The sequence below is a fragment of the Ricinus communis genome, chromosome 6 (assembly GCF_019578655.1).
Source record: "Ricinus communis isolate WT05 ecotype wild-type chromosome 6, ASM1957865v1, whole genome shotgun sequence".
NCBI classification, from domain to species: Eukaryota; Viridiplantae; Streptophyta; class Magnoliopsida; order Malpighiales; family Euphorbiaceae; genus Ricinus; species Ricinus communis.
The window spans coordinates 24,956,564-25,028,652 of record NC_063261.1 but is presented as its reverse complement, the minus strand read 5'-3'; the positions used below and the strand labels follow the sequence as shown (position 1 = coordinate 25,028,652).

The window sequence follows — 72,089 nt, the reverse complement described above, 5'->3', positions numbered from 1 at the left end:
ATATTTATTCTGGATCAATTTTATCTGTTAAGCATTATTGATATTTTATTATGTTTTAGATAGGTTTTTTTTTTTTCTTTTTATATTTTGTTGAGGTTTTAATAGTCCATCCCTCCTATTTTATCTCTGCATTTCTTTTTCTTTCCTTTTATATTTTATGAGTAATGCTACATAAACTATTATTTTTTTCTCATTTTTTGTTCACCTGATGTGGTATTTCTTATTTTTTACAATTTTTTTTTTTTAATATTTTCAAATCAAGAGATGGTTTTGTAAAAGTAGTGGATGTCATATTAAGTGAGATGTTTTGTATTTTCCATATTGAATATATCAAATTTATAGTTATGTGTAAATATAAATAAAAATCTAAATTTTAAATTTTACTATCACATCTAATTAGTATTCTTCCTTGATTTAATTAAAGTTAATAAGAACTAAATGTTTGATTTGATAATTTCTATTTTAGGTAACATTAATATTTTAGAGAACTTAATTTTTATAGATTTTATACCATCTCCAGCTCTTGAAATTATAATCAAACTCAGTCGAGCTAAACCTTGATAAATTTAAATATAATTTGTATCTATTTAATATAAATTCGAGTTGAGCAGTACTTTAATTTATTTTGAGCTTAACTCCTTAAAATTTATTTATCAAATCTAACTTAAATTCTTATACTTAATTAATTAGTTTAATAATATAATTTAGTATATATGTATTGAATTGATTAAACTATTGAATATGTTATATTTAGTACAAATTAATTATAGAATATAGAAAATATAATATTTTTATAGATTAATTTATCTAAGTTGAAAGAACATATATATATATATATATATATATATATATAATTACATAAAACAAAATAACTATAATAAAAAATATATTCGACATTCTATATACATCTATTAATAAATTAACTTACAAATAAGTTGACAAGTCTATAAATGAGACAACATTTGAGTTTTTATCGAGTGGATTCTAAATAATTCACGAAAGATTTTAATTTATTTATAATTCTACTTTATAAAAGATAAAGTTATAATATTGAAAAAGTAACAAAATAGTAAAGAGCGAATCACAACCGAATTTATGAGCACTCCCCTGGGCCCGAACCCACGACCAAAATGTTTAACTCAAAGGTCAAGTCTCCATCAAGTAGATTAGCATTGTCGGTCCGTTTTTACTTTCTACTGCTTCATTTTAAGTTTCAGCATTCTTAAATCCAAGTGTAATACAACATATTCTTGTACAGTTTTTGCTTTTATTTTTATTTTTACTATAAATTCACATATTACTGATTAGTAATTTATTAATTTAACTAAATTCATGAGACGAAATACTATCCGTCAATTTTTAAAATTTATATTCCTTTAGTATAAAAATAATAAAAAATATTTTATTTAATATTTAAAATAGTTTAATTAATTTAGAACGTATCAGATATGATGTTTACAGACAATAAAATATCATTTAAAATTTTTATTATAATTATATGTTGAATGTTGGATTTTAAAACTTAATTAAACTGTAAAAAAAAATTATTTTATTTTATTGATACGGTGGTGGCATAAAAACTTTCATTAACATTGAATGATAATGGGAAGAGAATGTGTGTGTGTGTCGGCCCTGAAATATGAACCCTGCTCATTAATTTGAGCTCTGCAAGTGCCACCTACTCCTGCAAGTTGCAATTATCCGTAGCCTGACCTATTATGCATGAGATGGACTGTTTCTGATAATGAATTAATTGAATACTTTCACTTCTCCTAAAATTTAATTAAATATTATTTTTTAGTATATATAGAAATTTACAGTAGTAAAAAAAACAGAGAAATTGATGCGGTCCAAATAAATCTTAGATGACATTGTTGATTGGTCTCTACTGCTTCATTATAAATTTCAGCTTTCTTTATTTAATTTAAATCCACGTATAATATAACATATTGTTGTATAGTTTTTGTTTTTATTTTTATTTCATTTTTATCTGTAATATAAATTTATATATAATTGATTGATTAATTATTAATTAAATTATATATATATATATATATAATTACTATTTGCTCCATATATTTTACCACTAGTTATTTGTTAATACTTGAAAATTATATTTTTCATTTTTTTATTTTATAATTTTATATTAAAAAGTCCTTTCATTAAAATTTTTATTAAACAATCGTTATTAGATTTAGTATTATGTCATTTATTCTTTGATTTGTGGTATAATATATAACTTTTTTTATATTCTGTTCATTAGACTCAAACCTCATTATATCTTGAAAACTCAATGCAATTAAAAATATAAATTGATAAAGAAAATATAATTTCATCCTTAGGCTTTTTATCAACATCATAATTTTAACAAAATTAAAAATTAGTAATAAAAGTAATATATTTTTATTTTGATTATTTAAAATTAATTATATAAATTTTTAGTATTTTGATAAATATAAGTACTTATAAATATATTTAAATTTTACTATGATTGAATTATACTAAAATTTAGAATAGATAAAAGATTTAATAATTAAATTGAAATTTTTATATCAATTTATCCTTTTAACTATTTTTACTTTAAATGAAAATGGTAAAGTTAGTTTATTAAAAAGTAAGGAGTTTTCAATGTAATAAATAAATTATAAGAGTCAATTTATATATTATTTTGAAAAAATAAAAATCTAGTTAAATGATTGTTGAATAGAGATTTTGGCAAACAGACTTTTTAGTAATAAATTATATAATAGAAAGATAAATAAAATATTTAATATATTCTAGCAAAATACAAAGTCTAAATAGTATTATCTTTATGATATACAAAATCTTAAAATATATATTTTTTTAATTTGTGTCACACATTAAAATCTTATCTTGAAATATATATTTACTTTTAAAATATAAAATTTAAATTATATATAATTTTATAAATTTCTACTAATTTACTAATTAATAGATCATATTTTAATTAAATAATGATTTTCATAATAAAAAATTATATTTCAATATTACATTAACATTAATTAATAAATATTATATTAATTAAATAAATATTAAGAAATATAAAATAATATTTAATTATTATTATTTTTTAAATATTATAAATAATATATAATATTAAAATATTAATTATAAACTGAATTTATATTATTATTTATATTTAAAATAATTATAATAGTCAAATAATTATTGAAGATACAATCACTTCAGTATTTTTTATTATAAAAATAAATAAATTTTCAGTAATGTTAAATGATATGTATGTGGGGTGTGTGGGCTTGGAAAAAATGTGCGATGCTCGTCAATTGTGAGCTCTGCTAATGCAAGTTGCAGCTTGTTAATATTTATGCATGAGATAGGCTGTTTCTGATCATAAATTCGCTGTCATCCATTCATGCAGCAATTGGTCGGAATTGGTAAATTATATTTTGGGCTGGGGTATAATGGACATTATATATTCAGTGCCTAAAATATCAGTATTTTAATTGAATAATAAACTATATTTTAAAATTCACGATATAAAGGCTTTAATCCGTACATAACGTCTTATCTCGTTATTGGCAATTTAAAACAAAATCAGATTTTAGTTTATCAACTCTCCATTCTTGAGACCTTTGTATCAAATTATACAAGCTTTAATCTTTCTTTTCTTTATTTGCTTCTATTTTTTCTTTTCTTTTTTATTAAGTAACTCTTTTCCTAAATTATATCTTAAAAATTATTTATAGAATAATTTATTAATGAAATGTAGATTTTGAAAACATATTTAATTAGCTGAGTTTTTTCATTCATTTCCTTTTTATGTTCTTATTTTCTTTGTTAAAAAAATACATTTATTATGTAAAATATTGAAGTTCATTATGCATAAATGTCCAGAATTATTTCATAATTTTGATAACAGTTTTGTTGTTAAAAGAGAATAGGTTCATTATGTAGTATCTCAGTTTCATTATGTCTGAACTATAGATTTATTATTATTTTTATAATTTTAATAACAGTTTTATTGTTGAAAAAGAATAAGTTCATTATGTAGAACATTAAGTTTCATTATGTTTGAACGACATATTCATCGTTATTTTCATGGTTTTGATAACAGTTTTTATTGTTAAAAGAAAAATAGATTTATTCTATAGTACTTAAATTTTATTATGTCTAAACTACAGATTTATTATTATTTTTATAATTTTGATAACAATTTCATTATAAAAATAGGTTTATTATACAGAACACTAGGATTCATTAAATTTAAATTAGAAGTTGATTATGTATGAACTAAATGTTTATTATTATTTCTTTCTTTTTCCTCAAATTACAAAGGAATATCTCAATATACTATTATTATTATTATTATCATATTCATCAGTTCTAGATTTTTTTTCGCTTTTATAAATTCTTCTTCTTGAACATTTTTCTTTACGTTAAATTTTCTGCCCGTAAATCCTGCAAGATTATAATTGTAACAAACAAAAATAAGAAATAGATTTTCTACCCATAGATATGCATTGAAATAAATTAGTAGTTATAAGTTATAATCAACAAGTTCATCATCCACAAATAACATGTTCATCAATGTATCACTTGAGGTTCATCATCTATGACAACAAGTTCATCAAAGTATCACTTGAACTTCATCAAATATATATTACAAATTCATTAATCATAAGTTATAATCAGCAGATTTATTAAAACACCACTTGAGATTCATCAAATATACAATACTGATTCATGCTTAAGAAAATAGATATTTCAAAAAGAAATTATACATATTAATCTAATACAAAATAAAGAACAAAATAAAAAAGTGAAAATTACATTTTGATCTCACATTTTTTTTTTCATATAAATCATATTTAGATATTTTAAAAGTATGATCTTTATATAAAATAAAATAAATAATATATTTATGAATAGCATAATTTATATAAATCATTGGTCTGTTCTCAAAATATTTATTCAGAATAATTATTCTTTGGTAATGGAGAAAATAATTATGTATTTTTTTGAAGCAAAAAGTTTTATTTTAAAATATTTTTCAAATGATGTAAGACCACACGTGCTAATAGACCCAGCTACATAATGCTAAATGTACCTAGATCTAAGATATAACAAGTGGTCAGAATTTTCCCTTTCATCTTTCAAGCAAAATTACAAGTTACCCATAATTTTATTCCTACTCCTTAAACTAGTAGTAAGATCTTAATTAATGAAAATTCTATAAATTCTTTGTTTTAAAAGAGAGGTATATTATTCTTCAATTTTTACTTTAATATATAAGTTGTTTGTGTCATTTTTATTATGTTAAGATTTTTTTGAGATTGTTTATAGATTGAAAGATTTCAAATGAGGAATCTTATAATTCTAAAAATTAACTTAAATTTATTGTTTTGTAAGCAAAAATAAGTAGTTTAAATTATGGATTTTAATAAATTTATCATCCTTCAGAATTTTTTTTATTTTTTAAAGTCTTAATTATTCATTTTAGGAGATGAAAAATTTTAGAAATTTTAAAAGAATGATGGATCATTATAATATTTTTTATTTCAATATTGTCCTTAATAAATTTGTATTATCCTAAAATTATTCTTAATTTTGAAAAATATATTTATTTTTATATTTAATTTTCTTTATATTTCGACATTTTTCACGTACGTTCATATACCGAATGTGCCAGATATGAATTACATAAAATGAATGTAGTTTGACTGTGGAATGCATGATGTTTTGACTTCTAATCTAGATAATTGTGAGAGTAATAAAGAGACTTAGACTATTCTAGGTTTTTAGCTAAACTGATGCCAATTTGCTAAATTTATACAGAGCTCATAAATGTGCTATGAAACTAAAGATGAATTGTGATCGTGCAATTAATGAGCCAATAATGTGAAAATGCAAACGAGCTTAAGGAATTGAACTGCAAACTAAATTATTATAAGCTAATAGCTATGAATGTGAAATATGAGCTTATGAATTGAAAGCAACGAATGCAATGATGAAATAGTAACTTGAAAGTTTGAGGAATTGATTGCATGAAATAAAAACTTACAAGAATGTAACTAATTGAGGAATATTTAAAGCTTGAACATACTAGGAAATTAATAACTAAAGATTGCTAGACTAAAAAATTGATATTCTATTCTAACATAAAATTTGTAGATTATAGGTTTGTTTTGTTTTTGTATTTGATTAGTTGAGGTTTACTTACTAGGGGATATTTGTCTATTTATAGACATCTATGGCTTGAAAATTATGTTGTGCACATTTCCACTCCTTGATTTGGTCTTCAATTAATTCTACATCTTGTGAGCATGTACTAATCACTTCCACATTTTGCACATGTAGATTATAATCTAATTTTTAATCTAGAGCGTGTCAAGTAAGATCCTTATGGGTAATAAAGTACTTGTTGAGAAATTAGGCTAATAATCACAGAAATATGAACAATCAATCAAGAAAAAAAAGAACACAAGAATTTAACGAGGTTCGGCAATGTGCCTACGTCCTCGGGAGCAATGAGCGGCTGTATTATTTCATTAATCCTCTAACTAGGTTATAAATACAAAAGATATATATAACCCTTAGTACAATTACAAAAATACATTGTACTGTACCGTACTACGGGGCGTTGCCCCCGCACCCCCAACCCACTTACATCGTAGCCCGCAGACTAACTACGAAACTCTCCCATTGGACAGATGCTGTCGCTCCGCTCCTTTCGCTCGTTGCGCTCCGCTCCAGCATCTGTCCCTTAAACTGGTATATGAGTCATACCTAACAATACTTATTCAAGAGTTTTAATACAACTGCATACCTAAAATTGAAACTTGTGACCTTAGTTAAGATAGAAGATATCCTTACCATCTCATGTATGCGCTCTTGAATCTTTTCTCAACTCCTTTTCTATATTACATAAATATGGTTTTCTTTCATGATTTTTTTAATATGTAAAACATGCTTAATAAGAGGCATTTTAAAGAATATTTAAATATAAAGAGAAAATTTTATTTGAATCTAATAAACTCTTTATATTTTCTTTTTTATTTTTACTTTTATTTTTATAAAAATTAATAATTTTAATTTTTCTTTCATTTTCTTTTTAATTTTTACCAATAAGAAAACAATAATAACAAGTATCAATTAATCAAGACATAGAAACTTATAGAAATTTTATTAAATTTAAAATAGAGAATGAAATTTGGCTCTTCATATGTAGAGACCAAATCAACTCTTTTTCCTTATTTTTAAAAAATAAAAATCCAATTCAAAAAATTATTTTATGATACGACTCTTCAAAATAAAAAGTTTAAGATATATAAAAAGCGTATTAAAACTATACTACTACTATATTTGGTACATATAATAAATATTGGGCTTAAACAATTTTAAAGGTTATCTAAAATCAAGATTTCAATTAGTAAGTCATCTCCAGAAAAATTACTAATCTCATGATTCATGAACTTTTATTCCTAAATGAATTTGTACTTCATTTATTCAAAATAGTCTTATATAGTCTACTTTCTTCTTTTATTTTTCTTTTTGCTTTTTAATAAAAGAGCTATATTAAATTAAGTTTAGAGAGAATATTCTAATGCTAATGTTTACATTTATATACAATAAGTTTTATTAAAATAGTGCACATTTACAAGTTTCAGTCAAACAATTATTAAAACTTACCCAATAACTCATGCGATAATAATTAGCATAAAAGATAATATTAAAAAGCTAATTAGTACTGAGTATAAAAGCACACAGTGCTTCAAACCAGAAATTTTTGCAGACTAAATCAAAAGATATAATAAATTTTTGAGAAAAATAAAAATAAAAAGTTAGAAAGATATGAATTTATATATGGGTTAAAGGATATTTAAGTAAAATAATTATTGTAATAGTTTATTTAATTAGTTAAATCATCCTACGTACTAAATATGAACTATAAAAATAGCATTAACTAATATTAGGAGTTAAAATGTTTGTATCAAATAAAGGTATGATATAAATAATTCTATGGTTTAACTAAAAATAGAATCAAAACTAATATTGAAGATTTTGAATTCGTGAACCAAAGAAGCTATTAAACTTTGTAAAAGCTTCTAATTTCTATATAGCATTTATATTTTCATTCACGTTATTTAACTAGCAATTCAATTTAGCCAAAATTACATTTAATTTATCAAATTATGACTAAATTGAAAATTTTTTAAAAATTTACCAAAATAGCAAACTTCTATAAAGGCCTAGATTTCTGACCAAAATACAAATACTCATTTAATCTCAATTGATATATTTTAAAATTAAAATATATATTATATGCCGAATGAAAAATTAGATAACAAAATGTCTAACATATTTCTATATACCATATTTTTTCGAAAAATATACTTTTTCCACACATTTATTAAGATTTTCTTGTGCGTATTGTTTTTCCAAATTTTTATAATTGAAATGACATATATGTAATATAATTGTATTATTAAAAAATGTACATAATATAAATTTATCTTTTAACATAACAACTAGCAAATAATCTATTAAAATAAATACTAAATTTAATAATTATATAATACTATATGTTTTCATAAAAAAGTATGTAGTTTCTTATGTTTTTATAAGAAATATGTAATTTATTTTAAAATTTTGATTCATTTCAATTCGATCTTTAGAATTCAACTCAAAATAGTTTAAATTGCTACTAAAGTCCTCTGATGATTTCGGTTTATCAATTAAACTGATTGATCTAAGTAATTTAGGATTTACAAAAAATAAAAATAAAGTTATTCATATTCGAATATATCTTCTTATGAATCGAGTGTTAGATTTGATTTTCTTCCATTTAATTTGAATTTTAATTTGCAACTAATATGGTTTTGATATATTTGTTTTTTGGCATGTTTGGTGGAAATTTATATGCATTTTTTCGATAAAAAATGATTTTGTATACAGAGACTTGATAACTCAGTCAAGGATTGAGCTATCAATAAGATCTTTCAAAAACTAACTCGATTTTCGGAGTACTTCTAAGAATTGTTAGAAAGCGCCGGACAAGGTTGTCCTGCCATTTACTCTGATATTTAAGTCAGTAATTTATGAAATGATGTCTTAAGTATAATGAGTGTGTAAAATTACTTGTCCCTAATAATCGTTATACTATAGTTCTTTATATAAACATTGAAGGTCTCTTCATCCTACTAGAAGAAAAACTCTGTAATTGCAGGTCGTCTTAATTGTAATAAAATCATTCTTTTTGGCTGCTACAAGAGTCTTAGCTCAGGTCGGACTATTTAAATAGAGTTCAATCACAATACTACTCCTAAGACTCCTAGATATAGTGGAAAACTTGATCAACCTTGTTTTTCGTAGACATGACTTATTGGTCCATAATGCTCTATTATCAAGACTTTATAAATGATATTAATATAATATTTTTGCAAAAAAAGTAAATATCTCCTACAGCTTTTATCCTTTTCTGTTATTTGTGGGATTTTTCTTAATTTAATAATAAGAAAATAAAGCCCGGGTTTTGTTTAATACATCTCTCTTCTCTGAGGGGAATGTGTCCATCATGCATTCGATAAAATATATACCAACTCAACTAATATGTAGATTTGTAATTTGTAATCTTATAATTTTATATTCTAAATTAAAACTTAACCTAAATTAATCATATCATCATAATTATTTATACTAATCCCGTAACACCCCCATCACATGTTAACCAATAAACATTAGCCAGGAAGCATACAAGCGTCGTAGAATATATACTACAGGTAGATAGGTCAATATGTAGGTTGTTAAGAATCCAGACACAAGGTTATTAACATATAAACATATGATTATACTTAAACATCATTTAACAAGTATTACAAACATCTTCTTATGCCTTATAAGGCATACTTCCATATATATCACATAACTGCATACAAAAATGCATCAGGAGGAGACTTCACAAAACTGGCCCAACTTGTAAAGCTAGACTTCGCATACAACCAACGGATGCACTACTATTTACAAACCTGAAAAGAAAAATTTTGGAGAGGGGTGAGCCTCCAGCTCAGTAAATAAATAATCAACATAATCTATATCACATACACTTAATACAATTTCCACCCAATTACATAACTTTCCATGATATTCATAGTTTAGGTATAAAGTCATACCATTCTACTCAATTCATTACAACCATCATAGAAGAAATACAATTCAACAATTATGGTTAGTTCTCACGGCTTGTGGATCCCCTTTAATGTGCTGCTCCGCCTCATCCTCACATATCACACACGTAAGCTGCTCCGCCTCATCTCCCATTATACACTTTTATAGCCTCTCTAGGCTTTAGCCTCCCAAGGCTTTATATATATATCTTTTTTTTTATAGGGGAATCCACCATTCACATGCACATATGCACTTAACATCACAATTCAATCATTTCACTTATATCATATTTCAGCAATAACAATTGTTCCACTCAACACCAATCATTTTCATCTCAGTCATTCAAACATAAACAATATTAAGCAAACGCAACCATTTGCGGAACATTTGATTAAATATATGAACATAGCAAATATTAACTATTTACTTACTCAAAATATACTTATTCCTTTAGCATATAAGAACCTCCTTTCTCCACAACTTCCTTTCCGGTGCCTTTGAGTGCACTGTCAACACATTCATCAATTCACATTTCATGCATATTATAAATATTCATGTAAATGCGAGTTCTAATGCATTACAAGATCATCCCCTCTCTAATTCATAGGTCTAACTCTTCCTCTAAGACTCTCAATTACTGTTTTAATATCCTATAAACATTTCCCATCTAGTTAAATACTAATTTAACTCAAATTAACATCAATAAATTGCATAAAACTAATCTCCAACATTTCTGTTTTCTAGACAGAATTTAGTACCAAGGTATATTTATTGCTGGGCAAAATTGGCTTAATACAAAAATCTCATATTAAATAGACATATCCATTTATGCGTCTAGTTTTATCTCCAAGAAAAATTACTCAATTCCGACTTCTATAGATTTAATTATTTTCAAATTACTGAGCAAGGGTCATACAGCTAGTTGTACCCGAGCAGCAATCTGTTTGCTCAATTTAAGCAACCAAAACGGCAAAAATAGTAAAAGCATAAAACTAAAAAGTTATAGAGGACTCTTTAAACTTTCCATAGACACCAATTAAGCTTAATTTGGATTTATATAGCCCTTGTTATACCTAAAATACAGAACATCAAGGTTGCTGGAATTTTGACAGTTTTCTATCTTAACATACTTAAACTTAAATCAAGCTTAATCTTTATTCAATCATTCAATACTCTACTAATTCATGATAATCAGACCTTTAATTAATCAATGAGAGCATCAAATGAAGTTTTTCCAATTTATAATCAAGAACCCTAATGACAAATTAATAACACTCAAGTAACAACTTACCAATTTCAGCTTTTGGGTTGCTAATATGCTTAAATCCTTTAGCTTTAGCTTGGCTCCTTCAATAGTTGGCAAAATCCTATCTTAATCTTAAGTTTTTCTAGGTATTCCACTCCTCTCTCTTATTCCAAATTTTGTGTTTTTGGCCATGTACGAATTTTAGAGAAATGAAGAGGTAAAATGAGCTTACTCATGGTTCCAATTTCCAATATTCCTCTCTTAATGCCACCACCTACTAAACTATTTTTATCACCCTAAATTAATTCTTACTAACCATATATAGGTACTAACTTTTAATTGTATCTTTTAAGTCCAATCTATTTACCCAACCTTCAACTATTGGTTCAATTAAGTCTTAAGGCTTAATACACATAACCCAAGTACTTAATCAACTTATCTAAATTAATAATCTAATATCATGCTTCTTATTATCTACTTATAATTAATATATATATGTTCTCATAAAATAAAAATATCATTGATATAGCATCATATGCCCAATGATTAAATGTAAATGCACATAACATGGATGATGAGAAAATGCAGGCATTACAAATCCTACTTAATTTATAATTAACAATCAAATTAAAGACAACTACTTTCAATCATCACATTCAATTGTCATTCTCTTCTATTCTTTTCTCTATCATTTTCAACTCCACAGTAACATCATCGACGATATTCTCACAATCTAATTTTTATCTTCATTTTCTTCTTTTAGGTTTTTTCCCTAAAATTAGTACAAAGTGGTAGCCTGGGGTTTTACTTTCTAACAGTTTTAAATATGTGGATGTTTTAGACAAGAAAAATATACAGTTATATATTTTAATAAAAATAAATGTCTTACCATTAAAATGTTTTAATTCGTAAAAATTTAATCATGTTCATCCTGAATAGTCATTATTATCATATTGCCCATATAATAATATGAATTTAGAGTTTAACAACATCTAAATTTGTTATTTGTCATTCAAATCGATTTCACTGAATCATTGATTTTTCTTTTTTTCTTTTTTTCTTTTTTATGATCTAGCGATCAAATAACAAAGTTAGGAGTTGTTAAGCTGTAAAACCACTTAATATATGAGCAATATGACAATAATAGATGATTGAAGTAAAGATGGTTGAATCCTTACTAGTGGATAGAGGTGGATGCAGGATTGAAAATGAGAGGGGACTCAAATTAATAATGTTCTCCATATCTACTTACCATATATGTAGTAAAAAATATGAATAGAATTTTCAGCAATTTTAGTTAGTTGGAGAACTGTTTTACTTCTTTTAGAGTTATACATTATCTTATTGCGACAAGCATATCAAGAAAAGCACTATTTATTTGCAAATTACTTACCAAACAACATTCTTAATAATTTTTACTTCAATTCAGAAGCTATTTTAATTGAAAGTCTAATCGTAAGTAATTTTGATTAAAAGTTTATCGTCGTTTGACACTGGTCGAAATTCATAATGTAGTATTATCCTTTTTTTGATTAAAAACTGAAAAGCAATTATTTGTGCCCTTCACTTTCAACCTAATGTCTATACGTAAAACTCAACTTAAAATTCATGTCTTTCACTTTCAACTAAAAAATATGAAACCAAATTAAATAATTCTATATACTAACTTATGTCTACTTAAGCAATATGAGGAAGTGGATAATACATCAACCACCTATCAAATCATAAATATTTCTAATATTATCCACTTTTGACTTAACTCTCTGGCTAAGAGCTACTTTAACTATATTATATTTCTAATTACCGGCAAATTGAATATAGTTACTTTATACTATCTAAGTTTTTTTAGTAATTTATGTTATAATAATTTTTTTACTTAAGAAAAAAATATTCAAAATCTTAAGTTTTTAGTGATTTCTGAAAAAACTTGATTTCATTCATTCAAAATAATGAATTTTTTAGGTTTAAGAATTTATATAGACTCTTATTTATAGGACTTTTATTTTAATATAAATTAGAAATCTAAAGAATAAGAACGTATATAGAAGGAGATATATATATTGTTTAGGAGATAAATAACAAATCTAATCTTCTATAATCCCCCTCAAGTTGGTGCATAGGGATTTTGCATGCCTAACTTTTCTAATGTTCGGTAAAATATATTCCTTGATACTGCTTTACTAAGGATATCGGCGAGCTAATCTTCAAATCGGACATGAGGGACTTTAATTATCTTGGTTTCTAATTACTCCTAAAGTATTTGCCTATCTTTACATGTTTCGTCCAATCATGCTGAACTAGATTATGAGCTATATCACATGCAACTTTATTGTTACAATATAGTCTCATAGGACTAATATGTGGAATGGAGCTCATGTAGTAAATTCTTGACCTAAAGTAACTCACAAATACCTTTAGCTATTCTTCTATACTCGGCTTCTGCACTAGACCGAGGTACAACACTTTGCTTCTTACTTCTCTATATAACAAGATTTCCTTCAACAAAGGTTAAGTAACCTATTGTAGATCGTCTATCATCAATAGAACCAGCCCAATCTGCATCAATATAGCCCTTAACAGATAAAGTTGTTCTTTTGGTGAACATAATGCCTTTTTCTAGAGAGGATTTCAAATATTGCAAGATACGAAGGACGTCGTTCATATGATCTTCACTTGGAGAGTGCATGAATTGACTTACTACACTTAGCGAATATGCCAAATCTGGCCGAGTATGAGCAAGATACATTAATTGACCTACAAGTCTCTATATCTTTCTTTATTCCTAGTTACTTCCTCGGGAAATATGCCAAGCTTCGTATGTTCAATAGCAGGAATATCAACTGGTTTTCAAGCTTGCATACCAACCTCTTTAAGCAAGTTCAAAGTGTACATTTGTTGAGATAAGAATATACCTTGCTTAGATCGTAGTAACTCAATTCCTAAGAAATACTTGAGATCACCAAGGTCTATCATTTCAAACTCTTTAGAAAGATAGTTTTGTAAGGCTATCTTTTCATTATCATCTTCTCCTGTTACAATCATATTATAAACATATATGATAAGAACAGTTATTCTTCCCTCCTTATGTTTTATAAAAAGAATATGATCGGAACTACTATGTTTATAGCCAAAGGCCTTCATTGAATTTGTAAACCTTCCAAACCAAGCTATCGGAGATTGTTTCAATCCATATAGAGACTTCTTCAACTTACAGAGTTGCTTACTTCCTTCAATCTAAACTCTACATGCTTCAGGTAGTTCCATATGCACTTCCTCTTGGAGATCGCCATGAAGAAAAGTATTCTTTACATCGAATTGATGTAGAGACCAATTTAAATTTATAGCCAAGGAAAAAAGAATTCTGATAATATTTATCTTGGCCATATGAGCAAAAGTTTTTGCATAATCTATCCCATATGTTTAACTATATCTTTTCGCAACAAACTGAGCTTTGTATCTCTCTACACTTCCATCTGCCTTATATTTAACGGTATAAATCCACCTATACCCAACAGGTTTTTTTTTTCCATTTGGTAAATCAACAATCTCCTAGGTTTTATTCTTTCGAATAGACTTCATTTCTTCATTCATTGCTTATTTCCACCTCTGGTCTTTTATGGCTCCTTCCACACTATTAGATACATATACAATAGATAATTGATTTACAAATTTTTCATATATTTTTTATAGTTTATGGTACGAAACATAATTATTTTTTAGATATTTAGATCTAGAGTTCATCATGGGTTCATAACTTGATTTAGGCTTTCCTCGAGTATTTTGGTTCTGGAGTATTCTAACAAAGGGTTCACGAGTTACCTAAGATTTAGCTAGGGATGAGTCATCAAATAAAGGTGACACTGATTGCGGTGCTTCAAGCTCGGCTTTATTATCTTTTCCCTGAATATCAAGTGTAACACCCGGAATTTTTTTTTATATATTTAATAGTGAGTTTTTATTTAAGTTAATTTTAGCTTTATTTTTATTCAAGTAAACTATTTGAGAAATGATTATATTTTGGTTATTCAAATTTTTCCAAATGCATATTTATATAAATAAAATTATATATTGGAAAATTATGATAGAAATTGTAAGGGATGTTTTTATAAAAGAATTTTGAGAAAATTGGTATTATAATTGATTAGTAGTATTAAATTTTGAGTTGGAAATTGATTATTTAATTTAATTGTGTATAGGATTTAATTGGAGTATTATTTTGGAATAAGGATTAAAAGTATAATTTTATTTTTGTGAGGGTTTAATGGAAATTTGTGAGTTTGGTATTTTCGTAAATAAATATGTCGGTCAGGGGTATATTTGTAATTGTGTATTTTCAATAATTCGGATTTGGCCCAAATTAAATAGTTAGGGGCTTAATTGAAAGGCTAAAAAGAAGTTTGGGGGTTAAATTGGAATTCTGCAGGATGAAATTGTAAGTAATTAAGAAAGTTGAGGGACCAAATTGCAATGAGGAAAAGTTCAAGGGTCAAATGTCGATATTGAAGGAAAAGAAATCGGGAAGAAGAGAGGAAGAGAGAGAAAAAAGAACGGGCGTCAGCGAGAAGAAGGAGGGCCGGGTCTTTGCGTCATCACCGGCGATGGGCGGCGTCGTCGGCGGCAAGCGGCAAAAGCGTGCGGCGATGTGGCGGCTTTTCCGGTGGCCTTCCGGCCGATCTCGGTGGCGATCAACTCCCCTTGGAGAGCTTCCTTTTGGCCGGCTGTCGGTTTTGGTGGCCGGAATCGGAGATTCTCGGTGGAGAGAAAATGGTGGCGGTAAGGCGTTTTTGGGCTTTTCCGTGAGCTCCGGAGGATGGATGATCGGAGGATGTATCCCGACTCTCCTCTACTCAAGCTTCGCGATGGCACTGGTTTCGTGGCGATCGAGCTTCGTTTGCGAATCGACGGTCGAGATCGTCCATAAATCTCTCCGGATGATCGGGTGTCAGATCGGAAAATCGAAAGCGGGGATCGTCATCAGCGCGTTGTTGTGAGTCCGATGGTGTGTTCGGATCGTCGATCGGACTCCGGCGGCTGGAGGCGAGTCGACCGAGCGATCGAGCGTCTCGGTAATTATCTTTGGCCCGTTAATCTTAGAAATCCTTGATTTTAAATTTGTGTCTGTTGGATATTTGGAGTGTTTTTCTGGCAGGTCCTGGACCCGTTTTTACGGGGGGTAATGTTCGTGTTGTAGGGGAGGTTCTGCCGGATTTTCGGTAGAATTCTCCCGAGTCGAGATTCTTAGACAGTCAGTCCTAGGAGTCTAGACCTAGGATTAATGATGGATTGTCTCAGCGTATTGATAAATTGTTTTCCGTGATTAGATTGTCAGTTCGTTCGGCTCGCTCCTACCGAGGCACCGGAGCAGAGCTAGGAGGTCGCCAATCCTGTGAGTTAAAGTCATTTAATCTTTGCGCTATTGCTAGTCTGATTTTAATATGCTATTTAGAATTTGTGCTTAGTATGATTATTAGTATCGTAAAATAAATGATTTCACTTGATCATTAATATTTGAAATAATATAAATATTATTATTAGTATGTTATAATAAGATAAACGTTATTATTTTTCTCCTCATAAATTGCACGTTATTTTACCTTAGATCTTTAATCTTTATTTCGATATGTGTTGGTTGAGTTCATCAGATAATGATATTTATTATATGTGATGATTGCGAATTGGGAAATGTGGCTTGTAGAACATGCCACCGGTGGGTTACATCAGGAGTAATGATTATGGACATAAGGTTATTATGGATTTGTTTGCCCTGATCGAGCATTGCTCTCTGGGCTGAGTTCAGTTGATTGCCGGAGTTAAGGTCCCTGATCGAGCGATGCTCTCTGGGCGCCGGCTTATTTGGAATTCAAGTGTTCAGTCGGAGGTAAGGACCTGATCGAGCTTGCTCTCCGGGGCGCCGGACTGTTGGATTAAGAGAGCCGAAAGGCTACTAGAATTGGGGTTTAGGGTTCTACCGAGCCACTCGTCCCGTGAAAAGTAAATATATATTTTTATTTATTTATTTATTATGGTATTTGATTATAATGTGATTTGTATTTACGTGCATGGTTGATATTTTGATTCGAATGATTAATATTTTATGTGAAGGAAATAGTAGGGTATGATTATAGTATGGTTTGATATACTGATTTGAATAATCTATGTTTTCTGAGAAGAAGCAATAGTCCCTAGATTATTTGATTTTAACTCACTCTAGACCCATACCTCCATTTATGTTTTTTTTCAGATTCGTGACTGTTAGTCCTCTCGCGACTCCTATTCAGTAACCCGACTCCTTCATTATCGGGTGAAGTATTTGATTTGGTATGTAAATTGGTAAATCTTAGATTCTCCGCAGTAGTAATTGTAGATGTATCAGTTGTAAATTTTCTGAGTTTCAGGTCTCGCCTAGTTTTTCTGGCAGACCGAAGTATTTATGTAGAATGTAGCTATTAAGATAAATTATGGCTTTAATAATATTAATTTGAGATGAGATTTGTTTAAATCAGTGAGTGTCAGGCTTACTACGGGTTTCGGTGGCCTTAAGCCTACCCATTCCCTAGTGCCGGTCACGGGCCCACGGGTGGGGTCGTGACAAAGTGCTCACAATTCTCGATTGATCCAAGGTCGGGAGAACAATGCTCATGTTTTTCTGATAGGTTTAGAGTTTTGGTTGGAATAAGGTCGAGAGTCTCTATTGGAAGATCGGGTTTCATTGTTTCTCTCCCCTTGACTTACAGTGGAGAAATACATATGATGTTCATGAAATTGGACATCCATACTGGCATACATTCATTGAGTTGGAGGGTGATAACACCTATATCCTTTCTGATGAAGACCATATCCGACAAAGATACAACGAATAACACGAGATTGGAGCTTATCTTATGTATAGTGAGGAAGGTGAAAAATGGTTGTGCAACTAAGGACTTCAGAGGTAAGTTTGGTAGTGATGGTGAAGTAAAGCTTTTATTTAATGTATCAAGTAGGGTATGAAAGTCTAGAATATGAGATGGATTCGGTTTATGAGGTAAGATATTAAGGATAAAGTTTCTCCCTAATATAGGAGAGGCATATTAGCCTCAAATAGAATAGCTCGTACCATTTCTAAGAGATGTCGATTTTTTATTTATGCAATCCCATTTTGTTTAAGAGAATAAGGACATATAGTTTGATGGATTACACCATGTTATTGAAGGAATTGTGTGAGTTCATTATTAATAATTCACCTCAATTATCCGTCTGTAGTACTTGAACTAAAGTTTTATATTGAGTTTGCACCATCAAATAGAACTTCTTGAATAATGAGCAAACCTTCTATTTACTTTTCATTAAGCATATCCATGTCATACGACTATAATCATCAATAAAAAAAACAAACCAGCGTGCTCTATTTAAGATCGGTACCTTTACAGGTCCCCAAACATCAGAATATATAATCATAAATGGTGTTGGACTTTTATTTAAACTAGCCAAAAAAGAGAGACGGTGGCTTTTTTCCAGTTCACAAATTTCACATTTGAAGTTTAAGGTAGATATTTTTAAAACAACTTAGGAAACAAATACTTTAAATGTCCAAATAATGCATGTCCAAGGCGCTTATTCCATAACCAGATTGTATTTTCTATACTTGGCGATACCGAGCTATTTTTTTCGAACTTGAATTAATCAAGGCACTTAAGCTAGATGATGCAAGGTCAAGATATTAGAGCTTTCCTTTTCTAGTACCACAAACCAATTGTTCTCTTTATCTTGATGTCCTTAAAAATATAATAATCGGGCTAAAATATTACTACACAGTTCAAAGAGATGGTTAGTTGGAATATAGATATTAAATTGAAGTTTAGAGATAGAATAATTAAAATAGATTCTAAACTTAGGTTGTCAAGTGTGAATGACCCTTTACCAGTAAGGCTAGCTTCTTTACCATTGGCTGTAGATACATCGGATTATTCGATTAGTTTTAGCTCAGTAGGTGTGTTAAAAGACATATGATCAGTTGATCCAGAATCAATAATCTATGTATAAGACCTAACAGTGGAAAAATTATAAAAGAGTTATCTAGAGGTTCTAAAGATATGTGTAAGGCAAAACCATCTGGCGAGGAAGGTTGTTCGGCTATAGTTGTTAATACTAATGCAACTTTTCTAGTTTTTGACTTTCTTTTCAGGGCTTTAGATGGATCCCACCATTCAGGATATCCAATTAGATCATAACATCTGCTTTGAGTATGACCTGTTGCACCACAATGTGTACATTGCTTTATTGAATTGGTTTGTTTATTATCAATCAAAGCTACAAGTAGTATTATCCCGAGCCGACGAGTTATCAAAGCTACGAGTAGAATTATCCCGAGCTGACGAGTTAGTTCTTTTGGCGAGAAATGCAACTGACTCTGAGAAACCTATTCTCTAGTCAAGATTTTTCTTCGATCTACTTCTCGGTGAACGTATGCATATATTCGTTCAAGGTCTAAACTCGGATCTATTTAAAGGATTTCCCCTCTCACTTGTTCAAACTCGACATCAAGTCCGTTTAAGAAGATGTGGATTCTCAACTTCTCCACAGCTGCTTTATACATAGTAATGTCCTCATGATCTTTCATTTTTACCTTATCCCAATTATCAAGTTCCTGAAATATCTCAACTATCTTGCCATAGTAGGTCGAAACCGATCTGCAAGACTGCCGATTAAGGAATGCTCATTGATTAAGAGCAAAAATCTGAGTTTCATTTGATCCATCATAGAATACTTTTAAAAGAGCACTCTAGGTTTCACAAGCTGTGCAGATATGATGATACCTTTTTATGATTTATGTTGTCATTTATGTGAGTAACTAGCTTTTAACTTTCTGGTTTTCAGTATTTCCACTTGGAGTAAGACGAATCAGTTGATTCGGGTTGAGGAGAATTTTCATAATATAATCTAATTTTTTTGCCTAGGTGATATGCATCTCCATTATTTGAGAGCATGTGTCATAATTGGTTTTGATGATGGTTGTTCCAGCTTTAAAGCCAAAATGTTCAAAGGAGACATGGATAATTTATGGTGATGGTATGATGGATGATTTAATAGGGGTTTCAGATGGAGAGAAAGATATTTTTTTACAATGAAAATCTTATGCAGCATGCTCTGATACCATGAAAAAACTTGATTTCATCAATTCATAATAATGAATTTCATAAGTATAAAGACTTATATAGATTCTTATTTACAAAACTCCTATTTTAATACAAATTAGAAACCTAAATAATAAAAACATATATGGAAGGAGATACATACCGTTTAGAAGACAAATAACAAATCAAATCTTCTATAATTTTCTGTTACAATTATTTTTATTTTACTCAAGAAAAAAATCTTCAAAAATCTTAGTGGAGGCTTGAGCTCCAACTAGACCCATTATGTGTTTGGGCTTGACAGTGACATTGTTACAATCTATAATACATATCTTTCTTTCTATCTCAAATTTTTATAAAATTAGTTATAGTTAAACTAAATTCTAAAAAAAATAAATAAAAATTTTAAATAAATTTTATATTAATAATTAAATATATTTCATAAAATTAAAATATTATTTTTAATTTTATTATTTTTATTTTACTTTTTCTCTTATATCTTATTCTCAAATAAAATAAATTTCTAAATAAATCTCAAACTACAGTATTAGATTCATTTGCGGTGATTTGGCCTGAGATGAATTGCTTGCAGCAATAACAACAGCCGCGAAGGAGGTAAAGAAAATGGTAAAAAACTGAGTCAATTCTGATGGGTTGATGGATTTCCATTTCAAATTAGAAGAAGACAATAAGATTTTTGTGTTCGATGTGTTTTACTTTCAATCTTTGTTTTACTTTTTTCTTTTTCTTTTTTATGTTCTATTTAGTGGATGGCGTTTGTGGCATAAATGTGATGGTATTTATAGCAGGGGACGAGGAGGTAATGGTGGCAGGCAGGAGTGGATATAATTGTGTTGGATGGTGGATTGCATTAATGGTTTAGTTGTGGGCACATAGTGTGTTTAGTAATTTTGTTTTTAAATAGTTATTAACATTAATATTTCTAAATTAGAGTCAAGTTTTTTAATATTAAAACTAGGATTTTTACACAGAAGCATTGAAATTTAATACGCTCTAGAGCTAGTGTATATTTGTATAAAAATAGCCTCTAAATAAAAATTGTGTTGAAGAAAAGGACAAACTTCAAATAAAAATTTATATATAATTATTTAGTCAGTATTTTGATACTTTTAGTGTTTGATATAATAAATATAAAATAAGTAATTATTTGACTTTTAATATAAATGATTGCGCATATAATAAAGAGATTTAGATTACTTTAGATTCTTATCTAAGTTGATGTAATTTTGCCAAATTACTATATAGAGCTAATTAATTGAGCTAACAAATAAGCTAATAATGACCGAATGATGTAAGATTGAATTGTGAACATGTAAATATGAACTAAGAATGTAAATATGAACTATGAGTATGTAATTAATGAGCTGAGAATATGAAAATGAACTTAAGGAATAAAGCTAAGAACCATTATGTTAAATATGTAAGCTAAGAAATTTAATTGCAATAAATAAATACTGTACAATAATTAAAAAGTTTTAAGAATTTAGTTACATAAAGTAAATTACTTATAAAATGTAATTGAATGTGAGAAACACTCGAAAGCTTGGACTAAGGAATCCTTGATACAACTGATTTGCGCCGGTGAGAATAGGGAAATGAGGTGTTTTGGTGGCTGGTTGGTAGAAAGGGGCGCTGGTATGGAAGAAAATGAGGAAGGAGTGGATGTGCAGCGTGAGAAAGAAAAAAAATGGGAGGGAGGTGATCTTTTGGTTTATTATTTTAAAAAAAAATTGCATCTTAATCCCTTTAATTAAGCCTAGCTACAATTCGTCCTTAATGTTTTTTCACTTTCCCTTATATATATATATATATATATATATATATATATATATATATATATATATATATATATATATATATATCCTTAGTTAAAATAAATTAACATTAGTTTTAAACATGTTAAAATTATATTACCATGCAAATAGACAATAGATAAGATAATTTAGGTTAATTTTATATTTTAAAAATAAATATATATGTTAAAATTAATTTCATAGAATTTTATTTTATTTATTTAAAATTGCAAAGCGACATTTATAATTCATCAAATTTGATATAATATAATTATTTGTGACAATACTAAATGAAATGGTACTTATAATAGTCGGTTATTAAAATAATTTTTTGAATGCTCAATTTAACACTCGAGATATTTATTTATCAAAATATTTTTAAAAATAAATAAAATTAAAATTTAAAAATTACGAATATTATAAATAATTTATTTGATTAATAATAATTATGTACTATATATAATTGACTAATCTAGTATTTAATTATATTAATAAATTATTAAAATTAAAATATATTACCATATACTTATCAACAACTCCCACACAACTAATTTTCTTACATAGATAAATAAAGGTGATCACAAAATTTGTCCGTACTCCATAACCAGTAATTTTGACAATAAAAATAAAAAATAATATTAAGATTATAATTGGCCATTCGTTGTCGTAATAATTTATCATTTTGTATGTATGATCCATATAAACAAACAACTATAGGACTCTAACCATAATTGCTCATGGACGTTGTATGGAAATTTTCTTTTTCCTTTATATTGAAATCCTAAAACCCTAAATGACTGCCATCTATTTTTGGCTGATATTTCAACATTATTATTTTCATAAATATTTTTAATATTCAATTTTGTCATCCAAATGATCTAAAATTCAATTATTTTTAGACCTAAAATGTCCTCGTTCAAAATTCATAAAAAATAATAAGTGAAAGAAAGACAAAGTTAGAGATGTTTAGAAGGAAAGATGTAATGTATAATCATAAAAAGTGATAAGTATAAAAAGTTACCTTATGATTTTACAGTTTTACAATTTTGAATATGTAGTTTCTTTTAGAAAAAAAGAGTATGTAGCTATAAATCATGATAAAAAAAATATTTTACTATTAAAAAATTTCAAATTATAAGAATTTCACTACTTTCACTCCAATTAGGAATCAATATCATACTGCATTTGTTTGTAATATGAGTTTGGAGTTTAACAACTCTTAATTCTATTATTTGACTGTTAAATTGTAGTTTAAGAAATCATTGCTCCGATAATATCGATTTAATAATCAAATAATGATGTTTAAGTTGTTAACCTCTAATAAATATTATCAAATATGAAAAATATGAAAATGATGGCTGATCAGAGAGAAAATGATTAAATCATATATCAATATTTTTTAACGGTGAGTATTTTTTTTGTTACGATTTTTAACCATATATTTTTTTTGTCTAAAAAAGAACCACGTACCGAAAGTTATAAAATCATGAAACTACGTGATACTCTTTTTTATACTTATCCCATTATAAAATGATGTAAGAATGCCTCTTTCGTGTCAAATTCTTGCGTCATTGTAATGCGAGAATCTATTTATGAATTGGTCAATAATTAGTACGTTTCATGAGTTTTAGTCTTTAGCTTTCTTGATTTTGCTTCTATTTCATAGAAAAATATTTCTATTAGTTTTGATTGTGCCTTGAGTTTAGGCATTTATTTTGATATTTTTGATGTATTTAAAGGTTGGCTTAAAGTTGAATAAAGTAGTGTAATGAAGTGTAGTTTTTTGGGTTATCTCTTTCTTTTCTCATTTTCCACCCGAGCATAAAATGATCTTAAGGGACTTGTGAGTTGAGTGAGTATTTTCTATAACAACCATGGAAGTTGAAACAACCTCTTCTAAATATAACACCACTTTTTTTTTATGGCTACAATTATCAAGTTTGGATCATTAAATGACAATTCATCTTGAAGCTTTGGATCTTTGAGAGTCATTTGAGGATCATCATCGAGAAGAGACCGATAAGTGTCAAAACTGCAAAACCCTTTTGAAGAAACTACCATTGTCTCAAAACTACAGTATGCTTTTGGTTTTAGGAATTGTAAATTTTTGCATTTTGGAAGACTGTAAAGTTAATGCAAAAATCTATTTTTGAATTGGTTAATAATCAATTAGTAGGTTTCATTAATTCTAGTCTTTAGCTTTTTCATAGGAAGATATTTTTATTAGTTTTGTTTGTGGCTTGAGTTTAGACATTAATTTTAATATCTTTAGTGTATTTAAAGGTTGGCTTAAAGTTGAATAAAGTAGTATAGTGAAGTATAGTTTTTTTGGGTTATTTTTTTCTTTTCAAGGCATTCATTTTAATATTTTTGATGTATTTAAAAAATAATTTAAAATTGAATAAAATAGTATAGAAAATATAGTTTTTTGAATTATCGCTTTCTTTTCTCGTTCTCCAATATATTGAACATAATTAGAGATAACTTAAAGTTGGAGATTTTACAGAAACAGACTTGCTAAGTTTAGTGACTTCGCATGAAATTATCCCCAATTTCTGTGCTCGAAAGTCGAAAGGCGGAATTCTGAAAGAATTGCTACCTAATGAGTGACAGCCCATCTGATGCCAAGACAGGCCTCTGTCAATGCAAGGTTTCAGGGTTTAGCCAGCGATGGCTGAGCTGAAATTAATGTGTCCAAGTCTGGGCCCGACGTAGATATTCTTAGGCCGATACAGAATATTTTTTAATTGTTGTTGGCAGTTAAAAGAAGTAGATTTTAGATTTTTTTAATTTAATATATTATTTCTTAAAAATATTTTATAAACTGCTTTTTAAGTCTATTTTGAAAAAAAAAATTAATTATATATATATTGCAATTAAATTTATAAACTTCAAAATAGTTTAATTGTATTCTAAAATAATCATACTTTTGGAGCTAACTCTTTTAACAATGATGATGGTTTTAATTTGTCTTTATCAAAGTAAGTGAAAAACAAGACCGGGCTAATACTTTCTTATATATAAAAGAAAAAAAGATAAAAGATAAAAAATAAAATATATTTCAAAAGAATACTATAAGTTATGAAAGTCTAAAAATAAATAAGGATACTTAGTGAGTAAATCCTAATTAATTAAATAAAAAATAGACCAATAGTCTATAAATTTTATATTTATATTTATTTTTAGATTAGAGCAACAATCCTTAGTCAAAGTTTTCGAGTGTTTTTCAGCATTCAATTACATTTTGTAAGTAATTTACTTTATGCAGCTAAATTCTTAAAACTTTTTAGTTCCTGTGTAGTGTTCATTTATTGCAATTAAATTTTTTAGCTTACATATAATTCTTTTCTTCCTCACACTATACATCCACTCCTTCCTCATTTTCTTCCATACCACCGTCCCTTTCTACCAACCAGCCACTAAAACACCTCCTCTCCTTATTCTTAGCAGCGACCTCCATTGCATTCCCCTCTCTCTGGAAATCAGTTGCATCAAGGAGCTAGAGTCATCCTCTTTGGCTGCCACCACTTGTTCAGCTATTTGCTAGCCTCTTCTCTCAAATCCGATGCTAAAAATGGACTCCTCACCATCAAATATCTCAAGATAGCCTCTCCCCAACGTTAAATTTAGCTCTGATAGCCTCTATATCGTTTCACCGGAGCCGAAACTTTCTGGCATCAATCTGGTGGCTTCTGGTGAGATTTCGATGAAGATAATTACATACCTGGACTCCACATGTCTCAAGCTTCATGTAGGCACCTTCATATTTAAATCTCGACACCGTTGGTTGTACCAGTTTTTGGACCCTTGCGTTCTTCGAACACGTGAAATTTTAGATTTTCAGCTTGGTATAATTTATTTGGATCCAAAAAATTATTTAAAAATTATTAAAAGATATTTTATCCATTAATTGTTGATTATAAATAAAAAAATAATTTAATTTAAATGATTAGTAGCTTAATTATAGAAATATTGTGGATTAATTATAATGGTTAATTATTATCCGGTTTTATGATAAATTTTGGCTGTAAATAATTAAATTAAATACCGAAAAATTAATTATGAGTTGGTTGTGGAATGGATGTTTATGCCAGATTAATTATTATTAATTTTTGGACTGTGGTGTGTTGCTTAGTTAGGATCATTAGAAATGTTTTTAGAAGGTTCTAGTCCATATTTTAGATGAGATTCTGTCGAATTTTCGATAGAATTTCCAAGTCGGAATTTTTAGAAAGTTTAATTCTAGTAGTCTAAGTCTAGAATTAATTATAAATATTTTATTGATTAAATTATTTTTATGATTAGATAATCTGGTGGTTCAGCCAGCTTCGCCAGAAGCGTAGGAGCAACTTGAGAAAGTCGACAGAACTGTGAGTTAAAATTATATAATCAACTGCACATGTGTCATATTTATATTTAAATGCAATGTTATTATTATTATTACTATTATTATTATTAATTTTATTATTATTATTATTATTATTATTATTATTATTATTATTATTATTATTATTATTATTATTATTATTATTACCACTATATTTATCATTGTTTTATTATTATTACAAATATTGCATTTAAAATTTTACGTCTGCCATAACCGATGATATTTATTTTTAGTATTTAATATTAAATTGAGTCATATTATGATTGCTTGTGTATCATGTCACTTTCAATATCAGTGCTGCTATATTTGTAATGTGACTTGGGATGATACGACAGGAGAACATACCACCTGATGGGTTGTATCATGACCGCGTGTGCACCAGTAATAATCAGTGATAGGTAATAAAGGAATAGTTATGTAACTCCCTTAGCTTATGGAATTTTGATTTGTTGGAGGAAAGGTCCCTCATCGAGCATTGCTCTCTGAGCATCGATTGTATTGGTAATTAAGTGACCATACTCGATTTAAGGACTCTGATCAAGTTTTGCTCTCTAGGTACTAATCTCGTTGGAATAAAAGAGCTGAATGGATGATAGAAGAGTATAAGGTTCTGTTGATGTTTTTGTCCAGTGTATGCATATATATATAATTGAATTTTCCTAATTATGACATGACATGCGTTTTAATTATTTTGTGATAGTTTATATTTATTTAAATAACTATTTTATATTGGTGGTTTTATTTTTTTTGGATTATATGATTTTAATTCACTCTCGAGACTGACAGTCTCAAACTTAAATTTTTCAGGTGGCAGCTAGGTCTTCTACAATTTCTCTCTTTTAGCAGTCTGACTTCCTCCTTTCTCAGACCTAATGTAATTAATTTTATCTGTATTTTTAATTATTAAAAATCTAGATATTCCATAGTAAATATTCTAAAACTTATCATTAAGATTTGGCATGTCAAACCTTCGATGTTGTATTAACTGTATATGCCGATAAATTGATATGAATTATGTAGTAAATCTATGGTTGATGACTAGTTAGTGAAATATTGGTATATTGAATATAAATTATATTTTATTTAAATTATTAATTTATCATGCTTGCTATGGGTTTCGATGACCTTACGCCTACCAATTCCTTAGCGCTCATTACAGCATCCTTATTGCAACAATAATTTTTTGGAGAGAAGATAAACCAAAAAATCTAATAGCATCTCTTCTTTGAACAAAATATGGGTCTTGAATTTCTAAATCATATTGAATATGAAGAAGAAGAGATTGGCTCATTGGAAATCTCCTTTGAAATAAATTTGGATAACATACAAGATTTTCTCCAAAGTGGTCATGAAAAAGCTTGTGACGACCTTAAACTCTATCATGCCATATATATGCAATGCCCATAAACGGAACCATAATATAGTATTGTCCTTCTTATTTTGTTGAGCAATACTGTAGGTATTGTCATCTCTAGATCATCATTCGATTCAAAATCATCAAGTATAGTACTGATTAATAAGTAGAAAGCATGATGTACTAGAAAAAAGAGTTACAAAGATTTTGTAAAATGCTGGATGTGAATATGAAATGAATGGTTAAATTTATTAAAATAATGGAGGGAAGATAATGAAATAAAATGAGGAAATTCTAGTAAAAGAGAAAGAGAGAAAAACTAAAACATTAATATTTACTGGATAAAACAAAATAGAGATAAGAATATAATGAATTCATTAGACTCAAGTAAAATTTTTTACTCTTTACAAGTAAAAATGCTCTTTATTAAATAAAAAATATTCTTTAAAACAAAAGGTAGTAATATTAGACTTTGCAATTCAAGATAATGTGCTTTTGGATGATATCCAAGATGAACACATTTTAACTCTTCTATACAAATATTTAAGGCATTTCAAAAATTGGAGAGCAAATCACAAGGGACAAAGTTTTTGCAGGAAATCCATGAAAAGATCGCTAACAAATCTTAATTTTTTAGAGCGGTGGAAGTGCAATTCGTCCAGGCATTTTATTCTCTCTCAAATAGTTAAGGATGGATTAGTTGTTTCCATTTGTATTGTTGCACCGAGAATTTATATTTAGCAGGGGAAATATATGATCTTTCTTCTTAAGGTCATAAAGCTCTTATTTGCTTCTAAAATTTGTCTAAGGTTATGCCTATTTGAAATAATGGAATATAGTTTAATTAGAAAAAAATAGCATTTTTTTTAGCCCTAATTAATTATTTTATTGTCAAGAACCCATAGAAAAATTTATGATCCGATATCACGTAAATGTAAGATATATGAATTTGATTCTTGTGTAATTTTCATGTGGAGAATAAAAATGTAAACATAGGTTATGGATTTTATATAATTGTTTCTAAAATTTAAATATTACTAACAATCTAGCCCTTCCTCGTTTCTTTTTTCTTTTCTTTTTTTAACTTATCATTTTTTTTTTTTGAATTTTAATGAATACTTGTTTCTTCACTATATATATATATAGTTTCAAAAATTCAATTGGAATCGATAGTATATTTGGTCTAGTTATATATTTAAAATTAAAAATTTAAATTGAGTTGAAAAAATACAATTTTAATTAAATTTTGACAATTTTATCACCAATTTGTTAATTTTAAATTTTACTATTAAATCTTTTTATTAGCAACGGCTAAACAATACAGATATATGAGTGCTTTGCTTTTGACATTGGATAAATATTTAAATATATAAAATTAATAAATATATATTATTCATATGGTGATTTGATCAATAAAGAAAGACATGTATCTAAAATAAGTGCAAATAAGATCTTCTTCTTTTTTAATTTATATTTCCAAAGTGCAGCCGAAGAAGTGCAGATCTTGATGGACAAGTAGTGCACCACATCCTTAGAAGGATTTCTATATAATATTACTTTAGACCATAAGTTCATTATTATCAAAATCAAACTACACTATATATATCTATAATCTCACAGGCTTGAAAATCTTGGATTTGGGGAAGCATTAGCTAAAAACTCAGGATCGCGCTCCAGCAGAGCCATTCTTTCTTCGTCTAAAGTAATCCATGCCTCAATTCCTTTACCATCTCTTGTTTCAAGAAATACAGTAAGGTTCCGAAAAGCAGGTCCAACTTTCCCCAATATTCCAATCCAGAATGGATTTCCAAATCCAAAATCCATATCGTAAATACCAAGACGACTCCAACTTGTAAATGCAAAAATATCTGGTTCTTCAATTGAAAATAACCCTCGTAGCTGGTTACAGTACTCGGACATTGTTTCAAATCCATCTTCACCTTGTAGTGATTCCATGTAGTCACTGTCATATAAAGCAATTGCCTCATCAAGTAGTGTTGCTAACTCGTGCAGTTCTTTGTTGTGCAGAGATGGATCAGCAACTGCAGTTGCCCACCAAAAGATATCGCCAATAGAGACCTTAGACATTGGCGGCTTTGTTCTTGTTCGAAGATTTACTGCTTCAACTAAAATGGAAGGTTTTGGTGTTCCTGAAGCTGCCCTAGACGCAGCCATGCAACATTTCCATATAAAGCATGACAGAGCTTCAACACGCGATGGCATGTTCTTCTTCTCATTTCCTTCTCCTCTAGCTTTAACCCTGAGCGAAGCTATTGCTTTGGAATCGAACACGAACCTTTTTGAAATATAGTTACCTTTCGTGAACCATAAACTCTCCATTAAGGATAAATGTTCTTCTGGAAATGGATTCCTTGGTGGAAAAAATATCGATGCCTCGTCACAATTGGGCTTTATAACATCACTGAGTGACCCTGTACGTGACATGGTAGCCCATGCGTGAATGAAAGCTGCACCAGTTGGTCCGTCGACGAGCTTATGTGATGAAGACCAGCCTATAACAATCCCCCCACAGGAAAACACATTCACCTGAAATGCCATTTGCGGAACTCCTTTGTCTGTTTCTTTAGTGAAAGGTTTATATGGAAGGAACCCGTTCAAGAGCTCAATTTCTGGGTTTTTAAGAAAGTCGGATAGCACTAGCCCAGTAACTCTTGCTATAAAGAAAGGAACACCTTCATCGAAATGATCAATGGAAAGGTTATCAACTACTCTTCCAGAAAAAGGGTAGTACAGAGTTAGGGTTTCTGCAAGAGTTTTCTTCAGATGAATTAAGGTTTGAGTGATGTTCAAGTTGGGTTTTGTAGTGGGATAGAAGAAGATGACCGGAGAATAAGTAGTGGGAGTAAGCTGACTGAAAAGGGGAAATTTGAAAGGTTTGTAATGATGAATAGTTGGTGAAGATGGTTTTATGACTTCTCTTGAAATAATATCAACTTGCATTTTTGTTACCATTTCTTTGTTTTTTGGCAGGTGATCACTTGGACTACTGATTGCATTTTCTGAACAGGAAGAGAGTTGTTCTTATAATAGGGGCGAGAAGCGACTAAATTAATTTTGCCCATTTTCTTGAAAGGTGAGGACCTGAAAACATTAATGAGTGCGTTAATATACGATATGGACGAGTGATTACAGTTGCGCCCTAGTTTGTCTAGATTTGTGTGTTACTGTGTCAGAAGACATTAAGAACATACTTCATCAACTCATTTTTTATTCATCGAGAAAATTAGCAATAACTACCAGATTCTAGTACGGTGGCAGGCACACCGAATCCGATATTGAAATTTATATTTTTTAAAGTGTGGTAATTTATTTTTTATTATAAAATAAATATTTATATTCTTAATAACTGATATGCTTACTATATCTATTGTCAAAAAAAAAAATAGCGGTGAAAAAGAAAAAGAAAATAAAAAAAAAGAGTGTGTGATTCCTTTGGAGGTAAGGAACATTTCTGTTTACTTTTACCTACTAAATTAATAATTTATATATATATATATATATATATATATATATATATATATATATATATATTATATTTATTTATTTAATATTAAAATATTTATATTTTATTATTTATATTTATTAATTTCTTATTCATTGCATTTTATATTTAATATCAATAAAAAAATTAACGAAAGAAAACAGATAAAAGCCAACATAAGTTACTAGGCTGATTCTGTCAAAAAGTTCACCGAGTTAATTTTAACTATAATATAATATATATATATATTACAACAAACAAAAACTAATATATATTTTATATTTAAAATAATTAATATATACTTAATTATTTAAAAATAATAAATATATATCATTATTAATATTTAAATAAAAGAGACTCACGTATAATATTATTATTGATTTAACTGACTAAGGAATATATATCATTATAATTAATTTGATAAAACATAAACATACAACTATACTAGGTAGTAATTTATTAAACTATATATCTTTTTTGTACGATGCTAAATGGCTCAATTAGATCTGAATAAATGGAGAGTTTACAGTCTTTTTTAATTATTATATAAACACAATATAGTATTTTATATAAATAGTAATATATTTTATTAATATATCCTTTGCTGGAAATGTAGAGTTTATAATCTAAGTTTCTTATTTAAAGTTTAAATTTAATGTTTTTCTTCATTAATTTAATTACAATTCAAGACTTCTTAATTGTAGATGACAGATATAATTTGTTATGAGGTGGGCTAAGATTTTTGTACAAGTGAAGAAAACTTCTAAATAGTTTATGAGCTCAAACTAAACAGGTCCATATGATTTAATCTTATTAGATTATACTTAGACTTATACTGAAATATCATCAAAAATACATTTTACTTTTAATCATTAAAATTATTTATATTATTATACCTAATAGCGCAATGGACTATGTAAATAAAAAGTTATCAAGCTTTTTTTTCAAAGATTAATGTAAAAAAGAAATTGACATTATAATTAAATTAAATTAAATTAAATTAAATGGGTAAAAATTGTTTATTGTATTTTTAAAATAAACTATCATAAGGTACAAATTTATTAAATTTGTTATTTCATTTATATAAAAACTGGAAATATTTAAATGGATTATTACAAAAAGAAAAAATATATATATATACAGTTTTTTATCATTCAATTTATTCATAAATATTTTGTTTACTAAACATAGACTTAAACAATCATATCGCTAGTTAATTGGGTTGACTGATTTGTTATACGCCATTCTAATAATAATAGTAGTTCGTAATTATGACAAAATGATAATATTTTAGTTGAGTAATATTTATTTATATAATTTAATTTAAATGATTTATACAGAATTTATTATTTTATTAAATAAACTCATAATTATGGTACAATAAAATTTATTTTGAGTGTTCTTAATATGAACATAAGAAATTGGCTAACTACTTTTATTGAATTTAATTAATCAAGTATTGGAATTACCTTATTACATAAGATATTAATAAATGAAATGGTTTAAAATAGACATTTAAATGTAAAATACTGCTTTTCACATATTCTTAATTAATTACGTTAATATACGACATTTTGGTAATAATACTATTATGATAGAGGTGATTTGATCTTTTTACCTTTTCATTAATTACAAATTAGTATTTTTAGTCATTATTTTGTGGACTTATTTGAAAGCATTCAAATTAGTTTTAGAGTGTTATGAAAACAAGAAAAAATAAAGGACTAAAACAATAATTTATGAGAATAAGATCTCATTTTATGGAGAAGCTTATGTCTCGTTCAAGTTTTTTTTCTTGTTTCTTTTCATTTAGGTGTTAATAGTATAAATAAATTGTGGAAGAGATGAAATGGTTGGTTTCTACGGAAATAGAGGAAAAGACCAGTTGTTTTCCAATAGTTTAGGATGGTGAATAAGGGCAAGCAGAGAGATATTATAGAAAAACAGTTTAGTTGAAAGACACTTTCGAATATTGATTTTCTTTTTTCTAGCAACAACAAGTATTATTCGTTTTAAGTGAATCTACAAAAAGAAAAAAAGAAGAAGAAATAAAAATAATAATAATAATAAACAAACAAGAAAAAAATGGACAACAATAACAGATGAAATAGAACAAAAGGAAAAGAAAAATATGGTGAAAGGAAGAAGAAGAAAGAAAAATAAAGAATTGTCGATGTGAAAACACAAAGACAATGGACTGATTTTAAATAGAAAAAAAAGTGGATTTGCAGGTCCCAAATGAATTGCTTATTTGAAAAAAAGCCTTATTTTTTAGAGGATTTATATCATATCTAGTACTGCATGGCTCCACTCTGCAAAAATTTTCGAATCATTCTCTTGAAGCTGCAAACAAACGAATTAAAAGAAAAGACAAGTAAGACATATTAAAATAAAAAGACAAGGTAACTATTTCCAAAGGTTAAAAGTTTTCTACCTATCAAGCAAGTTAGTGGTAGCAAGTTTCAATGGTGATGATTAATAATTTAAAATCTAAGGTCTATTATTTGACAGATATAAAATAGACTAGATCTATACTAGAAAAAGCCTTAATTAATTAAATGCAAAAGAGTGCATCGTTGCACCGTCGTTCATTTTTTAAGAAATAATTTATCAATTTAAAACAGAACTGGCATAAAATAAGTCTTGATATAATATATGTGGTAGCTCTTCTGAAATAAGTTAATAACTAATAAGGTTTAATTAAATAGTTTAAAGTGCAATTAAGTTCTACTTGGTCTAAGTTTATCAATTAAGCATAAAATAACTCTAAGGTAGTGTGAACCATGTTGTATCACTATTTAAATAATTTCAATTTTAATCAAAGTTTAATTAATTAATAAATAAGTCTTAGGTGATACGCATTAGCACTATTGGTTTAATTTCAATTAAATCAAATTAAGTCGAGTAAATTATTATAAAACAATAGACCTAACACTTATGGTAGTAGTCCAAAAAATAATATGAATTGATAAAAAAACTATAAATAAATTATTATAGAACATAATCACGCAAGTCTTTAAAAGTATATCATTTTGAAAAAAATTGATGAATATATTAATTAGAACCTAAAAGTAAATTATCATGAAACAAGAACTAGCACTTATGAAAATAATTTATTGATTAAAATTTAAGAATATATTATTATAAGATATGATCTATCATTTTTGAAATTAGATAATTAATAAAAAATATTAAATTGATCAAAATCTAAGAGTAAGATATTATAAGACATGAATTTGCACTTTTAAGAGTAAATTGATTAATATCTAAAAGTAAATTTTCATAAGACATAATTTAACACTTTTAAGAATAGATCAGTCAACCAATAGAACGATGGATTATCAAAATTTAAGAATAAATTTTTTATTGGATATGATCTATTACTTTCCAAAATAAGTCGATTCAATTAAAAATACCAAACCAATTAAACCTAAGAATAAATTATCATAAAACATAATTTAGCATTTTCAAAAGTAGTTTAATTAAATCAACGTTTCAATTAATTAAGAAGATTAACATTCAAGCACAATTACTTATAATCTACTATAATAGTCTAAAAAGATCAAATATTTTACATGATGATTCTTAATTTTCTTAATATATTAAATATCAATTGGATGGCTCAATTTCTTTTTTTTTTTTCAATCCATATAAATTTATTATACGTAAATAATAAAATGAAATTTAAAAACAATATATAATATTAGATTCATACTGTAAATTATCATTTCATCGGTTAATGAAGGTCCATAATTTATTATCTAAGCACCATATATATATATATATATATATATATATATTTTATTGAACTTGAATATATAAAACTTAATTAAGAATATTAGATGACAGTTGGTTTCATATTTTCAAGAATATTTACGCCCACCCTGCACTATTAGTAACAATAAGAAAATATGTGTTTGTGGCTGAAATTACTAGTTTAATGTGATAATTAAATATTTTACTGATTAAAAAATATAAATTATTACTTATTTATATTTTGTAGCTACTATATATATATATATATACATTAATTACTCTATTCTTTGATTTAATCTGATCAATCTGAGCCGCAAAGATTTATTTTTTCTGAAATTACAGTTGCAATCAATGCTTCAACTGTTAACAAATTGAAAAACCGGGCGTATCAGTTATTATCCTATTTTATTTAATAAGTCAATAATTACTACAGTAAGAAAACTACCATGACCTTTCGTTATTTCTACATATATACTCTCATTTTTAAATTTTAGCATTTTATTCTATTATTTTACATTTTTTTATTAAATGTGTCTTTAACAGGCACGCAGGCTCTGGCCATTAATTATTTCATCTATTTTCATTTTTGACTTTTCTACAAATATACCCTAAAAAAGGAATGAAAATAACACTATTTTATCTTTACTTTTTTTTTTCGATCAAGCGGTAATATTTATAGGAAAATATATTTTAGAGAGAATACTAATTCAATTAAAATATTTATATAGTCCATATAAAAACAATAAGAAATAAATTTTCAAAATTAATTTAAATTATAAAACAAAAAAATAACAGTAAATCTTACATTCTTATAAATAAGACGAATTTAAAAAAGACCTATTAATCTAAACAACTAAAAAAATTATAAGATTTTACTATTTCAATTAATTTTCAAAAAATTATTAATTTAATCTTAATTTAACAAATTATGTACAATATAAGTATATTAAATTGTTTGATTAAATTAAACAATACGATCAGTAATATAAACATTAATTAAAAAATAAAAAATCTAAATTAATTACTCCTGATATTATTATCTATAAACATTATTTAATTTTATATTTTTATTTTATAAATTATATTCATTAATTCCAACCAACATTTTAATTTAACAAAAATCACATTCAATTGGCCGATTGATAATTTTTAAAATATTGATCAAAATAACAAATACAGCCAAAATATAGATTTTTAGATTATCGGACCTTCAAAGAATTAAAGAAAAAAACAATAATTACTATAAGATTAGCAGAATTTAAAAAAACAACCAAAAGAATAAATACCCGTAAAAAATGCAAACAAAATTAAAAAAACCAATAAAAATTAAAATACCAAGACATTAAAACTACATTATAGTTATTATATTTTTAAACGGTTGACGAAGAATAACAGCTTTTTAACGCCATTTGATAATTCTGTGTTTTTATGTTTTTTTTCTTATACTTTAATAAATAGTAATAAAAATAATCTTAAAAATACTACGTTTTATATTTCATAATCTCACCGTTCAACTATTTTTAATATATAAATTTCAATCAATTACTATTAAATCTTAATATATTAATAATATAATTTAAGAATTCGAGATATCATTAATTTTGTTAGATCAGCCAATCAAATAATAAAATTATAACAAAAATTTAAAACTCACGTTATCAAATTATAACAATTTATAATCAAACATTTATTTTATTTAAAAATTTTAGAAAACACCAAATACTGAAAATTTAAAACAATACCACAAATTATAAAACCGAACCAAAATCAAATTTTTACTAGTTGTTAAAATTTTTAAAACCTATTGAAATTTTAACCGATGGATTTTTACAACAGTCTGTAATTGAGTGTGAATTTCTCAGAACAAAATCATTTAATTCAGAATAAGAAAACAAATTGACAAGATTGTAAAAATGCCACCTTTTCAGTAACTCATAATCATGAAACATCTTACTGGGGGATGAGTTTGTGCGGAACCAGCAAAGTCCCATCCACAATCAATTTTTAGCAGAGAGCTACTGAACTCATTAAACCAGTAGCTCAACACTGCTCCACCAATAGTTACTAATTTATTTCTGATGTCCTTTCTTCTACCAATATTAAAAGTTTTTATGAATTAATTCATAAAAGGAAACAATTATAAACACCGAAACAAATAATTGATAATTAAACATGAATCTCTTTCTAATCATCTGGCGTAGTAAACCCTGCAATCTTAGCTAAACCTTTCCATTATTGAAGGAGAAAAGAAGTATCTATTGTTATTAGCTAATATTTGATCCTACAACAGCAGCAGCAGCATCTATAATAACTCATTTTCCATCCCCTCAAGTAGGCCTAACGATCAATAATCAAGACAGTTTCACCTTACTTTTCTCGCCCTTTTTATTCAACTGGCCGAGGCAAAGATTCAGGAGACTTGAGTTACCACTGCGGAGACCATTCTATCCATTCCACACATGCCATACCCCTTGCAAATGCGATAATATCCCTCTTCTCCCCATCGTTTTCCCCACGAATTCTTAATGATCCAATATGGCTTGTAGCCAAGTCTAAGAATGGAGAACCCTTTAGCACCATACCCAACAAGCAGAACTCCATGGTTGATCCATTTCTTGCCGCAAATAAGCGGACATGAGACACCTCCTATATAAGTTTGCATAAAGACTGCATTCAATCCAACTGCATTTGAGAAGAGATTTATTAGCCGACACTTTGCTTAACATAAACTTCCAACTGCATTTGCAGACACTCATTATTGAATTCCTTGTACCTTTAAAAAAATAAAAAAGTGAAGAGGGAGGGGGAAGGGGAAGGGGAACAGGAACTATTTGTGATAGCTAGCTTCTTCAAACATGTAATAGAACTTTCAGGTTGAAGCCTATTAGATACATTTTTATGGTATAACTTAAACGATACCCTTTGCCACCCCAAATACACTTCACTTGAAAAAACAAAACAACCAACTTTGTCCCAAAAACAACTTCGTCTTCAAGCACGCATTAGATTTGAGGCAAATAAACTGCTAGGCTATAGGGAAATATTTTATAAAATGAAAAATAAACTGCTACATTTGAAAGATTTCCGGCACTAAGTGTTTGGCCACATAAGATTAAACCTAATGGTTTAATTATAGTTCAATAAGATCATAAATTTAAGTCTTATGACTAAAGAAATCTTTTGACTTGGGACTTGTTTGGAAGAGGAACCTTGTCGCTTAATACCAATATATTAAATTCAATTGCTCGTGTATTCTGCTAAAAACAAATGTCATGCATAGACAGATAGTTTGAAGCAAAATTAAACTCACTTGCTAGAGGTCCATGATGGACCAAATGTGCTGCAATTTGGTTCTCATCAATAGGGATACTGGTAAAATTCACAACTCGTACAGCTATTTTCTTCTCGTCAAATTTGCATTTCCCGGGTTTCCCTGTATAAGGATATGAAATCTCATCTTCTAACCCTCCAGCCTCTATCAAATACCTGTAGGCATTAGTCATGAGACCTCCACCGCAACCATCATCGCAAGCAGTCTTCTCTTTTATGTCACACTTCACAAAGTGAAAAACAAGAACAACTAATTAATTAAGACATTAATGAGCTTTGAAAACAAGGTTTCTAGTGATTAGCACTCTGTGCTCGTGTTCTTTCTAGTTTCTCTGTAATGATATAAATGCAGAGATGCCAATTAGTGGTGCTAGAGTGATATATAGGGCTACAAATCTAAAGATTTGATCTCTGAACTGCAGTGGCAGGCCAGAGATATTGATAGATGATCTGAAACCAACCACTCTATCACAGTCCACCAATTGTTGCTCACTAAGATTGAGAAGCTTTCCTGTTGCAATAAAATTGGCTCCTTCAATAGCTCCAGTAGTACTGAAAGCCCAGCATGATCCACATGCACCCTGCATTAGCACAGCCTCAAAAGTTTCAGTCTATAAAGAATAACCAGCCATTTCCTTGTGCAAAGTAAAAGCAAATTTGTAGGAGTTTATCAATCAAATTAAAATTGAACTTCACTAAATGCCCACTTAAAATTTGTAAATTGAGACAATTGGGTCCCTCAGTTCGAACCCCATTAATTATAAGACTCGAGTAGCAAAACAAAATTTCGAACCCCAATTAATCGGTAAGTGATTAATCTTTCTTTTCATCAATAAATTCTAATTAAATATGATAATCCTCCCCATAAATTTTTTTAGAAAAATAAAAGAAATAAAAAGGTCAAAGTCCCAATGTGAAAGAAAATAGATAAATCAACCAAAAAATATAAGAAAGATTAAAAACAATATATACCTGCATCTTCACATCAGTAACAGCTCCCTTCTTCCTCCAGTCAAAGCTCGAAGGCAACCCAGCAGTCTCCAAAAAGGATGTTGCAGTTACACCCTCTGCACCCACCGCACCACCTCCAACAACACCAGTATACATTCTTTCGAATTCCTCCTCCGTCAAATCCATGAAAGGTGTAATCCCGTGGACGGCCGTGGGGTCCAGCACCTGATGCTCAGCTGCTCTGATGAGGTTCTTGGCGAAAACACCAAGGCGGTGCATGTACTCCTCCCTAGTATCATATTCTTTATCGTACTTGATCATGAACATCTTGAAATTCTCTTCTGTATTTGTACCCAGAAACTTTCTATTGCTAAGGGTAACAGAAGGATCATCTGTGACTTGGAGAATTGTTGGGTCCTGTAGGGTGGCATCCCCAGAAGTTGCAGAGGTTGTTAGGGTTAGTGTTGTGAAGGCGAGGATTGCAAGAGGTATTACTGTGAATATTAGAGCAGTTGGCCTTTCTTGAATCATATTTTTCTTGATAAAATTTCACTGGCTTTGCGCCCTTGGGTTCTTGCTCACTGGGTTCTGGTTTGAGGGGGAAAAAGAAAAATTTACTTGGATATATAAACATGCAGTTTTAGCTTTGTTTGGAGCATGTCATATTACTTGTTTGTCCTCAAATGGAGAAAAGAAATCATCATTTAAAATGTTATTTGCATATATATATATATATGTTTGTTCTCAAAATGTTTGAATATTTTCTTCCCAATAAATGAGAAAAAAAAGAATCAAAATCTAAAATTTTATTTAAATCACAATAATATATTTATCATTGAACTAAATTTATAAAAACTCAAAACGTTTTAAATCTTACTTTTATTTAATATTCATATCTATAGTTTTAATATTTAAAAATGAGGATGTAAAATTCAAAATATCTTTATCCATATAGAAGAAATTCTCAATTTAATATTATATAAGTAAGAATTAGTGGATAAATTTGTATGTATCAATTCGAAAATACAATTTAAAATCTTTTTATAGTTGTTATAGTTAAATTACTCTTAATATTATTAAATTTGTATCTATCAAATAATCCTAAACTTTTAAATTAGAAAAGAAAGGCAGGGGGGGCAATGTGGGGAAGGAAAGTGGCGAGGTGGATGCATGCAGAGATGTAAATTGTACGAAGAACACGTGGAGGAAGGGATGGCATCAGCTTGCCAGTCGTGCACCGCTTCGACCGCAAACGCCCATCTCTGACTTTTCTACAAATGCTCCACGTGGCGACCATAAGATCGATACAAGGCCACCCCAAAACCTAATAATTGTTCGTAGGGATAAGTAGATTGAGATCGATGGTGTAAGAATTTTCTTTTCTAGAAAAATTATATAATTTGATGTTTAAATTTGTTAAACGCTATAATTTAACGTATGAATCTGATTATAAAAAATATAAAAGGATTAAATTGTTTAATCTCTCGATTTTATTGTAATACAAGTCTTTTATATTTTTTATTACTTTCAAAATCTCATTAAATTTTAATAAAATTAATTTTATTTATTTTATTAAATTTATTTATAATTCTAGGTTTTCGCTCAAACTCCTTTAAAAATCTATAAATTTAAATATTATTTAAGCAAGTTCAAACCCCAAACCACAAAAGAATCATTTCTTGATGAATTGAAAAATATTATTTTTTAAATCCATTCAATAAGTTAATGTGTCTGAAAATTATAAAATAAATATTTTATATAGTGCGAACTTGATCAGAAAATTCTGAATAGTTAAATCACTTAGACTCCGATCTGCTTGAAAAAACCAAAACTCATTTGAACTGACTCAAATCAAAATTCGAACAGTCTATACTCCGTATTAATTTAAAAATTAAATTAATAATTTAAATTAATAATTTATTTTTTAAATTTATTACCAAATGTCAAATTCGTTTAAAATTATTTTTATAATCAAATTAAAGTATAATTTATTTTTAATTCAAGTTAATTTTAGTATTTAATAAAAATTATAGTAAACTATTTATTTTATTTAAAAATTTAAAATAAACTTATCTAGAAATTTAATAATATTTTTCTAAAAGTATATTTTAACACATTTAAATTTCTAAAATTAAATTACAATTAAAAAGTAAATAAAAATATTACTTATTATTTTATTAAATATTAAAATTAACTTACTCTATTTTTATTAAAGAAATTAATTTTAGAAAAGTTTGATATTTTATAACAAATCGAAAAATTAAATTATAATTTAAAATTATCAGCTTAGTTTAACTAATAAAAAAAATATAATAATTAATTATTAGAATTTAAGAAGATATTAATGTTATAAAAAGGAATACAATGATTCACTAGTATATTACACCAAATCTCAAAATATAAATAATTAAGCTAATATAAAATATAATTTATGCGATCAATCATTTTTAAGTTATTAAAACTTAAATATTGGCATGAGATTTTAGACATATTTGATTAAACTGATATTGATGACTAATAAGTGTTGCTATGGCAGATAGTAATATTCATCTACTACTTCTTCTATGTCACATTTGTTTATTGATATATTAAGTGTTTAGTAAATTATTAATTATTAATAATAAAATATAAACATAAATTAAGATATTCATCTACTACTACTATGTCAAACCTGCCTATTCAAGCCATCTACTACACATTGTTTGTCAATCTCATTGAGTTTTTCCAATAGAAATTACTTGGCAGTGGTGTAGGGAGGAGGGACAAGGGTAGCCTTGGCCCCAGATCTCTTAACATACATCTTATATACCTATTATTCTCTTAAAAGCAATAGTATGATATTTTATTCTATAATTCCTCCAAAGATTAGCTAACTAGTAACTAATAAAATTTTTTAAAGAAATTATATATCATGAAATTTCTTTTAAAAATAATTAAGTAGCATTAATAGTAGCTAATATATATAAAACCCAATTAAAAAATTCGAGAATAAAACAAAGCAATTAAGAGTTAAGGAGCAAAAATTGAACTAAAAAATAGGTTGATATCCAATTGGGTATAGCTATTTCCATCCAGGTGTGTTGAAAAACTGGCAATAACTGTGAAACATATAATGACTCATTTTAGAAAGGATTCACTCAAAATGAATTATAGATAAGTGATAAATTAATATGTATTAAATATTGACATAGATAAATCATATGAAATACTAAAAATCATATGATATGTCAAAGATCATGGATTAATGATGAATTAATCATAATATGTCAAAAGTCATTAATTACTTGTAATTAATCATTGAAATATTAATGGTCTCAAAATATGTTAAAGGTCATTTCCTTCAATTAGTCATTTTATATTTATCAACCATATTCTTTTATTCAAGGTGTGAAAAAGATCATCCTCTCTTCTCTTTTTTTATTTTCAAGTGTGATAAAACTTAAACATATTTCAAGTTCGTTGCTACAGTTATTGTGGTGTTCATCAACTATATTGATCTACCGTATCTAGGAAACAAACGTCATATCATCTTTAGACACCAATAGTGAGGGGTGAATATATTTTAAGGAGATCGTATGATACATAAGCCTCAAATTTTTGACGTCCTAATTTCTCTTCATTAGTTTCTTGATCTCATTATGCTGGTGGGCCAAAATTTATGCTTTAGTGCCTCTCTTTGAATTCAGAAATTCTCATATTATTAGCGCCTTATTTTTCTTACATCAGTGTCTTATTTTATTACTTTATCATCTATATATTTTTATCGTTTACTTTTGGTTTTTAATTCTGGCATATGTTTATGTTTTATATATTATAATTAATAATCTTAAAACAGATTGCTGGAAAAGGACGACCTAAGGATCCCGTTCTCATTTGCATACTATAGATTATATTCTGAATATATATTTTAGTTATATATTCTAATTTGCAACATATTTAGATTCTAGATTTGGTGATCCTAAATTTATTATTTGTAACTTGTTTTAACAAACGAAAAATACTTCAAAGTCAAGTGTTGTGATTGAGGTTGTTGGAACTCAAGTGCTTTCCCTGCTGTTTTTGTGAATCATAGAGAGAAACTAGAGAAATTCTATAGGCTAAATTTTAAGAGGTGGCAGCAAAAGATGTTGTTCTACTTGACTATCTTGAATCTTGCAAGATTCTTGAGTGAGGATCCATCAACCCTTAATAATGATGAACAAGATTTCAAATGAAAACTATAGTTGATGCTTGGCATCATTCTAATTTCCTTTGCAAGAATTATATGATGAATGACTTAACCGAATCTTTGTATAATATTTATATTACAATGATAATAGTCAAAAAACTATGAGAATCCTTAAACCAAAAATATAAGTCAGAAGATGCTAGTGTTGAAAAGTTTATTATGGATCGTTTTCTTGACTATAAAATGATGGAGTCCAAAACTATAGTTAGTCAAGTACAAAAGCTCTAAGTGATACTGCATGAGATTCATGATGAGGGGATGAATTTGAGTGAAACCTTTCAAGTGGCAGCTATTATTGAAAAGCTACCTCTTGCATGAAAGGATTTCAAAAACTATCTCAAATATAAAAGGAAAGGAGATGAACGTTGAAAAGCTAATTGTTAGACTCCATATTGAGAAAGATAACAGAAACTCTGAAAAGAGATGGTTAAGTTCTTATTAGGCTAAGGCAAATTTAATAGAGCATGGATATAATTTCAACTTTAAGAAACAAAAGGTTGCCTTAAAGCTAAAAGGAGTAATCTCTAAGAAGAGATTTCAAAAAAAATATTACAATTATGATAAAATGGGACACAAGTCCTCTCATTACAAGTTTTTTAAGAGGAAAAGTAATAAATATAAGGCTAATTTGGTTGATGACATCATTCAAGACGTATTTAACATTGTCCTATGTGTTGTAGTATTTGAGGTGAACTCGGTAGGATCCAACCTAATGGAGTGGTGGGTTGACATTGGTGGTACAAGGCACGTGTGCTTAGACGAAGGCTTATTCTCCTCCTTCAATCTTATAAAAAAGGAGAAAAATTATTCATGTGTAACTTTGCCACTTTTGAAATTCAAGGAAAAAGTAAAGTTGTGTTTAAAATGACCTCTGTAAAGGAGCTGTCGTTGAATAATGTGCTATATGTGCTAGAAATTTGTAATAACCTAATGTTTGGTTTGCTGCTGAATAAGCATGGATTCCGCATGGTGTTTGAGTCAGACAATGTTAGTTTGTCTAAAAAATGCATGTATGTTGGAAAGGGTTATATTTATGAAGGGGGTTATATTTGTGAAGGGCTTTTTAAACTCAATGTAACGGTTGTTAAGCATAATGAAATGAATATTTTTTCTGCTTATCTACTTGAGTCTTCCAATTTATAGCATGGCAGACTTGGACATGTTAATTATGATACCTTACATAGATTAATTAACTTGGATCACATATCCGTTTTTCATATTAATTCCATATAAGTGTGATACTTGTGTTGAGATAAAACTAACAAGGTCATCTTTCTAAGCAATTGAAAGAGACACAAAACTCTTTGATTTAATCCATAGTGATGTGTATCATTTAAATTTTTACAAACAAGATGTAGCAATAAATACTTTATCACCTTTATGGATGATTGTACTAAATATTGCTACGTATATTTATTAAAAAAGCAAGAATGAAGCTATAAAGAAATTTGCTCTTTATAAGCAAGAAGTTGAAAATCAACTTAATAAAATGATTAAAGTGTTGAGAAATGATCTAGGAGGTAAATGAAATTATATTTGGTGAGTTTTGTGCAAATATGGAATTATTCATGAAGTCACTACACCTTACTCACTCTAATCAAATGGAGTAGCTGAGAGAAAAATCATATCTTAAAAGAAATGACGAATGCAATATTAGTGAGTTTTGAATTACTTGAGAACATGTGGGGGAAGCCATTTTGTTGGCTAATTACCTTTTAAATAAGGTACCCGGAAAGAAAGAGGATAAGACTCCTTATGAGTCGTGAAAAGGAAGAAAGCCTTCCTATAAATACTTACAAGTATAGGGGTATCTTGCAAATGTAGTTGTGCCTACACCAAAAAATATGAAGATAGCCCCAAAAATTATTGATTGCGTCTTCATAGGATATGCACATAACAGTAGTGCTTATCGGTTTCTTGTGTATGAGCCTAAAATTTCAGATATACATAAAAATACGATAATGGAATCAGAAAATACATCATTTTTTGAACATGTATTTTTATGTTTGTCCAAAGAAGGATTAAGTATATCCAAGAAAATACCAAGTTCATCCAAATAAACACATGAGACTATAGATGAAAATAGTTAGAACCATAGACATGTTAAGGATGAGTTGAGACGAAGCAAAAGAGTTAGAGTAGAAAAATCTTTTGAAAAAAGGCTATTAAGAGTGAAGCTGAATCTATTATGCAAAACTATCTTGGTAATTATTATTTACTTTTGATTTTTAACTCTAGCAGTTGTTTATTTTTTTTATATTATTACTAAAAAGGTATAGGCTATCTTTAATTCTATGTTATAAATGTGAGAGCTCATTTTCTAACAATGAGAGGTCGCCTATAGTATTTCTATAGTAACTTAAGCTTCGCTTAAACACTCTCGAATATTATAAAACTCTTCCTAATCCCTAAATACAACTTATTTTTACATCCTTTAACTCTAAAAACATGGAAAGAACGAAAAAAAAAAAATCAATTATACATTATAAAGTATTGAAGACTCTTTTTTAACCCTAGATCTAGTTTCATTCTTACTTTGGTAAGTCCTAGGTTACTTCTAAGAACTTACACTATAAAAAATTAGTGAAATAGCGATAGATTTTAACTATAGATTGTTTTTGTCGCTATTTAAGGCAGACTTGTAATGGAATAGCAATAGAATAAATACTACGAAATAGCAACCAACATATTCTTATTGTTAATTACGTGTTCCAAACTATTTAGCGACGGACTTTCCATCGCTAATTAATTAAGGATGTGCAGTTATACACCAAATTTAGTGACAGACAATTCTATTATTAATTCGTGATAAACATGTTATTACTAATTAGTGATGCAATATGCATAACTGTCTAATCAACAATGAATCATGATAGAATGTTCTACTTTTATTTTAATTTTTTTTCTCACCTTTTCTTTAGTTCCCAGTTATACATTAAATTAGAATGAAAAATATTATCACTAATTTTACAAACGTTCCACTTGTTTTTTCTTTATCTTTTAGCATTTATTTTCTGTAATAATATATTAGCGACTGAAAATATTTTCACTAATATGTAAAATTATTTATCTCTTTTTATTTTTGTGTTAATTTAATTTTCTAAGCAAATTTTTTCTTTTATCAAAAATCTAATTTCTTATATATATAGATCTTCTTTTTTGCGTTAATCTGTTACTGTCATTTCATGTGCTTATCAGAATTCATTAAAGAAAAAAGTCAACAAGATCAAAGACTTAGGCAAGGTTGCGTCTTCTTCTTCTTATTATTATTATTATTATTATTATTAATTTTTCTAAATTTAAAATTTATTTGTAATGAAAGTCGAGTATTAAAATTGCCAAAATTTTGTTTCTTACTAAAATTAAATATTTTTCATAACTACAAAAAAGATTGTTATAGGATGTGTATTGGAAAAATAGTTTAGAATAAAAGTAAAATGAAGTGATACAAAATTCTTGTGTTTAAATTTATATATAAATAATAATTTTAATATTTGAATTAAAAGTTTATACTTTATACTACAGGACTTATCTTGTTATTAATAATTACTATAATTTACTTTTTCAAATAAATCATCAAGATCGAAGCATAGGCTACTGACACCTATATCTAAAGCATCAAGAAAATAAGGCGCAAGATTAAGGGTCTAAAGTTTTTAATATATATATATATATATATATATATATAGTGATTGATTTTCTACTTTTTGTGGGAAAATCCAGGCTGATTTGTTCATATTGAAGCCCAAAGACCAAAGTTTTCTGGCCTTTTTGATGAAGGATTATTTAATAATAAAATATTGAATTAAAATGGTTGTATTAAGGCCAACCACATATACAGTAGTAATTTATTTTTTAGTTATGAGAGATCTAACAGGTCGAAAATTATAATTATTTTAATAGTGTGAATGTTTTTACTATTTAAATTAGATATCAATTTTACATGTAGTACGTAATTTTAAAATTTTTAATTTCAATATTATACTTTAGCGTTAGTTCAATTTTAGTCTTCAATAAAATTATTAGTTGTTGATATGTTATAAACTCTAACGATAATAAAAAAGAGTTAAGTTAATATTAGAGTTGTTGACTAATTCTATTATTTAAATATTATCATTTAAATACATAAAATAAGTCATTTTTTTTCTTAATTTTGAAATAGCATTAATTTTATATGCTTAAATGATAATATTTTAGTAATAAGAGTTTTGATTTAATTCTCTCTGTTTTTTAGAGATAAGTACAAAGCATATCTTCTAAGGATTTAACCATTTTCACTCCAGTCATTCATCATTATTATATTTTCGTGTTTGATAATATGTGTTTAGATTAATAACTCAAAACATCATTTTTTAACAGTTAATTCGATCTTGGATCAATGACTTAAGCAATTTAATAGTCAAATAATTGAATTAGAAGTTATTAAACTCCAAATTCATATTATCAAACACATTCAACATAATAATAATGGTTGATCGAAATAAATATGGTTGAATCTTACAAATTGAAACCTTTTAACGATGAAAATTCTTTTTTATCGTACTTTATAACTACATACATCTTTATGTTTGAAAAAAATTGCACGCTAAAAATTGTCAAATGATGAAATTATAGTGTATTTCTTTTTATATTTATTTATTTTTTATTGTTAGAGTTCACACTATATTAACAAATTTGATTAGTAATTTTATCGAAAATTAAAATTGAAATCAATATTAAAATCTGATGTCAAAATTAAAAATTTAAAAGTTATTGGCATTTAAGCAAAGAAAATACTGGAAGAAAAGTTCATCAACTTACTCCCTCTTTCTATCATCTGATTAGATTCATATGCCAAGGAATCATAAATTTTGTTCCTTAGCAAAAATATCCTAAACCTATCAATTCACTGTGGTTTTAATATTTCTTTTATAAATAGAAAGTCTTCTATTTTCCATTTTACATTTGGTATAAATTTACCATATAGGCCAAGAGTTTACAAATTGATACATTTTTACCTTCTAATTCAAAGGACAAATCCTCTATTTGTAAAAACTATATTTATATATTATCCACTAGCTAGAATAACTCATGCAAATTATATTGCTTTAATTAGCCCTTCTTCTATCCCCTTGCAATAAATCCAATAATCATTTTTACATTTGTGGCTTGTGGTGTGGCATCTTGAACAAGCAACAAAGAAATAAAGTGTCACGACCCCACTTAAGTGAGGCCACCGAACTTTTCCTTATTACAATTTGGTCCCTCAACTTCCTTAATTACTTACAATTCCATCCTGCAGAATTTAAATTTGACCCCCAAACTTCTTTTTAGCCTTACAATTAAGCCCTTAACTATTTAATTTTGGGCCAAATTAGAATTACTGAAAATACACAATTACAAAAATACCCCTGACCGACATATTTATTTACGAAAATACCAAACTCACAAATCTCCATTAAAACCCCATAAAAATAAAATTATACTTTCAATCCTTATTCCAAAATAAATTTCCAATTTAGTCCTAACACACAATTAAATTAAATAATCAATTTTTCCAAAATTCTTTTATAAACACATCCTTTACAATTCTACCATAATTTTCCAATATATAATTTTACTTATATAAATATGCATTTGGAAAAATTTGAATAACCAAAATATAATCATTTTAAATTAAACCCAATAATAATGAGACTAAAATTAACTTAAATAAAAACTCATTATTAAATATATAAAAATTCCGGGTGTTACATTCTCCCCCCCTTAAAAAAAAAATTCGTCCTCGAATTTTAAAAGAAAAGGGGCTACACTCTAAGACTGAAACTAATTAGGAACCTCTCAACTCCAACCCGGCTTCTAGAGAACTTTCCTCGGCAGAAACTAAACTAAACTACAAGACTCATCAGTAAAACCCTTAAATAAAACTGGCGAACCTCACTTACTACTTCTCGGAAACCAAATCTTTACTTGCTTCCACACACTAAGGGTCCAACACGAGCAAGATCGAAAATACACTTCCTCAGCTCAGACTTACAAACAACTGGATTTAACCTCAAAAAACATTACTAATACTTGGCGGCAAGTCCAACTTATGTGCCACCTCACCAACCTGCCGACAAAACCAAGGGTCCCCATAACCTTATTTTCTTACCGAGTCACATCACTTATGACATAACATCCATCTGATCGCATCAACCGACACAATCATGCCATCCTGACACAAGATTCCTCCTTGACTGAAATCCAAAAGCGTCCTTTATTATCTAACATGGGGCCTACAGCTCCACAAACTTACTCTCACAAAGAACTCACCGTCATCCAGAGAATTCTCAAGCTAACACTATTTACTTTGAAAAATTTACTTATTTATTTACTTTATAATCATCACTGATAAAAACTTTATTATCTTGAAAAATACTTTTACAAAATTGTAAAATCTCTAGCCATTTTTCTTTATATAAAATTCTACAATATCGCGCGCCAGGGTGATGATGCCCCCTATCACCAAGGGTTGCAATGCACAATGTATGATGCATGTCCTAAAATGAATTTATGCATGCCTAACAGTGAAATGCCATAATGCATTCTTACGGAGCGCAATATTGTATTTTAAAACACTTGTTCTACTTAGAAAAATAGATAATGTTCGCTTAAGTTTCTCTGGATTATGAGCGTCCGAAAATACTCCTGCCACCTTTCTTAAGCTTCTTACAATCACCAAAACTCAACCATAGAGCTCTGACATCTACTCGACTTCCCAGGCACTACTTTCGGCGCTACTCAATAAGACGATGCCTGATGCGATGACGAGACAATCCATGACACGATTGCAACCACGCTCTACACTAAAACTGACTGCGGTGCCCACCATCGAAACAACAATCAAAGCTTCTAAAGGCGGACTGCACTAATCACTGAAGAAATAAACACGAGTCTATCAAGGCCGGATCTTCCCATTGCTACAAGCTCATTCTCATGACAAAGACCAAAGACAAGCTTACAAGAAAGGAAAGACTGACTCTACCAAGGTCAAACACCAAGTCAATGAAAACAACAAGATGACATGATCCTAACTCCAGCATTCAAGAAAAATCTTAACTTAGGTCGAAGGAAATCTAAACCTAAGCTTTGATACCAACTTTGTCACGACCCCACTCGTGGGCCCGTGACCGGCACTAGGGAATGGGTAGGCTTAAGGCCACCGAACTTTTCCTTATTACAATTTGGTCCCTCAACTTCCTTAATTACTTACAATTCCATCCTGCAGAATTTAAATTTGACCCCCAAACTTCTTTTTAGCCTTACAATTAAGCCCTTAACTATTTAATTTTGGGCCAAATTAGAATTACTGAAAATACACAATTACAAAAATACCCCTGACCGACATATTTATTTACAAAAATACCAAACTCACAAATCTCCATTAAAACCCCATAAAAATAAAATTATACTTTCAATCCTTATTCCAAAATAAATTTCCAATTTAGTCCTAACACACAATTAAATTAAATAATCAATTTTTCCAAAATTCTTTTATAAACACATCCTTTACAATTCTACCATAATTTTCCAATATATAATTTTACTTATATAAATATGCATTTGGAAAAATTTGAATAACCAAAATATAATCATTTTAAATTAAACCCAATAATAATGAGACTAAAATTAACTTAAATAAAAACTCATTATTAAATATATAAAAATTCCGGGTGTTACATAAAGAGGTAGGCCATTCATATCATATATTTTCTTTTTTATTTTATTATTTTTTAAATCATCATATCTTATACTTATTTAGATAGAGATTTAAGAAAAGAAAAGCAAAAAGTAATGCCATAAATGTTTGACAATGGAGTATGATAACTACATTAATTTTGTCTTCTTACTTTGAGTTTAGATTTTTTTATTTTTATTTAACAAACTATAAGTTATATTATGTAACTATCAAGTTGGAGTCTTTATCTTCCTTAAGTTATCAAGAAACCTAAGGCCTATGTTTCCAATCAACAGGCACATCCTTTGTTGGTGACAAAGTGGTACCTTTCAAAATTTGGAAAATATATATATATATATATATATATATATATATATATATATATGAGAGTAGGAAATTCAATGGTTATCATAATTTTAATGAAATTATGTTTCTGTAATTATATAACTATTAAATTCTAACAAAATAAAACAAATATATAGACATTGAGTTTGGTATCAATTCTTTTTGCCTTTTCTAGCTTTTGATCTTTCAGTTTTTTTGAATATACTTAAAATATCTATTTTAATTATTTTTCTAAAGCAGAATTTAGAGCCACTAAAAAAAAATAGTTCCTTTAATTTTCTCAGTTTATTTTTAAAAAGTAAACATTTTAAAATTGAAAATGAAAAAAAAAAATATACCAAATAGGTGCAGATATTTTTCTTTATCAATCTGTTTCAACTTATATATGAATTATGCAAAAGTTTGATATATTTTAATTGAAATAATTTATACATAAATTCTTTTAATTTTAAATTAGAAAAGAGTACAAATTTAAGGTGTTAATCTAATAATAAAATTAGACCATTTTCAGATGTGATGCCAAATTCAAATTTCATTAAGCCAAAGAAATTAATTATAGAAATATGTTCCAGAGATATCATTTTCTTTTCAAAGAATCTTATAAGCATGCTTCACAAAATTTGGATATGTATTAAAATATCTAAAAGGAATCGTATAAAATACTATGATTTCACTCTATGGTCACTGCACTTAGCAGCACGTGACGTAGCCGTAGAAATTGACTCAAAAAATGATGACATGTTGTTTTCCTATTGGTCTGTATAAACATAGGAAGTAGTGCAGCAGAAGCAGAGCATATTACCCCTTGAAGCCCATAGAAAGAACGTGGAGCGAACCAAGAGAATCCACGTGATCGAACCTTAATGGATAAGAAAGTGGATTAAAGGTAGGTGATCCAATACCCACCAAATATCTCGCGATATTATCTACTTAAAAACCTCCAAGTTATCCGGAAACGATAAATTTATGATACTTTCTTTTTCCCTTGCCTATTTTTTAACGGCGTGGTCGGTCGAACGTGACCCCACTAAGTGGGCCATGGTCGGTTTATTTTTATTACAAAATGAAGATTTATGGTGAAAACAGTTGCAATCTATTTAATGAAAATTAATTTAATTCACTTTTTGTTAAAGGAAACTGGATATTCCTTTAATTTGATAATATATTTTTTATTTATTTTTCTTTCCTCAATAAAATTAAAATGGTGCATGAATTGCACAAATAGTCATATAAGATTCCGTTCTTAATTCTTCTTTTTAATCACTTTAATTTGATTTTTTAATTATATTTTGAATTATTTAATTATTTTAAGAATAATTATATTTTTATCTTAAAAAAATACCTTAAAAATGAGGACTAATAAACCGTAAATTATATAATACAAAACAATTGTTTTCTTATGTTAGTAATAAAAACAAAAATTCATTTATAAAAGAAAGGATTCAATTTTAAAACTTCTTATTTTTAAGAACAAATATTTTTGCAACTTAAGTGAGACTTTAAATATCTTTTTAATTATATTCTTAAGTCATATTATAGAAATAAAAAAAATAATTATAAAAATCGAATTCGTTAGTATGATTATTATTCGTAAAATAGATATTTTATTGTATAGTTTTTATATATAAATAAAAAATATTGATTATGCAATTTATAATATTAGTTATATCAAATTAACTTTAATAATATAGTTAAATTAATAGATTATATCTAATTTTCTTAATAAAGTCATAGATAGAAAACTATTAAAATAGATTAAATATCAATAATAAGAGTGCATCAACTTATTACTAGATAATGTATAATTTAATAAAGGTAATAATTTGAATAAGATTTCTTATGATCAATTCGTTTCATAAAAATAGCAACAAATTCAATACCATAAATAATTTCATAAATACAATAATCTTACCACTGTCTGAGCCGCCGCGTCTCATTGACCCGACGCCTATTCACAACTGTAAATAGCTAAATAAAAGATGTACCACAGTCAAAATTTCGAACCAGTCGTCATTCGCCACGTAGGACTCTCAGGTAAACCTGACCCCAGCAGATAGCTCAGCACAGAAACTTTCCAAAAATATCTCTCAAAGTCTCACTCCCTCTCTTTCTCAATTAAAAGGACACGAGAAAATGAAATCCTAAGAAAATTCAAAAGTGGGAGCTAAAGCTAAAGCCTTTTAATTTCAAAGAAACCCAATTTCTAATCCAAAACTTATTGTTATTTTCTTTGTGTTGTTTGGCATTTAATCGGTCGCTCTCGTTTTTATTTTTGACGGAATCTCCAATCTTTTTACACTAGTAAACAAGAGAAGCACCAACACCAACAATAGCTACTGGTACTAGGCTACTAGCAAATAGAATGAGAGAGAATAGCCAGCACCCAGAAATAAAGTCACCTCATTTTGTTGAATTTGATTGTATTCGAGGCTAAAGAAAGAAAGGAAAGAAAAGAAAAAGGAACGTTCTCTTTTTTGTTTGTTAAGGTGTTGTGGGTACTGGGTAGAATAGAATGGGGATGCTATATGAGGATGTGGTTGTGATTAGTCAAGCAGAGAAGCCAGGTGACTCAACTGTGATAACTGTTAATTGCCCTGATAAGACCGGTCTTGGTTGTGATTTGTGCAGGATTATTTTGCTCTTTGGGTTAAGCATTTCTAGAGGAGGTATGGTTTGTTTGGTTTAGTGGTATCTTTTTGTGTTCTTTCTTCAATTTTTTCTTTTAAAATTTTAATTGAAATTTTTGTTTAGTTAGTTCAAGTGGGGTTTTGGATTTATGTGATATTCTTGCATAGCTTAAAGAATAGTAGATGATTTTTGAGTTCTTTTTCATGGCAATTTTTACTGTGTGGATATGTGATTACTGAGAAAATATATGATCGGATGCTGTGATTTTGTGAAGTTTCATGTCATTGTATGATAAATTTGGGATTGGATCTAAAAGTTATAGGAGAATAAGAAACGACTAGTACTATTTTATTGTTTTCTTTTTTTCTTTTATCTTCCCCTCATTTGAATTTGGAGGAGCTAGCTGAGATTTGTAGCAAAAAGCTAGAAAGTTCATATGTTGGTTTGTAGCTAGGTGATAAAACATAAGGTCTTTGGTTGGCTATCATGGTGAGAACTCGTTGTAAAAAAGATAGGATTCTTGTGGTGCATTGGTTTGTGCTTTTAGTGTACAATGCTTGCTTGTGTTATTCCGATTTTCTTTTATTCCTTTTGAGATATTGAAACATAAATTGATTGTTCATTGTTTTTTTATTTGCATAGCTCTTTTTTTCTAATATTTCTAATGATTGATCTTGGCCTAAATTCTCTGTTATGAAGATTTGCAAACGGATGGGAAATGGTGTTACATAGTCCTTTGGGTGGTGGGAAAACCGAGCACAAGGTGGAGTTTGTTAAAGATGAGGCTGTTGGAGGTATGTCCTTCATATTTTTCGACATCCGAAATCTCTTACTACAGGCCGAAGGACCAGCAACCAAAGAAGCCAGATGTGTTCCTGCTGAAGTTCTGGTGTTCTTATGACCGAGAAGGGCTCTTACATGGTAATTCAATATCTCATTGTTGTGTTGATAAGTAAATAGAAGTATGAACTATATTATTGAGGACATCAAAATCCACTGCCCTCCTATATGTGCTGTCGGAATATAGAATTGAGGATCTCCAAAAGGAAATGCATTTTTAGATGTTAAACTGACTTGAGAAAAATCTGTTCATAGCACGTGGACCTCTCTCCTTTAGATGTCTTTAATTGTGTTTCCACATTTTTGAGTTCCTCCCTATCTGTCTCCCCCTCTCTCGGGATAATTTACCAAACGGCTAAAGGGCTGACATTAAAAATGCAGTTGTGTACCAATCTTTGTCGTATATTAGAAGTGGGTCATGGTGGCCAGTGTACAAGGTTGCAGTATGTCATTGCTGTATATGATGTGATTTGTTAGTATTTATCAAATTAGTACGTGTGTGCTCTACCAAAAATGACTGTTGTTGTTCCTTGAGATTCAAAATCTGCATATCTAAGTGCTTTCTCGGCCCATTAAGATTTAGAAGACAATGCGGCTGCTTTGATAGCTTAAGACTGGATTGTAGAGAAAGGAGATGGTTTCAATTGACATTTTGTACTTTCCTTATTGGGAAGATTTGCCTCATTTTGGAATATCAAAGACAGTAGCAATCCTTTTAAACTATTTCTTCCTTCTACCTATTATGAATGACTTATTTTGTCTCTGGAAATTTTTTTTTTCTTTCTGGTATTTATGTGCTGTAGTAGAGTCTAAAGCATTTAGGATTATGTTTTAGTTAGTTTCTAATCATAACACTTTTTCTACCTTTAGATGTGACTGAAGTTCTTTGTGAGCTAGAGTTGACAATAAAGAGAGTGAAGGTGTCAACCGCTCCAGATGGAAGAGTGATGGATCTCTTTTTCATCACAGATACCAGGTTGTTCATTCTTGGAAACTTTATCTTCAACTTTGATGCTGCATTTAGTTTTTTTCCCTTTCCTGCTTCAAATGCTATAATTTATTCTTGCTGCATTATCATATTTTATTTGATTTAGCATTTGATGATTGTTTAACATGTTAGTAGAGAAATGTAAGAGAATAATAAGGTTGATTATTAGTATCTACAGCATATGTGCTTTAAATGTGAACGTTGATTTTTAATACCTAAAGCACATGTTTTTTGAATGTCACATGTGCCAAACAATGTTTATGACATGGAAATTAGGATTTATGATAGATAACCTGATTGCATTGACTAAACTTCACATTAAGATAGAATAATTCCAAAACTACTGTAGCAATTTTTTAAGATAAAAAAAGCGCTGCCTGAATAAATAAACTTTATGATTAGGGTTTACTACTTATTGACTAAATTGCATAATATCTGAGTGCTGACATTTGTAATGTACTTGTGTGAGTATTTCCGGTTGCTGTTTGAGTAAGGGTGCAACGACCATAAGGGCAAAAAAGCCTGAACATTTTTAAATATAGTCCCACGTTTGGAACTTAAAATTTTTAGAATTTTAACTGGAAGAACTACAAATGACCTTGTGAAGTTTTTATTACTCCCATTTAAAGAGTTTAAAATTTTCTTTTCTTTTCTCTTTCTTCTTTTCCCCATTTGAGTATTTGACACAGAAATTAAGTGTATTAAGCATTGGTTTCATTGTGAACAATGTATAGAATAAGATAATGATGTTTAAGCATGCGTCAAATGTCAAGCATGTTCCAGATATATGGTTTTCCCATATTCCGTCTTTCAAAATATTTGTACCTTGCCACCTTTTATTGATCTTACCTGCACTTGGGTTGTTATACACTTTAAGCACTTGATTTCCAGCAGAATTATCATTTCAGTTTTTACTCACATTAATAGTTGTAGATCAATATCCTTGGTATCAATTGAAACAAAGTGGGAAACTTTGTGCCCGTTCCCCATTTCTTTGGAAATTATGAAAGAGACTTCTGTTGAGTGATCTAGTGAAACTTGATCAAATGCTTGGGACTCAAAACTCTCTTGATGGAATATATCCTAGATACTCCTTCCTTTCTGTTGATTGACACAAAGGTTTATACTCCGTCTTTGTAATTGATCTTCTGTCGATTTTCTTTTTCTTTTCCATCTTCCGAGCATTTGCCTTGAGACTTCTTCCTATCGAAATTTCATTCAAAATTTGTAAGCTTTCTATCAGGTATATTTAACATCCCAAATTTTAGACCACCTAATAACAATGATATTATTATTAATAAAATTATTTCATTGAAAAGAAATTAAAAATTGAAAAGGGAGTTTATGAAATAGTTTTTGTTTTAATTGACTATATAATTAGCAGGATATGAAAAGAATCATAAAATACTTTGTTAAGTGAAAAATAGAAATAATAGTGCTAAAATGATGTTAATCTTTAGATACTTGTAGAAGTTTGAGGAGTTAATTGCCTTATTTCTATGTCAGACATATGCAGGGGAATAATAGTGAGTTGTAGTTAATGCATCATACATTGCAAGGTGAAATAGTTTATTTTAGTGTCCAAAAGGGCCTATCAATTGTATCAAAATATAATTATCAGTATGTCACCTTTAATCAGCTTCTTCCACAATCCAGATATAAAAAACCTTGTCCACCGTTCCTCTTTGTCATTTTACTCCTTTGGTCAAAGTATTGTAATGCTAGCTGAGAATTTACAACTTTTGAAAGTTGTCTCAAGACATTGCTTGGACAGCTGCAAAATCCACCTGCGTTTTTTGCTTGATTATGTGTGGATTTATTTATTTATATTTCTGGACAGAGACATTTGATGGTTTAGGCTTTTTTTGCTGCGATGAACTGCTGATTGATTAAATTTCACCTGTTTTTATTAGAGAACTCCTTCATACAAAACATCGGCAGGAGGAAACAATTCACTACTTGAAAGATGTATTGGGGGATGCCTTGATAAGTTGTGAGATTGAATCAGCTGGTGCAGAAGTTACTGCATGTTCCCAAGGCTCATCTTTGCTTCCTTCTGCGATAACAGAAGACATGTTCAATATGGAGTTGCCTGATAAACAACGAAAGGGGTTCCTCACCCCCAACCCTGTATCTGTTTCAATGGACAATACCCTTAGCCGCTCTCACACACTCCTCCAATTCCTCTGCAAGGATCACAAGGGTCTTATGTATGATATAATGAGAACCCTGAAAGATTATAATATACAGGTGAATAATCTAAACACTGAAACTGTTTTTATATCAAGTTTTATTATAGAACTTGACTTTCTTGTGGATTGGCCAGAAGGCCTGTGTCGGGGTATTTTTTATGATAAATATGGTATATTGTCTCATTATTCTGTCCAAAACTCGCAACAGTAATTCTCCACAGGAAGTTTGTGAAAGCAGCATCCTTCTTAGTATGTGGTGTAGAACTTGTGCAGATAGATTGTGGTTTTCATGGAAAATTAGAAGTTCCCTTGATGGTCTTTCCTTGCTGGCTTGTTTTTGCATATCACAAATAAATAACCTAAAAGTCTTGTTTTTTAGATTTCATATGGAAGATTCTATGCAACCCCGAAAGGGCACTGTGAAGTGGACTTGTTCATAATGCAAGCAGATGGCAAGAAGATAATCGACTCCTATAAACAAGATGCATTGTGCTCTCGTCTGAGAATGGAGCTTCTGCGTCCCCTTAGGGTTGCTGTAGTTAGCAGGGGTCCTGATACAGAACTTCTTGTTGCCAACCCTGTTGAGTTGTCTGAGAGGGGCCGGCCTCTCGTCTTTTATGATATTACCTTAGCTCTCAAAATTCTGAATACCAGAATCTTCTCAGTACGTCACTTGTTCATTTTTTTTTCTGGTAGCATTCATTAATGTTCTTTGAGACTATCTTAAATTTTGAGCTGCCATTTGATTCTCTCAGGTGGAGATCGGAAGACACATGATTCATGACAGGGAGTGGGAAGTATATAGAATACTGCTTGATGAAGGAGATGGATTTACTGTGCCTAGAAACAAGATTGAGGAGAGTGTGAGAAAAAGACTGATGGGTTGGGATTAGATTTGCTTAATTACTTCAGTTAGGAGCCTTTCACCACCATTGTACAGCATAGTTTTCTTAGCCTGCTGAGTCTGCAAAACAGCTAGGCACTAACCCCCATACAAAATGTAAATCATGAAATGCCTTGAGTAGAAATGATAGAGTTTGTTTTTTTTTTTCTTTGAAATTCTGGAATCGGAATTGCTTCATGAAATCTGATGCTTTATCAAGTTTTGTTTCTCTTCATTTATGAGCATGTTAGGCTTCCCCAATTTAACCAGCAACAACTTTAGCCTACTGCTGTGAACATTTCAAAGGTTCCAATCCAACCCTTGTCACCTGCTCTGTTACAGGCTTGGTTAGAGAATTTGGAGAATAATCCCTTACAGGAAAATTCCCCATAAAAAGAAAAGTCAGAAAATCCCACCAGGTAGCTATAAGATTGCGTGCACGCTCTAAACTATCATTTCAGCAAGAACCACATGTAAGACATTGTTTTCCAGTAGTTGAGTACATAGAACTTTAAGCACAATGACAAAAACTTTACTTCAATTCTTTGCAACTGTAATGTGCTATTTGAATTATAATGCTTTTGATTTTTATTTCTTCTCTTATTTGTGCTCAAGAAAGTCTAAAATTGATAATTGGGATGAGAATTCTTTTTTTTTTTTTAACATATTGAATCTTTTAAATGGAAGCTTAGAATATATAAGAAATTTAATTGAAAAATATATCTTATTTCGAGTATTTTGCATGTATTTTTAAAATTTATATATTGTAAAGTTGGACTGCAAACAAAATTCTACAAAGTAGAGTTTTATAAATTACCTCTCAAAAACATTAAATCATTGAGTGGAAAGCTTCAGAGCAAATTGTTATATAAAACTATATATTATTATTTTTAAACGATTTAAGTATTTCTACTATGCCTAATTTTCTTATTATTTTGACTATTATTTAACAGAAAAGAAAAAAGAAAATTAGAGAAAAGTCTTTCCAAAGAGTTCTAGTCAAAAACACTAAACCACCTTCCATGTCCAAACATGTGGTCCGCAGCCAACACGTGGCCTCATTATATGCTGCTGGTTAGTTCTTACATTGAGAGGTCGTTAATGGCTTCTTTTGTTGTAATTGGGTCCCACTTTCCCTCCAATCCTAGCGGAGATCCTTTCGAATCTTCTCCGCCTTCATCCTCACAAAATCTTCTTCTTTCTCATTCATTTCGCCCACCAAAAACCCAATTTCTCGAACAATATTGATGATCGCCTAAGGGTTTCACAAAATATCAGTTCTTTAAACATATAAAACAGAATCGAAAAAATCAGAAGTGAGAAAAAAAAAAAATCAAATGAGAGCTATGAGTTCACGTTTTCTTCTGATTGATATTCAAAGCTCATGTTATTCAGCTCATCAAATCCCACTTTCAACTCTCACTTATCTCTCAACTTTCTCTTCCTCATTTCGTCGGACACGTGGTGTGCACAGGAAAATTTCCTCGTCCAAATCATCCACACCGTCCGCTATTCACACTCCGGAAGTCCGGAGACCAACTGATCGGTACAAAATAAGAAATGGGTCGCAATCAGAATCGGGCAATTCGGTCTTGGTTTCAACTGGTTCGAGTTCAGTTCCTAATTCTGAGTTGGATTCATTTCTTGAATTGTTGCCATTGAGAATGAGGAGAGAGTTGTGTAATCAGAATGAAATTGGTGAGTTGATTGAAGTTGTATTGGACTTGGGTAGGAAGCCTTTGGCTAGGTTTCCATCTGGGGATTGGGTTATTTCAGAACAACCTGTGAAACATGAGGATTTAAAGCATGCCATATCAAAGGTGATAATACGAAATAATGGTTACCTTTATTATGTTATTTTCAATTACTAATAAGGTTGCATATATGGTTGTATAGGCTCAGAAATCCCCTTTTTCTTTTCTTTTTTAATATTTTACATAAGCTTCTAGCAATTACTTTTATTAGATTACGACGAAAGTAACCTTTTGCACAGAATAATAATATATGTTATGACATGCTTAATTGTGCTGGCATGAAAGGTAATCCAAATGAATAGTGTGATTTGATTGGACCGCTTCTTCAGAAATTGAGGTTTTTATATATCTTCTATATGTATGAGTATGTTAAATAATATGTCCAAAATAGATGGTAATATAAGAATATGACTTTTACACTTTTATACTTTTAAGTTTGATTAGGACATGAGGACTATTTGGTTTTATTATTTTATGTAATTTGGTTGTTAGGTTTTTGGGTCCATTTAAGAGACATGTACTAGAAATTGATGGAGAGATTTAAAATATGCATACTCTCTCTGTAGAAAGTGGGTATCTGTATCTGAAATAGTATTAATTTATGTGGAATGAAAGTGATCCCGTACCTGTTGTATCAACAGATGGTCAGTAGTGATACTTGTGGGAGTGAATCTTCTGATGAAAGTTAAATAATCAATAGTTGTCTGCAGTAAGTATGTTGTGGGCATTAAGATTATAACATACGAGATAGTTAGTCTCTTGTCTGAAAGTACATGATGCTTGTGCTTAGGTTGGAGATTTTTCTGATGACAACCGTTCGGGTATTAATAGTTCCTTGCATCGTATAAGTGCCATTCGAAACCGTAAAATGCAAATTATTGGCCTCACTTGTCGGGTGGGTCGGGCTGTATCTGGAAGTGCTGAAATTATCCGTGACTTGGTTGAGGGGGGAGGTTCCATCTTGGCCATTGGCCCTCCAGGAGTTGGTAAAACAACCTTGATCAGGTACTCACATTTACTTGTAGTCAAGTCTAAGCAATCGAGGTGAAGCTCATTTTGGAAGTCAATATTCAGATGATTTTGTAAACATACAAGTACTTGTAGATATGTGTATGCACAGACAGATGGATTATGCATTTTATGAATAAGAAATTTGCACAAAATATTTGCAGAATCCTTTTATCCTTCTAAACTATGAGCATGGTTTAAGTGGAGAATTTATCCACTTTGAGTTTTCAATTTCATTCTGAATCAGGCAATGTTTAATCTCTCATGATATATTCTTAATTTAAGTTTTGGAATGAAAATGTGACTTTTAAAAGGAGAATAAACGGAGATAGTTACTCATTTGATTTTATTCAGACCTCTCACAGTAACTTAATTTTAGTTCTCTTAATTTTTTAGTTTTCTCTTGCTGTTTTTCTTCTGGTGAAGCATCAAGAATGCAGATTGTTCCCATGCTATACTGCTTGAATATTCAATATGTCTCATTTTTCTGGTGTGTGTATGTATTCACAGAGAAATAGCCAGAATGCTGGCAGATGACCAGGGGAAGCGTGTTGTTATTGTAGATACATCAAATGAAATTGGGGGAGATGGAGATGTGCCTCATGCAGGAATTGGACGTGCTAGAAGGATGCAAGTTCCAAATGTTAATATGCAACATAATGTGAGTTGATTTAATTCTGCAGTTCTAATTGTTGCCAGACTGCATACATTCTTGGATATCACTTGTTTATATATTTCCCATGATGAACTTCTATGCAGGTTATGATTGAAGCAGTTGAGAATCATATGCCGCAGGCAATCATAATTGATGAGATTGGAACAGAGCTTGAAGCATTAGCTGCCAGCACTATTGCTCAACGTGGAGTTCAGCTAGTTGGAACAGCCCATGGAATGACCATAGACAACATAATAAAAAATCCTTCTTTACAAATTCTTGTTGGGGGCATAGAGGTGCAAAGTTACTCCTTTCTCATTTCACTTTATCTGAGTTCATGTGGTTGTGGATATGCTCCAGTTATGCTGTCTGTTAATACTTCCATAGAGTTGTACACTGTTCCAGAACAGCATTTGTGGAATAGCACACTCATTCCTTTGAGATATATGAGTGAATATGTCACCATAAGCATCCATGTTTAAGTAGTTTTATAGTTCATTCTTTTGGAAACAGAGTGTAACTCTTGGTGATGAGGAAGCAAGGAAAAGGAAAGTGCAGAAGACAATTCTTGAGAGGAAAGGACCTCCGACATTCACATGTGCTGTTGAGATGATATCTAGGACTGAATGTCGTGTTCATCACAGATTAGATGCTACTGTAGACACTATACTGTCAGGTATTCGTGTGTTTAGCTTGAGAACCCTTTTTTATGTGATGTTGCATCCATCTACTCATCTTGCCATTGAATTTTTACAAAATAATATCTCATCAGAATCTTTTCTGGTTAACAGGAAAAACGCCTCTATTTGAGATACGGCACATGGATACTGAAGGTGATGATTCCCTGAAGTTCACTCCAATGAATGGAAATAACCTAGTAGAAGAATCTGAGCCAGTGATTATTAAAAAAGGTGATGAAATAGATTCTGATGAAGAGAATGGATATACTCCTTCAATATACTTCAAAAAACACAAGACAAGGGGATATGTGAAACAGAGGAGTTCACCAGTATGTATCTACACTTACAAGGTAAACCAGTTAATGTTTCTTTCTTGAAATGACCATTGGTTACTGACCTTTTACTCAAGTTTCTTACAGAGAGTTTTAATCTAAATTCACATATTATATGAAAGTTTCTTTTGATCTTTCACTTTTATGAGGAGCTAAAGAATATTTCCATGATTGGAGAAGTTACCCGCAATTATCAAGTTTGCAAGATGTTTTGACTATTTCTATTGAATTTATTTTGTTTTAGATCCTTGAAGCTCATCTATTACAAGTGGCAATGGTGATGGGACTTGAGGATGAGATAGAGTTGACTGATGATATTGAAACAGCTGATGCAATTCTAGCATCTAGTTCGGAGATGAAACAGAACCCATGGATCCGTGGTGTAGCTAAATTCCACCATTTGCCAGTATTTGTTATCAAGGTATTTCCATTATCTTTTGATTATAGAATCTTCAAATATTTGTATTACCAGAAGATGATTCCCGAATTTACCTCCATTAATGACATATCTCCCTTGCATGACAACATTTCTTAGGTCGCAGGTCTTTCCCTGCGAGGTTAATTTGATAGCCATTAGAGAAATGGTTGCAATAAGAGTACTGATATATAAGGTACAATATATGATATTTTTTCTGGTTTTGCAGTCGAATACACTGGCACAAATGGTCAAAGCAATTCGTATGATTCTTGGATTTGAATCATTTGGCTCCAAGTTGAAGCAGCCACTCAAAAATTCCTTAGACATAGAAATTGAAGATGATGCACCAAAAAGGAAGCCTACCCTGGAAGAAATTGATGCTTTGGAGGTTCAATTCCTTCCATTGTTGTCTACTTCTATTTTCTTATTTGTTGATAAATATGCAAAAAGTTAAGGTTTCTTGAAAAATATGCAATTTATCAGAATTCACGATCCATAACTGTTCCTTTTCTTTAATAAATTATACATCATTCTGCTTTTCAAAATTTGAACAGCAGTTCACTGTTTTGAAATGAACTTGTAGAAAGCTAACAAATCAATGTTAACTGTCCATTGTCTTGCTTTTGCTACTTAAGAATTAACCTGTAATGATCACAATCGCCCTCTACAGCTCCTACCCCAACTTTTCCTCTCTCCCCTATGGATGTTGTCGTCAATTGCATGGTTTTAAGAAACTTAAGTTGTTTGGAAATGCCATAATTGTAATTCCTGATTTTTGTTTGTTTCTTTTATTTGCTGGATAGCTGTCTTTTTCTTCCATCTACTTTTCATCATTTTCCAAATTATTTGATCATGTTGTGCAAGTAAGTAATGTTGTCAACCTAACTTTGGAATGTATTCATCATCTGTGGCCATTGTTTATTTGCAATCCTAGCATCTAGCATACGAATACATGTAAACCCGAATTTTGCAAGGATTGAGAATAATATCAGGATTTGTTATAGCCTGTCATAATGTACTGTTGAAACCATAGAGAGTCATCTTAAGTTTTTTTTTTTTTTTTCTCTTCTATATAGTGAGAATCCTCTTTGAAGACCTAGAACTCAATGCTGTTAAAAGGTGCTATTATCTGTTTTCACATATTCTTGGATAATATTTTGATAATTCAAACCCTCTGGGATTTGGACCTACAATTATTTTTCCGAAGGACAAAGCATCCTTCATCTGATCTATTAGGTTAAATAAAGTGCTATAATGAATTCTTTTAGCTTTCTTCCTACTAAATATCATAATTTTCCTCTTTATTTTGCCCCTTGTGCTATTCCTTGACGCTATTTTTAGCTGGCCCTTGATTCTCTTCAGATCATATATTTCCCTTTCTCTGGCAGTCTGCTGTCATATTAATTTTGACTATCCATGAAGTTTTATATTATCTGTCTACGCTGAGTTGTTGGAATAAGCAGGTCTACCTCATTAAGAATTTCTTGTTTGTTTATTTCTCTCTATTTCTTGCAATAGGAGGTCCGGCTTGCAATTGAATATATTGTTATCCCTGGAGGAGAGCCGGTGGAGCTTCTTCCCAGATGTTCTGAAATAATTGCTCGGCAGCTAGAGCTTGTCGAAAGCTATCAGTTGACTGCGGAAAATTCAGGTACTGAGCTAAGCCCCAGGTTGCAGATTCTTCCCCTGAGGACAAACAAGAAGACTTCTAAATCCCAAAAGTCTTGTGCAACTTCAGAAAAGGAGACAAACTCAAAGTCACTTACTGGCATGGGGGGAGGTACTAGTGTTTCTAGGCTGCCCTTCCTGCCCCAGTAATCCGATGATGTTCACAATTCAAAAGGTTTCAAATCTCTGGTTGATTGATACCAGTTTCTGTACAGTCACTGTAAATTATGTAAGTAATCCATGTCATGTAATTGTGTAACCTTGTGAATTATGTAATCCAATTCATTTTTAAGTTCCCCTCGGAGTGGTTAAGTTCTTACCCTTTTGGCCATTACAGTATACTGGCAATAAAGTCTCTGGAAATGCCCCATGTCAGATAACTTATGGTGTGTTAGGGTTTGGGGTTCTCAGTCATGGAGATGCACGGGCACCCACGGGTGAGCACGGTTCAAGGGAATAAGAAATTAACTGTACCAAATATCGGAGATTCCAAAAACCTAGATTTCCAAAATCGTACCTTTAGCATAAAAATCTGTTACAAACTGCATTAATCTTTGGGATGGTTTATTATGGAGATTTGAATCTAATGGAACGATTAGGTAGGATACATGATTATGGAGACTCAAAATCTTTTTTTATTTTTAAATAATTAAAAATATTTTATTTAGTTTAAATCAATTGAACTAAAGTTAATTTAAAACATATATAATAAAAGACTATAAGGATAATGTATTGAACAAGTACGCATTAGACAAGTTTGTTTTCAATCCACCAAGTTAAAAAATAATTAAATATTAAATAAATATATGTATCTAATAATTTCAATTTACCAAGTTGAATATTGCAATATTTCATTGTCCAATTGTAAGTACATTTCATTTAATTCTTTAATGCAACATAGTGTTATTTTATTAAAAGAAATTAATAAAAATTATTTCTTCTTAATTAGTTAATTAAAAGACATATTACTAGGAATAATCTTTTTTTATATATTAATACTACATCATAATAAGTTAATAAGGTTAATTTGTTTGGTATCAAAATAATTTTCTTCATTATAGAAGTCTTTTAATTTTATATTTTTAATTAAATGAATTGCTAATGATGTGAACTTGAAATTTTATTAAAAATTAATATAAAATGAGAGAATAATTAATATTATAATAAACACAAATTTAATATTTCTATTTTAGATTTAAACTAATGAACTTATATTTTATTATAATAAAAGTATTAGATTTGTATTTGCTAAGGTATGTTATATTTAATTTTAAGTTTAAACTTAAATTTTAGATTTATTTATTATAAAAATAAATAAATTTTTAAATCAATTCTAGTTTTTTATTCTTTAATTCAGGATAATATAAAATACTTCGGTATAATTTGAGAATAGAATTAATAGAATTCATAACAGTATCAAAAGAAAATCTGAATATATTTCCGGTTGAAAAGAAATCAAATAATCAAAGGATATTTTCAGATGGATTTTTCTAGTATGATTCAATCTCTAAATCCCGTGCACTTTATAACAACGAAAACATTATAACAACTGAAAATGCTTTAAGAATGATTTGTAGGCGGTGAAAATTTAAAATGGAGCAGTAAACGGTACCCGACTGGCTTATTTATGCTGTAAATTTACGTACCAAATCATCAGTTAAACGACAGGAGCGAAAGAAAGAAGACCCTACCAACATCAATTCCCTTAAAAGGCTGCAATTCCTACAGCCTAATTACTCTTTTTTTCAATTTATTGGCTTCGTTTAGCTATTCTTTTTAATAATATAAGATTCAATTCTCAAGCTCTCAATTCAGCTATCCACTAAATCATTTATAATGTTATATTTTAGGCATTAAAGAGATATTTCCTTTTTCCATATTATAGTTATTCAAGGTTCTCTTCATTGATGCCATAATTTCATATAAAATTATTTTCGTTTATGGATATATATATATACATATATTTCTTTACAAATTTCTAACTAATATTTTATAAAAATGTACTAGATGAATTTTATAAAAAGACTAACATAAATATTAAAAAATATAATATAAAAATTAAAATAAAATTTATTTTTTATATTAATATAATTATAAATACAAATTGAATGTAAATATAATAAGATAAATTTTTTAATATAAAATAAATAAAATAATTATACAATAGCACGAACAAATTACTAGTTATTTGCAAAAGTATATGCAAGTAAGGAACCCTAATGGAGATAAAAATCCCAATTAATATAGTTTAGCAAGATGCCATGTCATTCGATGAGTCTCTTTTTATTGGTAAAATTAGGATGCGTCGTATCGGATTAATAATTCAAAATTCAACACTTGAGGCCTAGTTTAAGTGACAAGAGCGCCTGCTCTTAGAAGTAAGAGATTCCAAGTTCGAGTCTTTTCCTCTGTACTAGGTGAATTTTTACCTTTATAACTAGTGTAAGGAGCTTCCTATTCTATGTTGTATAGTCCAAGGCCTATTGATCTCTTTTCTTGGGGTATTTTCCCTCCTTGGTATAAAAAAGATTCAAAATTCAGATTTATTTATGTTTGGTGAGGGGCTTATATTCAAGAAAACTTGATTTTTTAAGCTACTTGTCAAAAGTTTTACTATAGGGGCAAATCTGCTTTTAGATCCAAAATCTAGGGTCCAAAATGAGCTTTTTCCCTAAAACATTATTAACCCAACACAAAAAGAAAAAATAATCCCAAACATCAGTTTTATAATTCCTAGGGTTTCTCAGTCTGCTAAATTCCCAAGTTTAACTCAGCAACGTAGATAGTCAGAGCAAAGCAAATAGGTAACCGTTTATTGTTTCTCTCGGTTGGTTTGTTTGTTTGTTTGGTTCATGTTCATTGACAAAGCTTTTTTCTTTTTCCAGAATTTCTGGTGCGTTTATGTGAAATGGCAGGAAAGGAAGAGAATAGAATATTTGTTGGAGGCTTGTCATGGGACGTCACTGAACGACAGCTCGAGAATGCGTTTAACCGTTACGGCAAAATAGTTGAGTGTCAGGTACTCTTTCTTTTTTTAAATAAAAGTTTTGTATATTGTTTCTGTTTGGTTGCTTAGAAAGTGAGGGTAACTTGGAATAAGATCTTTAGATTTTGGGAACTTTTTAAGTATTTAACATTTCGTATAATAATCAGTAATTTTTTAAAAAATAACAAATAAATTGCTACTTCTGAATTTTATATCAATTCACATATTTAATTTTTTTAATCATTTTTCCAATCTTTAGATACTGCTCCATTCTGGATTACCAGGACATTACTTCTCGCTATTAGTTATTTTTTGATTGTTCTAAAAGATGATAAACTGTGATGTATGGCTTTTTTTCTTTCCTTACCCTTTTTTAATGGTATTAATTGTTCTTGTTCTTTTTTGATTTTCTACGGGACGCGGGTTATGATCTTTTGAGATGCTGTTCGTATAGAGATATTTCTGGTCAGATGGTTAAATCAGATTTTTTTCAAGATCAGTCACATTTGATTCATTAGATTTAAATTCGACGGATAGTTTATTATGTTTCAAGTGCAGAAATACCTATGATCTCTGGCTATTTGGAATATACGGTTTACAGAGGACAATTGAAGTTAAATAACTGCTTTTGGGTGTATTTCTTACCTAATACAAAGTGTACAACTTGAACAAAGATTGCTCTGGTTGGAATTTGATTGAGAAGAGAATTCAGTTTGTAAGTTTTGGAATGGGCATATGAAATGCAGCAAAACGTTCAATTTTATTTTGCTTGAGATGTTTACTGGTTTTAACAGTCAATGTTGTTATGGATTCATGAATGCGGCACTAGCAATTTAGATTGATTTCTGAGGAACATTATTTGACCACTTATGAATGAGGATTGGCCCTGTTTTTCAACTGGCTTTCTGACCTTACATTATAGTTGGATAAAATTAACCTGGCGGAAGTGCAAGAGGATCTAGTGGCTTCTGAAGAGGAATGGAGAAAAAGGACCATACAGCCCACATTATAGTTGGGACCAAGTCTAGTGGAGTGTTCTAGTTGAAAAAAAACATCATGGAAGGTCTTGCATGTATGTGAGAAAATTTCTTGAGCTGGAAAGTTTTCCTGTTGTTTCTTCCTTGGGTACCTGTCAGTAGGGTTAGTGTTTACAAAATGCCTTTCTTCACTGAGATCTGTGATCATTGCCACTGTGAAACTGTCATTCTGTCCATCAATTTTGGGCTTTTGTTTGTGACTGTTTTGTTGTTTCCTTGTTTTACATGTCTTTCACTTCCCCGATGATCGAAATTTCTTCCTCCTGACGCTGTACCTATTTGGTTTGTGTGATCTTTGATTTTAATGCAAATTTGGGTGAGATTTTATTCATGACTTTTGCAATCTTACGAGGGAATTGTCAAAATCGGAAATCATGAGTACAGTTTGTTTTCTACTGCATGGAGGTGTATCTACATGCCATCCTGATACAGTGAACTCATGATATCCAAGGCTTCTGCTTTTGGTCATTATACGTATTTAGCTTTGGACTGCTTTGAGCTTCTTGCCTATTTGCTAGCACAAGTTTGCGCTGATGGATTTATCATCTGAGTGATGTGGAGTCGTCTCACTGTTGCTTTCAGAATACAGATGGATAGCTAACATTACTTCATAGTTCATCTGCATTCTGTATATTTAGGCAATTTAGTTGATGAGCCTTGCTCTGTTTTGTTTCTCCAATTCTTCGCATGCACATGTGTCTGTTGAAGGCCTCAGGAGACATAAACTGTACATTGTTGCTTTGATGTTCCAGAACTGCATTCTGCATGGCAGAGGACAAGTTCAGGGCCGTCTCAGCAATACAGAGTTGGAAGCCTAGCTTACCAGTGGTTTGTTCTATAATTACAATTGACGTTGAGAATTAGTAGCAGGGATAGATCTGTTTATGGCCATCAGAAATGCTTATCCTTTTCAGCCAACTGTTTGAATATTAGCAGTTAGCTGGTGAAACTCTGTCTTTCTCTTCCCTTGTATCGTGAATCCTTCATCCACTTGTAACCTTCGTCCGGAGGACTCCATTGTAGCACCTGGCAGCATTGTAATTGAAAGTTCTCAATATCACTGGGCATGCTTATGGTTTATTATATTTTTCAGGGTTAAGGATGTTATCTGAGCGTATATATGGATTTATAGCTCTAGCTTTATGTTAAGTTTGTTTCTGGAAGAGGTTATCTTTTCTATCTGTTCTCTATCTGTGGGCAGATGGAGACAGATTTGTTCGTTCTCCACCAGTTGTTCCATTTTTGCAGCCATCCATGATGAGCTGCTGACAAGGAAAGTAAAATGATGGGAAGGTTTTTCTTTGAAATCAGTAAAGTGAAGGAAGCATGAGATGATTACTGGTTGTGGTTTTCTTCTTCAAATTGATAGGTGTGATTGTGGATGGTTTTTCTGTCGGAGAGATGGAGATTGATCTATGTTTAAACTATCCCTTGTGATAATTTTTGCAAGATTTGATGAACTTAAGTGGTAGCATAGTCATATTCAGTAGAAAGACTAGCAGTGGTGGCCAGCTTAAGTGGGTTGGTCATTGTATCAGGGATTAGTTGATGCATACAAGCTTCATGGTTGCTATAGAGTTGTTCATTTGGGCATATGGAGCTGTTATCTGTGATTATGTGGGAGACAGAGATTCAAGTTGATCTACTGTTTTAAATCTCAGATACTGTTTGCAGATTCTTCTGTCTTCTTTAAGAACTCTTTGCAATATCGAACACATTGGGATATTTTAGCCATTTCTTAATAACAACATGGAAGTAAGTTATCCACTTGTGAAGTTATCCACTTCTTACCTTTGATCCAGATATTCTTCATGACAACATATCTACTTCAGGTCAAATATGTAGATTTTTTGTTTTGCCTTCCATGTCTCCTTTTTTGCTTGAAAGTAAAACCATCCGCATGTGTAAAATGTAAAAACATGTTATTCTTATGTGCGTAATAGATCTCTAAAAATACATTCTGCATTTAATTATTTGTCAAAGACACATTTCTCAAATATGCATCTACTGATGTTATGATTGAAATATGATAGTGGAAAACTAGATAAGGTATTTTATAGTTGATATAGTACTTATTCTTTAATTGTGTTTCTACCTATACTGGTCTTAAGTTGAGCACTCTCCTTGTACAGTATAAAGACCAGCTCTC

The 72,089-nt window shown here is 29.4% G+C and overlaps 5 protein-coding genes across 7 annotated transcripts in view; 3 read left to right on the top strand and 2 right to left on the bottom strand.

The window, feature by feature from the left end:
* Nucleotides 1-29,491: 29,491 nt before the first annotated feature.
* Nucleotides 29,492-31,081, bottom strand: LOC8261723 (stemmadenine O-acetyltransferase). Its single transcript, XM_002533332.4, has one exon. It carries the CDS (start codon nt 31,031-31,033, stop codon nt 29,675-29,677), a length of 1,359 nt encoding a protein of 452 aa, XP_002533378.1. The 5' UTR covers nt 31,034-31,081; the 3' UTR covers nt 29,492-29,674.
* A 6,377-nt stretch (nt 31,082-37,458) lies between these two features.
* LOC8261722 (probable cysteine protease RD19D) lies at nt 37,459-40,262 on the bottom strand. Its single transcript, XM_002533331.4, has 4 exons — nt 39,621-40,262; nt 39,110-39,229; nt 38,629-38,872; nt 37,459-38,000 (listed from the first exon to the last, which is right to left on the bottom strand). The coding sequence occupies exons 1-4, from the start codon at nt 40,128-40,130 to the stop codon at nt 37,729-37,731; spliced, it is 1,146 nt and encodes a 381-aa protein (XP_002533377.1). The 5' UTR covers nt 40,131-40,262; the 3' UTR covers nt 37,459-37,728.
* Nucleotides 40,263-54,021: 13,759 nt separating this feature from the next.
* Nucleotides 54,022-59,637, top strand: LOC8261724 (ACT domain-containing protein ACR10). Its single transcript, XM_002533330.4, has 6 exons — nt 54,022-54,537; nt 55,199-55,420; nt 56,210-56,315; nt 58,241-58,577; nt 58,899-59,183; nt 59,275-59,637. Exons 1-6 carry the CDS (start codon nt 54,384-54,386, stop codon nt 59,410-59,412), a joined length of 1,242 nt encoding a protein of 413 aa, XP_002533376.1. The 5' UTR covers nt 54,022-54,383; the 3' UTR covers nt 59,413-59,637.
* Nucleotides 59,638-60,466: 829 nt separating this feature from the next.
* On the top strand, nt 60,467-66,213 carry LOC8261725 (protein SEEDLING PLASTID DEVELOPMENT 1). Its single transcript, XM_002533329.4, has 9 exons — nt 60,467-61,222; nt 61,947-62,161; nt 62,675-62,825; nt 62,924-63,115; nt 63,333-63,495; nt 63,611-63,849; nt 64,076-64,252; nt 64,476-64,637; nt 65,768-66,213. The coding sequence occupies exons 1-9, from the start codon at nt 60,740-60,742 to the stop codon at nt 66,065-66,067; spliced, it is 2,082 nt and encodes a 693-aa protein (XP_002533375.1). The 5' UTR covers nt 60,467-60,739; the 3' UTR covers nt 66,068-66,213.
* A 2,348-nt stretch (nt 66,214-68,561) lies between these two features.
* LOC8261726 (glycine-rich RNA-binding protein RZ1C) overlaps nt 68,562-72,089 on the top strand; it is a 5,384-nt gene continuing 1,856 nt past the window's right edge. The window contains exons 1-2 of one of the 3 annotated variants that reach the window (XM_048375879.1): nt 68,562-68,721; nt 68,803-68,924. In XM_048375879.1, coding sequence (XP_048231836.1) covers nt 68,826-68,924 — 99 coding nt within the window. In that variant the 5' untranslated portion in view covers nt 68,562-68,721; nt 68,803-68,825. Of the gene's footprint in view, nt 68,722-68,802; nt 68,937-69,319; nt 71,696-72,089 lie in introns of those variants that run through there. The other 2 variants (XM_002533328.3, XM_015727897.2) reach the window with 2 other exon arrangements.

Bases quoted from the DNA above. Each gene is read 5' to 3' on its own strand.
- LOC8261722 (XM_002533331.4), bottom strand. From the start codon at position 40,130: ATGATTCAAGAAAGGCCAACTGCTCTAATATTCACAGTAATACCTCTT. The intron at 39,230-39,620 runs GTATATATTGTT...GTGCTAATGCAG, and splicing joins TTACTGATGTGAAGATGCAG to GGTGCATGTGGATCATGCTG. The intron at 38,873-39,109 runs GTTGGTTTCAGA...CACTTTGTGAAG, and splicing joins TGGTGGACTGTGATAGAGTG to TGTGACATAAAAGAGAAGAC.
- LOC8261725 (XM_002533329.4), top strand. From the start codon at position 60,740: ATGAGAGCTATGAGTTCACGTTTTCTTCTGATTGATATTCAAAGCTCA. The intron at 61,223-61,946 runs GTGATAATACGA...GCTTGTGCTTAG, and splicing joins TAAAGCATGCCATATCAAAG to GTTGGAGATTTTTCTGATGA. The intron at 63,850-64,075 runs GTAAACCAGTTA...ATTTTGTTTTAG, and splicing joins TATGTATCTACACTTACAAG to ATCCTTGAAGCTCATCTATT.
- LOC8261723 (XM_002533332.4), bottom strand. From the start codon at position 31,033: ATGGTAACAAAAATGCAAGTTGATATTATTTCAAGAGAAGTCATAAAA.
- LOC8261724 (XM_002533330.4), top strand. From the start codon at position 54,384: ATGGGGATGCTATATGAGGATGTGGTTGTGATTAGTCAAGCAGAGAAG. The intron at 56,316-58,240 runs GTTGTTCATTCT...TGTTTTTATTAG, and splicing joins TTTTTCATCACAGATACCAG to AGAACTCCTTCATACAAAAC. The intron at 59,184-59,274 runs GTACGTCACTTG...TGATTCTCTCAG, and splicing joins TGAATACCAGAATCTTCTCA to GTGGAGATCGGAAGACACAT.